This window comes from Sorex fumeus, unplaced genomic scaffold, assembly GCF_029834395.1.
Source record: "Sorex fumeus unplaced genomic scaffold, SorFum_2.1 ptg000166l, whole genome shotgun sequence".
Lineage (NCBI taxonomy): Eukaryota > Metazoa > Chordata > Mammalia > Eulipotyphla > Soricidae > Sorex > Sorex fumeus.
This window is the reverse complement of record NW_026606223.1, coordinates 1452325-1524413: the sequence shown is the minus strand read 5'-3', so window position 1 is coordinate 1524413 and position 72089 is coordinate 1452325.

Genomic DNA, 72089 nt, shown 5'->3' with positions numbered 1-72089 from the left:
TATTTCAGTGTTGTTGACTCTGTGGTTTGGATATTTCGCTCTATCATTCCTTAACACCATGAATGTACCTGAGTCCCCTTCACCCCTGACCCCCGTTGCTTCTCATCTATATTTTCTCCACTTCCCCATTCACTCTATTTCATTGTATGTGAAAAACTCAACTACGACTAATTTTGTAATTCACAGTGCTTTAATAAAATAAAATTTGGAAAAAAAATTTCTAAATGATTCTTGTTACATTTATAATTTTGACAAATAAAATATTGTGCAATAATATGTCATTTAAAAGAAACGCAATAAAAATAAGTTGAGAAAATTATTAAGTTAATTTTAAATTATTAAATTATTAAATTATTAAAACCCATCCATATTGCTTCAGAATATTTTTCTTGTTTTTCCCAATTTTATTGAAGCACCATGTTCTCTATTAGTGTTTATGGTAATGTTTCACACATACAGTTGTCTGACACCATACCCACCAACAGGATGTCAGTTTTCCTTTCCACCAATGTCCCTTGTGTTAGGAATATGGTTTAAATAAGAAAGATGCAGACTTTAAAAATCATGTTTTAGCTTAAAATAATTTCCATTATATGAACAATTTCCATTTAATGGTTACTAATTCAGAAGGCAGAATATTGGCCACCAAAAACGTCTGTGACCTGGTCTGGAGCAATAGTACAGAGAGCAGGGCAATTTGCTCTGCAGGCAGCTGACCTGGGTTCGATCCCCAGCACCCTGTATCATCCCCCAAGCACGACCAGGAGTGACCTATGAGCCAGGAGTCAGCCCTGAGTACAGCTGGCTGCAGCCCAAACAACAACAAAAATTAAAATGTCTGTGATCTAATTTTCGACACATGTTGCCATATTACCTTACATGCCAAAGGGAAATGAAGGTTACAGGTGTAATTAAGATGCTAATCAAGTGATTTGAGATGGAGAGAAAAATCTTGTAATATCTTGGCAGACCTAATGTAATCACAAGAGCTCTTAAAAGTGGACAAGGAAGGCAGAAGAGATGAGCTCAGGAAAATAGCTCAGCTAGTAGTTTATAAAGATAGAGTAAGGGACACAAACCAAGGTTCGTGAAAGCATCTAGAATAGGGCAAGGCCCGAGATTTTTCTCTAGAGGCCCTGAAGGGGATGGGGAAAATGTATTTTCTGCCAAGGGTGATTTGGATATTTATAACATCATTCATGGGCCATACACTACAGGTAGACCCAGGGCAGACAACAGGAAACACATCTGTCTCATCAGATGCCCAAGTAATAGTCAATTACCACAGGATTTTGCAAGACAAACACTCCCCACGTGGAACACTCTTGATAACATCTTGATTTAGCCTACTGAGCCCTGTGTCAGATGTCTGAACTGAAGAATCGTAGGCAATCAATTTGTGCTGTTTAAATACACTTCTATGCCAATTTGTTCCAGCAGCAATAGAAAATTATGAAGCAGCATTAAGGTTCGGGAGCATAATAACTTGCTCCAGGCCATGCAGATGGTACCCAGCCTTCCAATTTCCATTGAGAAACCTATCCACTCTGTCCACTTCCTTATTGAATAAAAACAGCACAACCTTTTATGGCTCGGTAATAATATAGTAGGTACAGCACTTGCCTTGCATACAGCTGCCCCTGGTTCAATCCCCAGCATCCCTACACTCTCCCAAGCCCTACCAAGAGTGATTCTTGAGCACAGAGCCAGGAGTATGTTCTGAGCACAACTTGATGTGACCCAAAATTTAAAAACCAAAACTGGAGCTAGAGCAATAGTACAGCAGGTAGGGCGTTTGTCTTGCGTGCAACCGGCCTGGATTCAATCACCGGAATCCCATATGGTCCCCCGAGTACCACCAGGACTAATTCCTGAGTGAAGAGCCAGGAGTAACCCTGGAACATTTGCCAGGTGTGGCCCAAAAAGCAAAGCAAAACAAAACAAAACACCTTAAAAAGCTGTGTTTTATTAAAAAGTGTCAAATCATCACTTCACTTGTTTCACTTGCCATCCCATTGCTCATCGATTTGCTCAAGCAGGCACCGGTAATGTCTCCATTCATCCCTGTAGCCCAAGGGCGTCTGCTCACTCCAGGAACACAAAGGGCATCAAACCATTCATTCAGGGTCTTGATGAAGAAGTTCGACCATCTCGTAGGTGGGCCGCCAGGTGTTCTTTTGACGTCCCATTGAATCCAGTTGATAATGGCTCTAGTCCAGCAGTCGTTCTCCAAATTGGATTATGTGTCCGGCCCATCTGATTTTTGACGCCTTGGCAAATGAGACAGGTCCCTGATCCTCAATCGTCAATGGAGGTCAGAACTCCGTATTGCTTCTCTCACTTGAGTGAAGCTTGATACTCCAAGCATAGATCTTTCGATTCCTCATTGGGAGACCCGACCCTCCCCCCTCTCCCAAGAGCAGAAAAATGTCAAATCATATGGTAATTAATTATTAAGTAGACATTATCCTATGACTTTTATAAAAAACTACCATTCCCAGAGCTGGGTAATGGTTTAGTGATCAGAGAAGCTAGCCCTGCGTGCTGTAGGAAAGAATTCAATTCCCAGCACTGAGTGACCACTATGGGGGTAGGAAGATAATAGCCCTGGTGGCCTTCAGCACCACTGGACCGAAGGAAGGGGAGCATCATCACAATGGTGCATCACACTGTCCAACCTCATCAGCAAGGATTACTGGGATTGAGTCCAGGAACTCATGAGCACTGTTTAAATCCTTCCCGTCCCCTATCCCCACCAATCTGGGAAATCTACCATTCCCTCGTTGCTTAGAATGTGGCTGTCCTGTGACAGTCATTACTGTCACTGTCACTGCCCTCCCGTTGTTCATCAATTTGCTCCAGCGGGCCCAGTAACGTCTCCATTGGAGACTTTGTTGTTACTGTGTTTGACATATCGAACACATCACGGGTAGCTTGCCAGGCTCTGCCATGCGGACGAGATACTCCCGGTAGGCTTGCCAGGCTCTCCAAGAGGGGTGGAGGAATAGAACTCGGGTGGGCCATGTTGGCTGTGTGCAAGGCAAATGCCCTACCGCTGTGCTATTGCTCCAGCCCACAGTCATTACATGCACGACAATTTTTAATCTAGAACTCAAACAACCTGTAATCTACAAATACTATGCTCTGGACAGGGATAAGTCTCAGTTTCCAAAATTGGACCAACCAATGACAGTGTTAGAGTTGAAATCCAGGTGTGCGTACCTGTGGAAAACCCATAGAATGAAATTCTTGTGCAATGTTCCATGCTCTGCATGGCTGGGCTCTCTGCACCATCACAGAAGACCAGAATCAGCACCAGACTGCCATACACAGGTCTCTCTATGCTTGGTTAACACCTGACACAGGAACCAACCCTAGCAAAATCCTGCGAGGTTTCCCTCAAAGGAGCCAGAATTTAGATGCAGGTGGGAAAAATGAAGTTAAATACAGCCTGGCATTGACTGGGAGCCATTCCTTTGTAAAACTGGAGTGCTAAGAGCCTCATTTAGGAGGAAGGCCCCAGCTCAATACAGAATAAATGACTTTCTTCCCTCCTCTTAAAGACAGGGGAAATATTGAATGAATTCATCTGTGAGCCTGCAACACTGCGTATCTGCTATTTGCCCCATGTTGTTATGACTATGAATTGTGCCCTTTAATCATCAGCGTCTCCACAGTGCCTTCCCCACTCTTAAATTCCTTTTAATCCACAGTTCTGCTTATTCCTTCAGATCCTGCACGCCTCCCTCCAAGACGGAATGTATTACTCGCTTAAAATGTGGTGTTTAAGGACCCTCTGTTTGATTGTGCTCCTCTCCTACCCTTATCTTCACCTCTTCTCTTAAAGCATTGCCTTTGCATTTCTTAAATCCAGCATAATACTAACCCAGAGAATTGAAATCTCCAGCGTTTCATTGGGAAACGGCATGTTTTTTTAAACACTAATTTTAGTTAGGGGATTCAAAACGAAGTCTCCTGAGCATAATCCTTCTTCCCCAAAGATGAAAAACAAGGATATTTGATTGATGACTATTTAATATTTCCACGCACCAGCCAGATGCATTCTGCACTAACTTCTGCTGGTATACACTGTGTCTCCCGAGTATTTCCTATTCAATGATATTACTATCATATTTTCTTCCATATCAATTTATTTATCATACTTGACTCACAGCCTGGTATTAGCTTCAAAATCTACTAAGAAGCCCTCTTTTCTCCTGTACAGAAAAACAAGCAGTACATTTTTTAGAAAGATAAGTAGAAAAATGAGTAAGACTCTGAAATAAATTATATAAGAAAATCCATTTCTGTTTTTGTAAGTTGAATCGTCTTCAACCCAGGAAATCTAAGACAAGAAAAACTGGGAGTGTTTTATTTATTTTTTTTTTGTCTTAACCAACAGGTCTTTCTTATCAGCACCATAATTTCTTCACCTGCGTCCCTTAGAGACACTAATGCTCCGTACCCTCCTCCGAAATCCACAGAGTGAAGATATTTATTTTCTGTAATGCTTTGCCAATCTATTTGCCGTATAAATGCAAATATTTATCTTCTTCTTGTTATTTTTCCTCCCTTATCTCCTCCAAACCTCTGTTGCCCTCCCGCAGTACTTAGCCATGTGTCTCAGGAACATCCAACCTGTTTGGTGTCTTAGCAACACTGCAGGTTGGCACTTTGAAGGGACCTGAAGGGACCTGTGTCACGTGGGTTTGGACAGTCGGGATTGGGGCGACGACTTTCTCTGCCTTCTCTCACATTAAACCCTTCTCATCTCTGAAAGCCATTTTTACTGACCTGAGTGGAGTCTCCTTTGACTATTGATGATTTCCAGTTCTGAAAAATGTTAGGCTGGCTCTACCCCCAAAACACAGCAGCATGAATTCAAATCGAGACATGCACACCTACCCTCATGGCCATGCTTAGTACAATAGCCAGGATATGTATCCAAATATCTCATGGCAGGTAAATGGATAAAGAACCTGTGGTATACAGCTACAATGGAATATTATGCAGCTGTAAGATAGGTTAAACTCATGTAGTTCACTGCAACATGAACGGAATTGGAGGTGTAATGTTGTATGAAATAAGTCAAGGGGAGAAAGACAAATTTTAGGTGATTTCACTCATCCGAGCAACAGAGACACAAGGGAATAGACGTCATTGCACAGGAACAGATCCTTGATCTTGGATTACAAAACTCAGATTAACAAACAGTGGGGAAGTTATGGGGGGAAAGAAGAAATGGACTAGAGGTGCCAGAGGGACTGTGATGGAGGGTCCTGGGAACATTAGTGTTGGTGAGGAGCATTAACTTTGTACGTCAGTAACAGAAACAATAACATAATTCAAATAATGCTGCCTAAACATCAAGGAAAAACTAAGTCATTAATTTTTTTAGTGTTAGGCTGAAAAGAACTCGAGAATTACCCATTAATCCGTCCCCCTTCATTTGCAAATTTTCCTTCCCTCTGCTTCTCTTTTACTTGAGAAATGTCTATTGAGTAACCTTGAGCCTGGCATAGTTCCAAGGGATGAAGACACAGCAGTGTCCAAATCTGACAGTTGCCTGTCCCCAGGGGACTCCCTTTCTGGTGGCTCACATAAAGCCATGCATTCTGGTGTCATTTCGAGCTGTGATAACTGCCACGCGGGAGGGTGAGATGGAATAAAAGCAAATGCAAAAGGGTTTGTTGGCACAAAGTTTCTCAGAAATTTACTCATCAGTATCCAGACTTTCCACAGGCTCAATCCTTTTCCTCAAATCTTGGCATGCTCTAAACCTCCCCATGGACTGGAGAGGGATTCCGGTGTGTAGACACAAGGACGAGTTGTAGAAAAGTGGAAAGTCTCTCTGGCGCCATCACATTCAGTGGGACATGCAGAGCTCAGGACAGTCTAACCCATGCTAGTTCAGAATAATGTTAAGGACGTTCACCAGTCAGTGGAAAGGTTAACAAGGTTAAGGGGAAGTCAGATATAAAACAATGTGGCTTCTATAATCCCATTTCAGACAAAAGACAATCATGAAAGAGGGAAACAGAGAAGACAGAGCAGGTCACTGAGCGCTCTTGAAGGAAGATAAGATGGCTGAGTTGACCCTTCCTGATTTTTCAGTTGTGCAGACCTTCTTACCCGAATCTGTGTTACTTATTTAATTGAACAGTTCAGTGTTAATTGTTTAAGATCATGTGGAAGGATATCAAGGTTGTAGCCATCTAGGACAAAAAAATTTAATGTTCACAGACAAATCTAGGAAATTAAGGTGAAGAAAGTTCATGTATGCTCTCCCTTTCTCAAACAGCTTCATTATATAGTCTTTCTAATCTCCATATACTAATTACATTCTGAAAAAATGTTATATATGTTTTATATGTCATACATAAGTGTTATATATGTATTTTATATATAATATATATAACTACTCATATATAATCTATATATATGTATACATTTAGATTGTTGAGAATACCTAAATGTAAATAAATATAAAATCTAAATATAAAATTTATATTTGGATTTCACATATAAAATCTAAATAAATATAATCTAATATATGTACATACATATATACATACATACATATATATATATATAGTTTGTCAAGAACACCTAAAATCCAAATAGAAAATTTGGGATTCTTATCATAATGATGATAAGTATTGGTCAGTGTAAAGATTGATATCATCCAAATATTCTGTCAGTTGGAAACTTCTTGGACCTCTAGTTTTGCATTCACTTCCTTTACCTTTAAATAAAGTCTGCATAGTCAAAATTCTGAATTCAAATCTAAATAGTGCAACCTTTCTGCCAATAGCTTCTCAGAGCTTTCAAATTTCTTCAATAGATGACCTCTTCCATTTGAAAACAAAGCCAACTCACTTCAGCTGGAGAAATGTGACCCAGGGAAGTTGAAATGAGATCCAGAACACCAGACAAAGAAATAAAAGCAAGCTATATGAGTTTTGAATAGTCTGTATTGTGTTATAAATTCAGAATTTTCTTGAATTCAGGCCTGCCTACAATCAAAATTTTAATTTCAACCCAGTGAATTTTTTTTCCAGTTGGGGAAAGGAGTTTGAATCATTTGAATTCAACCTTGGAACAAAATTTATAATTAAAGATATTTTTCTCCTTTGCATTTCTGTTTGACGAAATGAGTGATCAACCTGGGTTTTTATCTGACAATAAAGATCACTGTGTTTCTCACAGAAATTGGGCATTCATCCCACGGGGCTGTTCTTTTCCTCAGCACACACCCTTGTGCTCTCCCTAGGCAATCCTATTTCTGAATACTCACAAATTAATGTTGACTAGACAGTGAAAATTCTTTCCAAAGCCTTGAAATACCAAACACCTCACACAAGGCTCCATCTCATGCATTACCATTACAATCAAACAATTATCTCAATACACCTTAGATGCTTTCCACAAATCTTTTCAAATATGTACTAAATAGTTTTCATTATGCTGCTTTCAATTCACAAAATTATGCAACATTTTGCAATGTTACCTGTTGGCCCCATCATCCTACAAGAATAAATTGAAAGGAGATCTCAAATCATCAGATTATGCTCATAGTTAGGGGAAAGGAAAAATGTTAAGAGGAGGGTAGGGCTTCAAGGATCCATTAGAAGTATTTAAAAGGTTGTGAGTTTCTCAAGCATCCCATGTCCTATGAATCATTCATATTATCTCAAAAGTGCTTTAGTAATAAGTCTTTTCATAAGGTTTGATTGGGCATGAGACCGGGTGGGGTCTGGGGCTGGGGGGTCAAATATCAGCAAGTGACCCCCAGAGAGAGACAGACCAATGAATTTAGTTGAAAACTCCATGTGCATGAAAGGTGATAATTGTCTCAATAAAATTAAAAAATAAATAAATAGTGAAACTGTGAGCATTACTAAGATGACGACAGTGTAGGGGTCTCAGAAAAGTACCTCATCTGTGGTCCAAATGAGAACTTTATTACAAACCATAATCATCTGCCTTCTCTTTGCAGAACACCCCACCCCGTCCTGGCTAAAAATGCTTTCGCCTTGACTGTGTGTGAATATGAGTCAGTCACACGTGACTTCCTATGAGATCTAGCAGGCACATGATTTGAGGTCAATGATTTTCTGTTAGTAATTACCTTCACGTGAGACACGAAGCTCTTCTGTTTGCAGAACTCTGTCCCAAACACGCCCCAGGTATGAAGCTCAAGTAACCCTCACAGGATTGCGAGAGCTATTATTATCACTCGTTTACAAGTGCAGAAACAGATGCAGAACAAGGCAATGAGCCAAGCTTCCAAGTTCAATAGAAAACCTCGGGCAATCTGTCTCTGAAGTGTATGCCCTTTCCTGGTTCTCTGATGAATTCCCATACATTCTCTCTGTGGGGCTAACTCCAAAAATGATGGAGTCAAAATTCAAATTAAAATTTTGAATTAGTTTGGAGGAGAACCTGCCTTTGGGACTCACTGCTGTGGATCCACAAGCCACCATGGTGAACGCCAGGGCACACCTACAATGATGCGTTATGGGGGAGGCAATGTTCTGGAACCATGGCAAACATCACTAGCACATCTACAATGACTCGTTATGGGGGAGGCAACGCTCTAGAACGTGGTGAACACCTGGCACACCTACAGTGACGCATTATGGGGTAGGCAACACTCTAGAACCATGGTGAACGCCTGGCACATCCACAATGATGCATTATGGGGGAGGCAACGCTCTAGAACCATGATGAACACCACTGGTACATCTACAAAAATGCGTTATGGTGGAGGCAATGCTCCAGAAGAAATGGACAAAGCAGGGCATGGAGACATTTTCCTATATCGAGGAAGTCAAAAAAAAGGAGGCCTCTAGCAATGATGACCTGTGACCAAGTGCCCGTGGTCAATCAAGGTCACCAATGTAAACTCGGTAGGAATTTGCAGAACGTGGTCTAGCCTCCAACAAATTGCCTGGCTAGATCCTTGCCGTTATTTTAACCAGTTTCTAAATGAAGCATTGAGTCAACTCTTCTGTAGGTTAAGCCAACTCTTCTATAGGTAGTCTAGGAAACAAATGCCACCCAGGTTGGAGGCAATTTCCACTGAGACACAATTCATTTCGTTTTCTTCATTCTCACCAGAACAAAGTTCTTCATGTGTCCTCCTTGGCTTAGAGCATGCAAAAGAACCATCGGCAAGGAACACTGCAGAGGAAATAAGGATTCAGAGTAAAGCCCTCAGGTTTCAAGTAATTCCAGAAAGCACCCTTCAGCAATAATTTGGGGGTTTTGTTTGGTATTTGTAGGAGCCACTTCCTCTGGTAGCACTCAGGAGCCACCAGTACTGGAGTTCATGGGTGGGGCTGGGAGGGGGGCGGGGAGCACTGAGGTGTCATTGAAAGAACAGAAAACATATACTCCACCACTTGTACCCATCTTTCCAGCCCAATAATAATGTCTTGAATCATATAAACCATAGATACTGCAGTAAAGATAGAATGAGTTTTTTTTTTTTTTCCTGATCAATGGAAACATTCTGGATCATGGCCCATTTAGAACTACAGCAACTCTTGTAACAAAGATTAAATACTGAAACACAGAACAGCACAAATTCCAGGCACAGAAATTTGGATTTCCTCAAGGTCCAACCAGATACAGTATATTACTCTTGTTATAAATATTATAACAATAGGAAACCTTAATGAGCAACTATGTTGTGCCCTATACTCAATGATATACCTCTAGGTAATTAGTTTCCATGATTACTGCAACAGAACTATGAGGAATACTATCTTTACCAATAGAGACTGAGACCAGCGAGCTCAGTAGTTTACCCAAGGTCATGTTTACGCCAGACTAGAAATCTTAATCACTGTACTTGTTTACAAGAAAGAAGAATAGAATTAAAACATGTTTTGTGAGTTTTGTTTTAATAAAAAAAAATACTATTCAAAGAAAAGTCACTTCCAAGAATTAGACCAACTTGCCTCTAAATATAATAACTATTCTGTACTTGCTTTTGGGGGGGGTTTGGGGGGCACACCTGGCAGTGAAAAGGGTGATCCCAACTTGGTTCTGAGGATCATACCCAACAGTTCTCAGGGTGTGAAGGCTTGAACTTGGGCCTCCCATCTCTCTGGCCTCTATTCCATGCTTAACCTGACATGACAGATTGGTATTCATTCCTCACAGGATCAGTTATATTTAACTAGAGATTTTTATTTTTATTTCAGGGGGTTACAGATCCAAGAGCAAACTGCCCCCTCTCGACAGATATAGAAGGACTGCACTCATCTGTGGGATATAAAATAACATAATATGATACTGACACCAAAGGACAGTAGACACAAGGACCAAGAATATTGCCTCACAGTTGGAAGCCTGTTTCATGAGCTGGGGGAGGGGGGGAGAAGGCAGCTGGAATAGAGAAGGGATCACTAAGTCAATGATGGTTGGAGGGATTGTTTGGGGTGGGAGATGTGTGCTGAAAGTAGATAAAGAAAGAAACGTGATAACCTCTCAGTAGCTGTATCGCAAACCATCTTGCCCAAAAGTAGAGAGAGAGTATGGAGGAAATTGTCTGCCACGGAGGCAGGGGGAGGGTTGGAAATGGGGGGCTTATACAGAGGACATTGGTGGTGGAGAATGTGCACTGGTGGATTGATGGGTGTTTGATCATTGTATGATTGAAGCTCAAACATGAAAGCTTTGTAACTGTATCTCACCATGATTTAATAAAAAATAATAATTTGAAAAAAAACTGCCCTCTCTCTCCCCCCAGCTAACAGGGTTTGTTAGCTCCAGAGGAAAATAACCTGCCTATTAGCACACCTTTCATAAGAAGGCCACCTAGTCCCAATTCTGTGCCACTAAAGATTTCCAGCATCTCATTCTTACACATAAGCCAGGACCAGCCCAGGGCCAGGAAACCAGGGACCACGCTTCTAGCCCAAAGCCCACCAACATCATTCAAACTTGCCAACACTGACCTGCTTTCCTGCTCTGCCTGGCCTTTCTTATAGAAACTCAATCAAGTTTCTGGCTTTGACTTCCTCCTGCTCCTGCTTCCACCTCTGAGCAACACCTGGTGCTTCCCCAGGGGGTCCACACAGCTCAGCATGGCCCCTGATCTCAGGAAATTTCAGTACAATTCTTACTCTAACAGTGGCCTCATGTCACCATGCATCTGCTCCAGAAATTTGGAAAAATGTCTTAGAATAACAAAGGGGAAAAAATGTTTCTGAATTGCCAAATGATGAAAGAGAAACTCTTGCCTTGTTGAGAACACCTGAAGGGAATATTTTTATTTTAAAAAATCTCTCTCTTTTTTTTATATGATATGAACCCCTGTAGCACTATATAGCACTGTCCTCCTGTTGTTCATCGATTTGCTCGAGCCAGCACCAGTAAAGTCTCCATTGTGAGACTTGTTGTTACTGGTTTTGGCATATCGAATACGCCATGGGGAGCTTGCCAGGCTCTGCCATGCAGGCGGGATACTCTTGGTCTCTTACCAGTCTATCCGAGAAGAACAAAGAAATCAAACCTGAGTCTGCCATGTGGAAGGCAAATGCCCTACCCACTATGCTATCGCTCCAGCCCACTAGAATGAATTTTTTAGATTAACTTTATAGATTAATCTTCAAACTGAAATTTAGACTTTTTTAAAGTATTTTTCATGTCCTTTCCAAAGAAATTTTTTATTTTGGGTGCATTTTAGATTTATTTTGTATGTATTTTAGACTTACAGAAATGTTACAATGATAGAGCATTGAAGTTCCCTTAAACCTCACTCCAAAATCCTCCTAGAGTTAGCACTTTTAGAAACATTTGTCAGAACTAAGAAACTGACATTAATCTGCTGCTCTTAAGTGAACTCCAGGCTTTCATTGTATTTCACCAGTTCTTCAGTCATGGGGTTCTTGGATTCCAGGACCCAATCGAGGGTACCATAATGCATCTAGTATGAAAAATGTCTGATGTGGGATCCATTCCTTGTCTGTTAATAAGGAAATACAACCCTTTGTATCTTTGAGAGAAGGGAGAAGGAAGAGAGAAGGGCAAGGAGGTTTTCCTTCCAAACAGATGAGCCAAAGTGATCTTTCCACTTCCAGTGAATGTTCAGCTTTATTGCTGCAGTATAAACCTGCCTTTCAACTGCTGGTGCAGTGACAGAGGACAGACACCACAGGTGACAACTGCCTCACAAGAACAGCAACGGTTTTATTTTTAGAGAAAAAAAGCTTGAGTGAGGAAAAAAATGGCAAAACTGTCAATATTATGCCGGTACTTCATGTTTTAAGGATGGACATAAGATTGAAATTTAATCTATCAAAAGCTTCTATATTCCAGATCCTCACTTGGGTTCACCTGTTAAAAGATAATAGAACAAGGCATGGTTTGGGTGCTTGCTATTGATTTATATTTTGCCATTCTGGGGATCAAACTCAAGGTTCTCGACATGCAATGTCTGAGCTCTACTCTCATGCACGCATCCCCCCTGTTTTTAAACCGTTATAGAACAGAGAAGAAAATTGTGGCTTTGGAAAATTCAGTGGATTTTACAAAACCAACACAGGTTGGGAGTGAGTATTGAAAAAGTGCTTCCAACCTTGTGATTGATTCTAAATTCTCACCTTTCTTTCTTTCTTTCTTTCTTTCTTTCTTTCTTTCTTTCTTTTTAAATTTTTGGGCCACACCCAGCGATGCTCGGGGGATTCCCCTGGCTCTGCACTCAGGAATTACTCCTGGCGGTGCTTGGGGGACCATATGGGATGCTGGGAACAGAAACTGGGTCGGCCATGTGCAAGCCAAATGCCCTACCTGCTTGCTGTGCTATCACTCCAGCCCCTAAATTCTCTCATTTTCATCACCTTTACCATCACCACTTCTAACATGTGTTTGTGATGTTGAGGTTGATACTCAAGGCCTCATACATGCAACGCTGGTGCTCTTTCACTGACCTACAGTCTCAGGACCTATACTCAGTTGAAAATGACTTCTTGATCATGTTGAGAACTACTTGGCCATTTGACATTTAAAAATATAGCTCTAATTTCATTTGATTCTCACAACCTGTGATGTACCTGAAAATTGCTGAGGAAAGGAGATTGCCAGTGTTCTTGTCACACACAAGGTAACTCTGAGAGGTGAAAGAGGTGCTAATTAACTCCACAGTGGTAACCATTTCACAGCAGATACATAGATTAAATCATCAAGTGGTACCCCTTTAAGGCAGCAAGTCCATTTGTCAATAAATCTCAATAAAGCCATGAAGGGGGAGATTCCCCTGGGGATTCTACTCAAATTCTCCATGTGGATCTCATGTCTTCCCTGATCAGAGATCAGAAAGGAATGATGTTGAATGCCATTTTCCAGTCAGCTTGCCCCAACTGTTCCCATGCATGAGAGATCTTCCATAAAAGAGGAAAGACATGAGCTGCTATTACCTTGGCTGGTTTAGTGAGACTATTTTTTTTTACACTTATAGACTTATAAATTTTTGTGCTTGGGTTTCAGTTATACAATGATCAAGTACCCATCCCTCAACCAGTGCCCATCCTCCCCCACCACGGGTCCTAGCATCCCTCCCACCCCCCATCCCCCCCCGTCCCACCCTGCCGCCGTGGCAGGGCATTCCCCCCTGTTCTCTCTCTCTTCTTTTGGGTACTGTGTTTTGCCAGAGAGGCATTGAGTGGCAATCATGTTTGGTCTATAGACTACTTTTAGCATGTCTCTCCCACCCTGGGAGGGTCTTCACAACACCCTTTATTTGGTGCTCTCTTCTCTATCTGAGCTAGTGGTTACATTTTACTTTTTTTTATCACATACTACAATAAAAATGTTTTCATTGTGGGAAAAAAAAACAACAGAAACTTGTCAATGGGTAATGAACATATCACTCCAAAGTTTAATGGCAAGAATAAAGTTAGAGGGTGTTGAAAAGGGAGGTGATCACAGTGGAAAGAAGAAGTCCTGTGAAATGACATCAGCCCACCTATGCTTATATGGTTCCTGGGTGGCATGTCCAAGCCTCTGATCTTGCTGAACGTCTACTTTCAAATGAGAGAAGGAACCTATTCAGGAATCCTTTGGTTCTTGTAAGAAAGAGAACATGCACATTCCCTAGTATCGGACCTACTCAAACAGGCTTTGTCTTATCTCTAAGTGGCCATGCAGACACTTCCGGTGGGAAATTAAATAGATTTACTACAAGAAATCAAGAGATCATCTGAGCTCCAAATGTCAGAGTTCTGAATGGATTCCTGTTTCCGGAAATCAGAGTTGAAACTAACTTATTTGTGAACTAACCCAAAAATGTCACCACAAATGATTTAACTTCAGATCAGTTCCCCGTAGATCCTTTAAAACTTCCCAGGATCCTGGGCCTAGTATACACCAGGAGTTGGAATCAGGAATTGTATTTTAGAACAAAGACCTTCCTGATTCTATGAAAGTCTGTTACTCCTAGGTCTCTACCAACTACCTGGCTGTTACACCTGCTCCCCACAAATAAAATAGCCTCGAAATCTGACATCCTTGGAGTGGATTGCTGAACTTCTCTGAACTTCAGTGTCCTCATATCCAAAGTGGGGATGAAAAACTCACATTGGATTTACAAAGAAAACTCTAAGACACTGGCCTGTGTGGATTTTGGTATGTGTCCAGTAAATCCTAGTTCAGTATCATCTATGTATTTAATATATCTTGCATCTTTAATAACTATTAAACTTTAAGTGAATCTGTTAATTACAATTCAGACTTCCTTCCCCCCAACAAATGACTTTAATATTTTAGTCAATTGCAATTTAATTAGTGGGCTCTACGACCCAATTACATAAAATCTTTAACATTACAATCCAAAGCACACAAGGATAGAAGTCATTTAGCTTACTGGCTATTTTTTCTGAGCTTGACTTAAAATCTACAGTATTGCAGCAATCAGGAAAATTACCCATATTCTCCCATTTCTCAATGCTTTGTGATGTTCAAAGCTCATTATATCCAGCAATTGTTTGAGGTTCTTCTTTATTCTTTTTTTCCTCTATTTTGGTTGTCAGTATTTTCACTCTGGTTACATTATCTTTTCTATCTTTAAAGATCAGAAGCTTCTCTTTTCATTCATCTTCTTTCCTTCATGTGATTGATGGTTCCTTCCATGTAAAAATACTTTTTCTTCAATTCTTCAGTTATGCAATTCAAAACGACCTATGAGCATTCAGCACATATAGTCACTCATTTTTATTTTTCTTAAATTAATTTGTGGGGGTGGGGCACTTCCCCAGTGTGTTCAGGAACCTTCTTGGCAATTCTTGGTCAACCAGACCAGCTGTTCAATGCAAGAGCCCAAGGATACGATGGTGCTGGTGACCCTGTAGTGCCAGGGATTACCCAGGGACTTCGTGCTGATACTCAGAAGCCTTGAGGACTACACACAGAGGTGCTCCAGAGACCATGTAATGCTGGGGTTGACCCAGGGTCTGCTGTATGCAAGACATGAGCTTGGCTCCTATGGTACTTCGCAGGCCCTTTATCACAGTCACAATCCTCCCGTTATTCATTGATTTGCTCGAGCGGGCCCAGTAACGTCTCTGTTCTAAGACTTGTTGTTACTGTGTTTGGCATATCCAATATGTATGCATTTTAAATGACTAAGGGCTAGAGCAATAGCACACAGCAGATAGGGTGTTGCACTTGACCGACCCAAGTTCAAGTCCTCCACCACTCTTTGAGAGCCAGGCAAGCTACCAAGAGTATCTCGCCCTCATGGCAAAGCCTGGCAAGCAACCCATGACGTATTCAATATGCCAAAAACAGCAACAAGTCTCACAATTTGTTGTGAGATGTTACTGGTGCCCACTTGAACAAATCGATGAACAATGGGAGGACAGTGCTACAATGCTACAAGGAACAGGAAAAGCTGTGTCCTCAACCAATTGCCTAAAAGTAATGGTAAGATTATTATGTTTAGCATTGTCTCGAAAGTGACCAGGAACTTGGGAAACATTGGTAATAAGGGACATTCTTTTCTATCAGGACACAAGGACCCAAAGGGCCTGGGGAAGGCCTAGGACTGGCTTTCCTTTCCAGCAAAGAGCAATTCCTCACCTCAACCTGAGTCCACGGATGCCTGAGAAATTGGGTGGTGGGGATTAACTCCCGTGCCCTGCAGAACAAGTGGATGTCTGGTGTGGTTTGATGGCTACCTAGAGGGGCTGGTGAGATTCAAGGTCCATGCTGTGCAGGGGCCCATCACAGACTCTATCAGTCCTAGCCTTCCCACTCGGTCCCAGGGTAGCAGAGGTGGATACAGAGAAAGTAGCTGCCTCTGTCCTCTCCTCTTCACATAAGTCACATGAGCCCATCCCTCCTCCCCCAACCACCACATACACATACCCTGCCTCAGCATCACATGCATTGGCATGTATTTCTCGAGCAATTACTGATACACATGAGCCTTGACAAAGTAGGAAGTGTGGGAGTTCCTGCTCACCAGAAGAATAAACCTGATATTCTGGGAGTGTTCCATGTGTCATCCTAACTAAAGGAAGCATCAATTTAACACAAGTTCATGAAGTACCTACTAAAAGTCAGATAATGAGTAGTATATTACTTAAGTCCAATTGGATTGGCACCTTTGAGCCCTGTCCAGCAGGAGTCAGTCACAGAAAATGAAACAGACAAACATCTAAGGAAACAGACAGACAGACAGACAGACACACACACACGGTTTGCCCAAGTTTTAGGGTTGCCTGGACAGCCATCAATGGTCTCACAGGCTGGCATTTATTCACCTCAGTATCACTCACCCAACTCATGGGGTTTCCAACAAGTGATCTATTGTTGAGAGACTCTGAAACAGTTAGTGGCTCATCAACATTCATTAGGAACATAAAGATCAGAGGCTGGACTATTTTACATAGCTATCCTTAAAAATATAGAGTAATGTTCTGATAGTTTCCTATTCTATTTCTACTTGTGTTGTCCCTACATCTGCAAGCCCCTGAACAATCATAGTCTATACTTGCCTGGTACATGTTTGCAGCCAGCAGGTCTTTGTTATCTATTTTAGTCTTTTCAGCCATATTATTCTTTCCTGGGTTCATTTTGCAAACCCTTTGTATTCTAACACCTAAACTATTTTACCTAGAGGTGTATCTCATCTTTGGGGTTTTTCTTTGTTGTTGTTAGAAGGATGAATTCCCACAGTAAACAAAATTTCCTCATCTGCCAGTGTTTAAACTAGACTTTGTTGATCTCAATAGAAATCAAGCCAATGAAATGAAGGTTATTTATTCATTCACAGTCACACTCCTATTCGTTGGGTATCCATTCAACCCTCCAGTAACAAGGTTTCCTCATAGAAGTATTTTTATTTTGAAAATATTATTCTATAAAGGTTACACACACACACACACACACACACACACACACTGCTTTTTGTTTGTTTAGCGGTTATATCTGGCAATGCTCATGGAGTAACCACTCCTGGCTCTTTGATCAGACATCACTCCTGGCTGGTGGTGCTCAGGGAACAATATGGGAAGCCAGGGATTGAACCTATGTCAGCTGCATGCATGGTAAGTGCTGTTCCTGCTGAGCCCTCATTCTGCCCCCTCCCCACCACACACACACAAACCATTTTTCAAGGACAACAAACACTATGTGAATATGATACAGGTTTTTGATTTGCAATAGTATCCAGGAACAGTGGCAGATTGCAAAATCCAAGTGCTCCAAAAGTTTTAAAATTTTGGAGTTTACTAAGTAACTGACAACTGAATTGTTGAAAAGCAAGTTAATAGTGCTTATTTTAGAGGGGGAAAAAATGCCGAAATGGATGACTTAGGCTTTGTCTAACCCATCCGCTGTAGAGTATTCTTTGATATCAAGGGTAATTCTGCAGAAAAGCCCTAGGCTCATTGTCTAACTACATCACCCACCAGCTTTCCCCCCCTACTAACTGGTGAGACAGTCTTTTTCTAAAGAAAACTGGAATTTCAAGTTTCAAGGTCAGGGGCTATCCATAAATACCATAAACATCCAACTTTTATCACCATAAAAGCGGGAGAGTGAGTCTGCAACTGTACCTCATGATGTCTCACTATTAAAAAAAATTTTTAATTAAAAAAAAACTAAAAAAAAAAAGCAGGAGAGTGGTATAATAGACAAGTTGAAATAGAGATGTGCTCTGATACCCTCACCAGGACGAATTTTCTGTCTCAGCTTGGCTGGCAAGGGACACCAAGTAACCAGTAAAACAGTTTCTGGGTGTGACTATGAAGGTGTTTCTAGAAGAGATTAGTGTTTGATTCTGTAGACAAAGGAGTTCAGACCTCCCCCAGGTGGGTGCAAATCATTCCATGGGACATCTTTATGGAACAAAACAAGGAAGGAAATTCAAATGCTTTCTATCTTCTGGAACTGCAATGTCTACCTTCTTAAACACTGTTCTCCAGATCCCAGAATGTACACCAGCAGCCCCAGGGTGCTCAGAACTTACAACTCAAACTCCATTATGCCACAGACCATTCTGACTTCTCAGCCTCCTAACCACATGGACCAATTCCTGTAAGAAAATTCCTCTTCTACGTCTCTATTTCAATCAGTCTCTCTTTCTGTCTCTGTCTCTGTCTCTTTCTCTGTCTCTCTCTTTCTCTCTCTCTCTCAAAACAAAACCAATGAATATCATCATCCTGAAGAAATATCTCTGCCTTCTTGATGAAATCCTTCCAAAGGTTGACCATTAATTAAAATGCACTCCCTTCCCCCAAATCTCTGATTTCTTAGCTAGAACTACCTTCGAGACGTTGCCATCCCACCCTGCTCTGTTGGCATTAGCAATTAGAGCTCTTAATTCTTACATGATGGATTGGTCTAGTGTCTCTCCACATCCACGCCCAAGAATCAAAAGCCTCTGAGGACAAGGATTTTTGTCCGTCATGTTAATTTCTACATTCACCAGATGTAGAATAATAAATATCAGATGAAAAAAAGAATGACCAGATGCTTGTTGTTTTCTCATCAGTCACTTTAAAGTGAAGGGCAATTAGAAATCGGGAGACAGAAGTGAGGATGGATAGAAGAGTTTGCAGGGCTGTGAAGTGTCTCTTCTCGGATGGAGCTCCAGGTCACTCAGTGCCAAATGGAAACTTACAGCTTCTACCACTTCTAGAATTTCCAATGTCTTCTTAACCCGCAGGAGGTGGATGAAAAGTGCTGCTCCTGACACCCACGTGTCTTGAAATAGAAACGGTCAGAGTCGGAAGCACAATTTTCCTTTCAGTCTCCTGGACATACTCTTGGTTCTGGGAACTGCATTTCTTGGAAGAGTCCGTCCCAGGCTGGGAGTTTGCCTGGACAGTGTTGAGAGATGAGGCCGTTTCTGAGAGTTCATAACTCTTCCTAAGAAGTCATGGTAGGTCAGACAGGTCCCCAGAGAAAGCAGGAAAAAAAAAAACATTTTCCTTTATGGTAAATGGTCTTGAAGGTAGAATTTTAGGCTCTGATTGGAGTAACAGTCAGACTCAACCCCCCACCTCTTTAAGTATTCCTTTGGGGAAATTGTCTCAACTCAGAAAAGCTACGCTTTGAATGTTTTTGTTTTAATTAAAGTCTGTCTTAGAAATCACCTTGTGTGCATTTACCTGACACAAAACCCTTGTGCATTGATTACTTTGTCTAATGTAGGACTTTGGAAATAACTAAACTTCTCTCCCACATTGGTTTTTAAAAAAATGTCCACCCAACATTATATTGGCTTTGCTTAATTTATAGTTAGAACTAAGACAGTTTATGATTTCAATTAATAAATGATTCTATGTCAGGTTACAAATAATAAGAGCAGAGTGGTTTACACGGGACGGTGAATGTTTTATTATCCAGCCTTGACGTTCCATTATTATCTATGGTCTAAAAATGAAAGGAGTGATTTTAAAAGAGGAAAAATCTAATTTCATAGAAACATTTTATTAGAAAGAAATGTTATATTTAAAGTTTGAATTAGGTGTCCTTGTAGCATAAAGTGAAGTAGTCAAACATCACAATTTTGAACTAATTGGACTGTAGGTAAATTAAAAAATAATTAAAATAAAATGCAATTTCAGTGCTGTCAAGTTATTTAATAAATAGGTAAGAAGCTCCCTGGCAAAATTCCTTTCCATAGCATAGAAAATTTTTTAGAATAGAAGACACAGGTAAATGTTAGTCTAGCAAAGGTCAGACAATGATGAACTCTAAATTAGTATAGCAGCTATATTCAATTTTACTGAGTATCTAAAGTTCTTCATTTCTTTAAATAGGAACTTTAAGGTGATTGAGGGTGATGTTAATATTTTTCCCCTTCAAAGTATTTGTTTTTAAATCCAAAATCTTCAAATTATACCCTATTTGCCATGTGTTAATTATAATTCCGGGTTGGCTACATTGTGTGTTTATAATCATTATATTTATGTATTTTCAGCAATCTTTATATATGTACATATACATTTACTTTTTCCTTTAACTATACAAAACTAGGCATCTGAGATTTTTTAAAAATTAAAATGTTAATGCTTTCTGCATTAATAGACTAAACATATCTAATGGGCCCCCTATGCTAATTTAAGAATTAAACAGGAACAATGAATAATACTAGGATTTGTTTTCTTTGATTGGCCAATGAATAGTACATGGCAAGTATTGCTTCATTTTATACCAGAAGTATCTTCTCCAAGATTTGTGTGCAATTGTGTGCACTGTAAGGGAAGGTTAAATAACTAAACGTCTCTTCTTTGTGGATTTTATTGGAACCAGGGTGCTGTCCAACCCCTCAGGAAACAACTATAAATCTGACGAACATTCACTATGTTCGTGAAGATGAAATGATTCTTCTCAGGCAAGCTTTGGAAAATAATGTATTGATTTCTGATGGCAATTTATTGTTCTCTGCAGTCAACTGTGCTTATAATGTGCCCTTAAATTAGAGTCTTTCCTCTTGCACTCCTGGTCTTCAGAATGTGAAGTCAGAAAGTCAGGATGCTCCAAAGAAGTCATCCCTCAAAGACATGGAATTCAGATGAATATGTTTCAACCATAAAATGTCTAGTCATGCTGGTCTTTTTAGTAGAGTCCCATTAAAGATCACAGAATTAACTAAGCATTAAGTTTTCATGAAAGAACCTCTACCTCATCCAAAACAGAACATATAGCAAAGAGTTAAAGAATCTCTAAAACCAGCCTTCTTACAACACTCAATACCAGTATTATCTAAGTGTGAACGTGGAAGATTTGACATTGTAAGTACCTCATAAAGAGCTAATAGAAATTTGGTTTGTCTTTGTGAGGAAGGGAGGAGTAGGAAGGAAGGAAGGAAGGAAGGAAGGAAGGGAGGGAGGGAGGGAGGGAGGGAGGGAGGGAGGGAGGGAGGGAGGGAGGAGAAAAAAACAAGCAAGATAGAAAAACAAGCTCTGTGGGTCCTCCTTATTCTGAGCAGAATTAGCAAAGATCATTTCTCATAATTCCTAGGCAAAACCTCAGTGAGCATCCAGCAAGTAGAAAGCATTATCCTCCCTTATCTTAGATCTCGCAAGTTAAAGTAATTCCCAGTGAATGGATGTAGAGACAAAATTTAATTAATTTCCATAACAAATTCCCAACTTTTGGTTTATGAGTCATCTTTTCTCTCCAAGGCATCATGATGCAAGCCAACATTTCACTTTAACAATGATTCACTTTATGTTTAAAAGTAAACACCACCAAAGTATCTGGAACTCCATACTAATTATTCATTGTTGGCAATATGTCTCAATACTGACGTCTGATTATCAAGTATCAATACATCATGAGATGCTTAAAAACTTCATCAGATAATCCTCCCCCAAATTTCAAAACTAATTTTTGAAAGAAATCCGATCAGATCAGAACCTCTGCCAGTGTTTATTGAAGACTGGTTCATGTGCCTTACCAACAAGACTCCTTTTCATGAAACGATTAAACGGTATTAAAATTCTTTTGAGAATAACATTACCCCTATGTAATACTATCACATTCTCCTGTGGTAGTTCGTTTGCACTGACCTGGAAGTTTCTACATGAAGATGCACAATCTCCTGAGGTCAAAACCAATCATGTCTAACAATGATAGCCAGTAACTAACAGGGGGATAAGGTAAAGGTAAAAGGTAAAGGCCCTCCCGTTGATCATCGATTTGCTCGAGCGGGCCCAGTAACGTCTCCATTGGAGACTTTGTTGTTACTGTGTCTGGCATATCGAATACTCTCGGTAGCTTGCCGGGCTCTCCGAGAGGGGCGGAGGAATCGAACTCGGGTCGGCCATGTTGGCCACTTGTAAGGCAAATGCCCTACCCGCTGTGCTATACAAATATAAAAAAAAGACTTGTTGCTACTGCGTTTGGTGTATTGAAAACTCACGGGTAGCTTGCCAGGTTTTGCCGTGCAGGCGAGATAGTCTCGGTAACTTGCCGGGCTCTCCGAGAAGGAATCCAAGAGGGAATCCGAGAGGGGCAGAGGCAATGCCTGGCTTATAAACTAATTATTGAACATATGCATGAAATCTTTCCAAACTTACACTTATCTTTAAATTATCCAACTAGGTTACTCTTACTAGAGGATCTATCCACTTTCCTACTGTTTCTGTGAACTCCTCCTCTGGGCAAAAGAGCAAGATATCCTTTTGTTATTCTCTCTCTCTCTAAGTCCATATCCCAGATCTCTCTCTGAACAATGTACGAGTCCTTCTGGCTGTTGAATGATGGCTAATTCTAGTAAGAATCTTTCCCTCCTACCCCCTGTTTCTCACAATGGAAATGTCTTTCCTTCTTCCTCTCGTTTTAAAGACATGCACTCCCAGACAACAATTCAACTTCTCCAGAATCTAAAATCCCTATCCATTGTGTACCTTCCTGCCCTCGGATATCTGAAAGATCGTTTCAAGCAAGAATGTAAATCCCTACCTCTTTGGTTAGCCTTTTTAGTCCTTGAACTATTTCACGGTGACCACAAGACACTAAATCCATGGACAACAAGCTGACTTATACTTTGAGATTTAAGTCTACCACATCACTTAAAATTTTTATAAATCATATGTCTAAAGGCTGCACAGTGGTTCAATCCATGGAATTTGTGTATTTAAAAAGAAATCCTGCTATTGGACATCGTGTTTAGAAAGGATTTTTAAGCGATTCTGAAATGAATGTTCTTGAATTTAAATGCCCGTGAACATCACTATTTACTTGAGATATAATCTTAGGCATGGGAATACTAGCACTAGAAACCAAACTTTTTAAAAGAACAAATTCCATATGTGAAATGCTAGACAGAATACCACTAGATACGAGGGTGTAATACAAATGGTAGGTATGGAACTAGTCCCATAGAAGCAAGGACTTGTTGAAAGTCAGTCTGAACATTCACAGAATATCCCTTCTAGAAATGTTAGTGTTTGGAGAGCAAGAGACTCTATCACTGCTCTTCCAAGATCTGACAGGTCAAATTCAGTGACCTTTTTTTTTCATTTTTTTGCCTGAGTGTGTTTGGGATTGTGCAATGAGCAAATGAAGTTCTGTCTTCTCCATCTTCCTTTCTCTGCCATTAAGGGTTCTGGCAGATAGCAGCTGTGGAACTGGATGCATTCTGCAAAGAGCACGCTTGTAATAAGACAGGAATCCATTCTAATGAGCATCATATTTGCTGGGTTTGGGGGAGACACACAGTCATAGCTGTTTTATTTTCTGCCAGTTTCATTCCAGAAGTGAGCAAGTAGCCTGCCTTCTCCTCTCGATCGGCATATGGAAAGCTTATGAATGCAATAATGAGAACTCTGTGTGTGCCCACTTGGACTCTGGGGAGTTATATAACTTTATCACTTATTTTTGTTGTTGTTAAAAGAACCCAATGATGCCTTCCACTACCTCCTCCTTGTGGCCACCTACAGCATCCCCTGAGATGACACAGAAACTGGTGTTAATGTGCCTAGGTTTATGGCTTAGAAAATGAGGGCAATTTTATTTGACTGCTCCCTTAGGGTTTCAAAGAATACCATCTCCTTTATATGCATACTTGAAATCCTAAGCCGTTGGTTTCAAGACCATTCCCATCCAGAGCCAGTTATAGAATTTGTGAGGTCCAGTGCCAATGAAGTCAAGAATATTGCACCGTAATAAAACAAGATTGGGAGCCCTTCTAAACACAGAAGCTGTGGGGTTGCAGAAAAGGCCCATTTCAAGCAGATAGAGCTCCTGATCACCTCATCACAAGAGCTCCCAGAAAGAATGGGCCTTTGCGGCAAAGAACAAGACTTTAGAGAGATTGAGCAATTTCATGTGGATTAAATAATAGGCTACAGAGAACATGTTTAACCACATGAACTGACTGCAGTTATGGATTTATCTTTGCCTACAAATACTGCAATTTCATATGGTTCCACCGAAACCATGATATCTAAAATTAATATGATTGTGTCTAAATTTCTTTTGCCCATCATGGATGACTCCGGCTAAATTTGAATCTAGATGCAAAAGAGCTGCTTTAAAAAGTCATATATTCGCCCGCTCCTCTCTGGAAAGAAAGATGGCGGCCGCACGGGAGCCTTGTGGACAGCAGGTTTGAGCCGCGGGGGGGTGGGGGGGGGCGGCAGGGACCTCATGGGAAGGGGGGCGTAATGGGCCGTCCTTCACGCCCGACCGAGGTCGCCAGCTGCCCCCCACGAGCGGCTCTCCGGCACGGCCATGACTCCAGAGCACAGAAACCAATCTCTTAACTATCTAACTTTTAATAGAAATACTTCCAGGGTTAATAAGTAAAATAGCAGAAATCCAAAACCGCGCGGCTGCAATTGCAGCCGCGCGACATCATTTTATTCTTAAACAAAGTTGTAGAAAGCAAATCATTTCACAGCGCTGTTTCAGCATGTCTGATTGGGGGGGGGGGGGGTCGTAAACCCTAAACAATAATTGTGCATCTTCTATCGAAACAATGTATCTAGTCAAAGTAGATAGAGTATTAACTAGAACTCAACTGCCTCACAGGAATTGGGAGGGGCGGGAGGTGGGGTTCTATTGGGGTTCGCGGTTAAAAATAAGTATTGGTAAAGGGAAATGTGTTTGATATTTACATGATTGAGACCTAAAACCGAGAGCTCTGTAACTTTTCCCACAGTGATTCAATAAAGAAATAAATTATAAAAAAAAAAAGTCATATATTGTGAAGTGGTTCAAAGTGTCTTCTGGAAAGACGAGACAAGTTTGCAGTCTTAGGATCTCCCTTCATGGCCTCCTGAACTTAGAAACTTCTGGAAGCATGGACGAGCGCTCCTGTTTTTACAGAGAGAAGTAAAATGGGAACACAGACACAATGCAGAAGGAGTAATATTGCTGATCAAGCATTGAAGACACCCACCTCCCCGCCACATCTCCCCCACTTTTTCTATCTTCTACACTAGCGTGTTTGACTGGCATTTAGATGCTCAGCACAGAGTTACGATGGATGTCCTGGAGTACGTTTCCAGATACTTTCTGTATATTTAGGATCAAAACCATACCCATAGACACTCACCTTTATATAATGTGATCTTACTGCTCCTAGAGTGGTACAGTGATATATTTTGTCAAAAATATATACAATGATATATTTTTTAATTGAATCACCATGAGATACGGTTACAAAACTTTCATGTTTGAGTTTCAGTCACACAATGCTCGAACACCCATCCCTCCACCAGTGCACATTCTCCACCACCAATACTTTCAGCCCTTGCCCTGCCTTTATGGCAGACAATTTCCCCCATACTCTCTCTACTCTTCAGCATTATGGTTTGCAATATAGAGACTGAGAAGATATCATGCTTGGTCCTTTATCTACTTCACAGTGATATATTTTTATATCTTTGATGTTTCCTACCTTAGTAAAAATCAGCATCTTTCATCCTTCTGTGATAACTCAATACAAGGTGTAAATAAGTCATAGGTGATACATCCCATCTTTATTATTTGACGTCACGTCACATATTTATTTCTTCATCCACTTGTGGTTTATCTGTCACCCCCATATGAAGGTAAGCAAAAGGAGTTCAGGATCATTCGGCTTTGTCAAGCCCAAATTGCCAAAAACTGAACATTTTGCATGTTCTCAAAGAAATATTTTTTGAAAGAAGGAACGAAAGCATAGACAAGGACATTCATAGCTTTCTCTGCTGCTGTCCACATGTAAGGACATCTATTAAAAATACCACCCGGTCTCCCCAGGTTCCCTCCTACTCCCCCCCACCCCTCACCCCCTTCTGCCTCTGCTGGGAAATGTACACTGGTGGAGGGATCGGTGTTGGAATACTGTATGATTGAAATCCAATCATGAACAGCTTTGTAAGAGTCTATCTCACAGTGACTCAATAAAAAATTTTTAAAAAGAAAACATTAATTCAAACTCAGTTGTTCGTAATAATGAACATAGTATAATAGCCAAGATAGGTAAAGGTAAAGGCCCTCCCGTTGATCGTCGATTTGCTCGAGCGGGCCCAGTAACGTCTCCATTGGAGACTTTGTTGTTACTGTGTCTGGCATGTCGAATACTCTCGGTAGCTTGCCGGGCTCTCCGAGAGGGGCGGAGGAATCGAACTCGGGTCAGCCATGTTGGCCGCTTGTAAGGCGAACGCCCTACCCGCTGTGCTATCGCTCCAGCCAAGATAGGAAACAACACAAATACCTAACTACAAATGAATGGATCAAAAATTTTTGGTATACATACACAATTAAACAGTATGCAGCTCTAAGAAAGAACAAAATCACGCAATTTACTGCACGCGGATAGAACTAAAGGACAGAATGATGTCTTTCATATGTGGGGCTTAAGACAAACAGCACGATAGCAACAAAGATCCAAAGGCAATATAAGTGGGGATCTGACCCACATAACTGTGTTAGGGTGGGTGAGTGAGGATGGAGGGTTAGTGGAAGGGGAAGGAGGGGGGTGAGATGTCAGACTGATGTTCATGAGAAACCATTAATAATAGTTTTATAATCAAAAAAATTAAAAATCTTAAAACGTAAAATAAAACAAAATAAAATACCACCCAGAAGAAGAAAACCAGGCTCAAAATATGCAATATTTGCTTTTCAACAACCTTCTGCCAGCATAACCAACGTTCACTCCCACCAGTGATATTTAAGTATCTGTACCAGTATCATCTTCCCTGCGTCAGCTGTATTAAGGAGGTAGTTTTGAGTCTCAGAGCGAGAGAGAGAGACCTCAGCAGGACCTCCATGTCCAGCAGCTTAGGCTGTACGCTGCCGGATGCAGGAACGGCTTTCATCTGAAGTAGAATGTAAATGGACTCCTGAGAAGACCCGCTCTTAGGGATTCGACTGATGGTCTATGAGCATTTAGCAGATTCTTCCTCTGATGCATTTGCTATCAATTTCCAATCTACTGATCCTATGTTACTCACAGAACTTAACAAGATAAAGGTGCGATACGTGTGGTAGGTCGTCCTAGAGCTGCCAAATCAGCTGTCAACAAAAGCACTAAAGTCTCAAATTTAATGTCTAGTTCCCAAAGAAGAAGAAAGATAATACAGTGGGAACCTCGCTATTCTATGCAGTTGATTACCTGGTAGGAATTATGGTTAAAGTGAAAATAGGAAATAACTGCCCCTTTTTCTCGATTTCCAAGTAGAGTACAACCTTACGCAGGGCACTGCCAATGGTGGTTCTACATTTTCTTCCTCCCGTGAAATGTTATACCTACCACAGTTTCTTCTTTCAGTTCCTCGGAAAGTCTGCAAATCCCCAAAAGAGAATTTTTAATGTAATTCGAGCTCAGACTTTTATATTTTCACTATCTTAATATTTTCCTCACTCACACCTAATTTGACAGTATTTTTAACTAATTGCCTTTATCAATTTCCACCCAAAGCACTCCACTTAGTTTTCATAGAGATAATTCTCATTTTACACTTATAATTTATCAGCTTACATACTACTTAATTAAATTGCATCAAATGAATGGCACGTACAATTACCATGAACAGATTTAAGACAATAAAGCCAATACTTGGTAAGCAATACTGGCATGTAGGATGAGAGATTAGCCCACTGGTCAGGTATATTCAGCAAGGGGTTGACCACTATACTTTACAAAGGGACCCCTACAAACCATTGTCTTCTCAATCTGATTAAGGATCAATTCACTGCATAGTGAATGTGATGTAGCCAGATAACTGTTGTTTCTTCCTACATCCCGCCTCTCGACTGCCTCTTATAAAATAAGCATTAAGCTCTTGTGACTTCAAAAGACAGACTCATTTTCCTAATATCATTGCTTAAGAAACACAAACTGCTAGTTCTTTAGATGTAGGAGAGCAAAGATTTTTCCCATCCAAGAGAAGAAGTCGCCAATTGGCACTTGACGGCCTATGACATGTCCATGTCTGATACAATGTTTCTGGTACATGGGCCAAGCATAGAGGTTTACTCCAGATAGGATGGGAATGCGTTGAAATCATTTTTGTACTAAAAAAGATGCCTGTGCTTTGCTTTTTAATTCCTAATGTACTGAGAAAGTGCTAGACTAGTTTCTGAGTAGCATTCTGTGTTCTTGGGCACACGGTGACATTTGAAGAAATTTATCAGTCCCCTAAAGTCTCCTCTGATCAATAAATTGCCAGCCTATCTTCCCCCAACCCTATTAAAAAAATAACAGAATGCTCTTGTAATGCTGTTCTAGGAGGATTTATTACTAAATAATTGAACAACATTGATCTTAAAATTGAATTACCAGGCCCAGGATATTTCTTTATGTTAACAAAGAGTGACTGATTCCTGTCGAAAACAACCCATTGGTATAATCAGATACTTTAGGAATCCTGTTTTCTTTTGCAAATCAGGGAATACTTACTTCTATTCATTTTAAACTAAGGTATGACTGAGTCATTTTTATTTTTCATTTTGTGGTGTGTAGTTAATAACTTACATCAGACAAAGAGTTTATTGCTGACTGCCGATGTTAAAGAATATCTTTCTGCTGAATAAACCAGCATTATTTTCTCCTCCAGGATTAATGTCTTCATAAATCTCTGCAGAAGTATGCTTGTATTTACTAACATAACACGTGTTGGTGGGGCTAAAACATAAATGTATTCCAATCCTTTCCTTGGCCCGGAACATGTGTTTATACACTCATCAAACACTGATTGAGATCAAGCTTTGTGCCAAATTTGTTCTGGAAGTCAAGGCAGATGGAACCTTTGCTCTTACAAAATTGCTAGTTTAGACAAGAAAAAAAAAGGCGTAACTACAAGAAAATCAAGCATTCAACAAATGAAGTCCCCATGTGTTAGAGGGGCTTCGTGGAGGTGTCTAAATGCGACTTTGTTATCTCAGGTAACACATTTTCCATCCTTCTGATTCTTCTTCTCAACATCTATATGAAAATTGGGACTCAGGCAGGGGAAAAAAACAGCACAATGGGCTGAGGATAAACTTTGCATGCAGAATTTGGGTTTGATCTCCAGACCATATGATCCCCTAAGTACCAACAGAACAACCTCTAAGCTCCAAATCTGCAGTAGCCCCTGAGCACTTCATAAAAACACCAAAAATAACTGTGACTCTCGTACTTTGAACACTTGCCACATTTTAAATTACCTTCTAGAAGATTCTTTAAAACACTTCGCTGAAAGACATGCACAGATCATCTCGGAGGTACTATTTTTAGTACCCCTGGCCTAGGGAAAGAGTCCCTAACTATTATGGCCATCGGGCCCAATCCTCTGATGAACTCTACATAGATTAAGAGCTACCGATGGTTTCTATAGATTCTTTTAATGGCTGGAAAACAATCAATAGAAGAAGAACATTTTTCCAAATGCAAAAAGTATGTGAAAATGATCTCAAGACTGACAGATCAGATGTGCCTCTCTTAGAACATAGATTAATGTGAAGGAATGGAGGCATGATCCCAGACACCAAATGAGAGCAGGAGGGATAAGTCAAAAAAAAATATCGACCCTGGGCAATACATAGGGGTTCCTCCTGGCTCTTACTTATACTTACACTGGAGCAATAGCACAGTGGTAGGGAGTTTGCCTTGCACGCAGCCAGCTGGGCCAAGCTGGGTTCAATTCCTCTGCTCCTCTCAGAGAGCCCGGCAAGCTACCAAGAGTGTTCTTCCCACACAGCAAAGCCTGGCAAGCTACCTGTGACATATTCATTATGTCAAACACAGTAACAACAAGTCTCAAAAAATGGAGACGTTACTGGGCCCGCTTGAGCAAATCAATGAACAACGGGAGGACAGTGTTTGTTTTTTTGTTTGATGCATTTGTATGTAACTTTTTTTTTTGCCTTTTGGGTAACACCGGGCGATGCACAGGGGTTCCTCCTGGCTCTGCACTCAGGAATTACTCCTTGCGATGCTCAGGGGAACATATGGGATGCTGGGAATCAAACCCAGATCACTGGCATGCAAAGCAAACACCCTACTGCTGTGCTATTGCTCCAGCCCCCTATATGTAACTTTTTGTTATGGTGTGAGGATCAAACTCGGGGTCCAGTGGAATCCAAGAGCACACTTCACTCCTGAGCTATCCCTTCAGCCCCTATGATAAAAAACTGTTTTAGAAACAAGATTAGCACCCAAATATCCATGATCAGCAAATAGAAGAGCCGAAACAACAAGAATGGCAGAACCAGGACTGGGGTGCAAGGTGATTGTTCCAGGGGTTCCCAAAGCAAATCTCAGGGACATCCTTTGACCTCTGGCTGTCTCCTTTTGATTTGACTCACTCTGACACTATTATTGATCCAGTCTCTCTTTCAAATGTAGTCATTTCAGTCATTGTGGGAGTTCTTACATCAACTTTGACTTTTCAAAAATAATTCACTGGGGTTGGGGAGAGAGCTCGAAGGACTGGAGCACATGCCTTGCGTGAAGGATGCCTGAGTTCAACCCCAAGCACTGCAGGGAGTGACTTGTGACTTTTGAGCACTGAGTTGGGAGAGCCTCTGAGCATCATGTGCCTTAACATGTATCTGGCTTACTGAGGTTTAGAGTAGCCTAAATCTGAGGAGTTCTCTTTACCCCAGCATATACTGTAAGAGCTGCAGCAACAGGAAGCCAAAAAATAGAGTGGCTTTAAAAGGGAATGCCCTGCCACAGAGGCAGGGTGGGATGGGGGAATGGGGGTGGGAGGGATACTGGGATCCGTGGTGGTGGAAAATGGGCACTGGTGGAGGGATGGGTATCTGATCATTGTATAATCAAAACCCAAGCACAAAAATTTGTAAGTCTACAACTGTACCTCATGGTGTTTCACTAATAAAGGCCCTCCCGTTGATCGTCGATTTGCTCGAGCGGGCCCAGTAACGTCTCCATTGGAGACTTTGTTGTTACTGTGTCTGGCATATCGAATACTCTCGGTAGCTTGCCGGGCTCTCCGAGAGGGGCAGAGGAATCGAACTCGGGTCGGCCATGTTGGCCGCTTGTAAGGCGAACACCCTACCGCTGTGCTATCGCTCCAGCCTAAAAAATAGAATGGCTTTAACAGCATGTCAAACCCTTCTCCCCTCCCCCAAGTTCTGGAGGCCGAGTGACCCACAGGTTCAGACAAAGGCAGACACAGTGAATGGCAGGGCCCAATTTTTTTTTTTAATCACCATGAGATTCACAGTCACAAAGTTATTCATGATTGGCTTTCAGTCATACAATGTTCCAACACCTGTTCCTACATCAGTGTACATTTTCCACCACCAATATCCCCAATTTTTCTTTTCCCTATCCCATCTCTCTCTCTCCTCTCTTTCTCTCTCTCTCTCTCTCTCTCTCTCTCTCTCTCTCTCTCTCTCTCTCTCTTTCTCCCATTTGGCTAGCACTGAAAGGTTATGTTTGTTCCTTGATCTCCTTTCAGCACTCAGTTCTTGTCCAGAGTGATCATGTCCAGCTATCATTGCTGTAGTGGTCCTTCTCTATCCTGACTGCCTTCCCCCACCCCATCCCTTGTCAGAGCCCGACTTTTATCCTGGTTTACATCCCTGGCCTTTTCACTACATCTTCACCAGGAAGAAAAGAGGGAAGATTGGTGTCTCCCTATAAGGGTACTGATCTTTCTGGCTGGTCCACCCATCCCCACAATGCCAATTCCATGGGGTTTAGGTCTCAGTAGTGAATTTGTGTGTGTATATGGAGGGGGAGATGGGTGAAGGGCAGGAAGTGTAATCACTCAGCAGGTGCAGAGCCCTTTTTCTTTTCCTTTTTTTTTAACAAGCATTTTATTCAGTTGTTTATTTGGGGGGTTTGGGTCACAGCCAGAGATGCTCAGGGGAGTTGCTCCTGGCTCTGCACTCAGGGACCAGTCCTGGAGGTGCTGGGCGGGGGGGGGGGGGGGGGGATACCTATGGGATGCCGAGGATCTAACCTGGCTTGCCTGTGTGCAAAGCAAGCGCCCTGCCCGCGGTGCTGTGGCCTCGGCTTCTTGGAGAGCCCTTTTTCTGATCCTGCTCCTCTGGACCACATTCGAAGTTCCCCATCGTACTGATGAAGGATGCAGAGAGAGACAGAGACAGAGACAGAGACAGAGAGAGGAGAGAGCTGTAGCCTTTAGCATTGGAGAGTGTAGCCAGAACTTTATCAATGTAGGGAAAACCTAAGCGCCATACTTAGCATATTTATAAAATGGAACCCTGAAATCCTCCCCGGTTTATGTGGTGACATGGGAAGACTAGCCCTCCACCTGTGCCTTGCCCAGGGCAGGGACCAGGGGAGCCAGATGCAAGGTCAAGCTGTCCCCATGAGTAACCCCCAAGAGAAGTCAGCTGCGCTGTTTCTGAGCCACCAGTGACAATCTGGGAGAATAGTTCCCTGTATTCGTGGGAGACCAGGCAGTGGCAGACTCCATATGGTCACAGAAATTCATTACCACCCGGATCTCTGAAATGCTGAACATAAGCGTCCCACAGCCAGCCCTGGCAGTAGGTCAAGGAGAATGTAGAGAACTGTGGGGAGGGGATGCCCAGCAGTGAACAGTGGCCTTGGACCAAGGGCCAACCCATCAGATCATGTGAATGGGCCGCCCCAGACTGATCTGTGTGTGCACCTTTATCTCTGCTGGGGATTCTCTCAACCGGGGATCTATGACCTGAGTTCGATTCCTCTGCCCCTCTCGGAGAGCCCGGCAAGCTACCGAGAGTATTCGATATGCCAAACACAGTAACAACAAAGTCTCCAATGGAGACGTTACTGGGCCCGCTCGAGCAAATCGACGATCAACGGGAGGGCCTTTACCTTACCTTACCTTTAATCTACCTGCATGGAAAACAAGAATTCCTTAAGCAAGAATGTTCACAACGACAACAAAACTTTTTAAAAATTTAACTAAGGCTAATGAAGGAGATTCTGATCATTAAGTAAGAAACTTGTTTATTACCCCCGTCTAAAACTTTGCAAGAATGATTAAGGTCTTCTATTTAACTAAGTAAAATTGTGCCCTAGGCATTTGTATGCAGCTGTGTGTATATTTCAGGTTAGCATTTGCCCTCAAATCTTCCTCCAGTTTCCCTTGACAGCAAGGTAACCTGCCTGTACAGCTGAATAAGTCTACTTTAAGGTTCCTTTTAGGGAGATTATACCTTGCCAGTTCCAAGTAAATTTCCTCACCTTGTTTGCTATTACTTAGCCCTTTCTGTGAATGTAGCATTCACACATCTTACAATAATGGACCTTAGACATTTGGAGCAAAAGAAGATTGCTTTTGCCTTTTTTCCCTCATTTTTTTTCTCCCTGAATTCCACATGGAGAAAATCACTCTCATTAAGTCTGAGTGGGCATGAGAAAAAAAAAAAAGCATCGGTGATTTAGTTAATGTGTTTGCATACAGGTGCACATTTATCTCCAGCAGAGTTCATTACGAAAGCCAAGAATTTCGCGTTCTTGCAGTCAAAACCTTTGGAAGAAGCCACACAGATGACCACCATCCAGCTCTTACAAAGACTGAGCTTTGATCCCAAAGTCAGAGAAAGATCAAGTTCAGGAACTCAAGTTCCTATACAATGCAGACTCAGAAGGGCAATACCATCCAGGAGGGGTCATCTGAAATCTCCAGGGGCATCGTGATTGTCACAGTACTTAGGGGCCTCACTTGTATCCAATGGGTGGGTCAAGGACTTTAGCCATGTTCTGAGCCACTGGACACTTCTGACCCCACAGAAAGTTGCTTCATAACCAGTGAGTGACCTAGAGACACAGTATAGTTTAGAAAGATTTTAAGAATAGTGAATTTTCCAGGAAAGCAATTATTCTATAAATCAAGGGGAATGATGCTCATAATTCTGTTAAGAAGACACATATTTTATTAGAAATTTTACTGAAAGTTGGTTGTTCACCATTTAATAAAATTACATTAAAATGACACTAGGGCTGGCGAGATAGCACAGTGGGTAGGGCATTTGCCTTGCACGCAGCTAACCTGGGTTCGATTCCCAGCATCCCATATGGTCCCCTGAGCACTGCCAGGAGTAACTTCTGAGTACAGAGCCAGGAGTAACCCCTGTGTATTGCCAGGTGTGACCCAAAAAGCAAAAAAAAAAAATGACACTGATGGAATTTGGGGAGGGTCTTATAACCCCTGTAAAGTTCCTATTTGTAATGCTTATGTATGTATATATGTGCAGACATCATAGATGCATTCCATGTGGATGTTTTTATGCATGCTTGGACATGCCCTTGAATATTTCGTTCATCAGCTGTCTACAATCTATCTCCTTAGCCCTGGGCCAACCCTTCTTCTGCCTCTAATGTTTTCTGGACAAGAAACCAATTTGTCTTCACCACTTTATGGTACTTTTGTCATCTATGTGGTAACAGCAAAAAAATTATACCCTAACCAAAACACAATCTTCAAATAGTAGGAACTTGTTTGTGTCCCTTTAACGAACATCCTCATCACCACAAGGCCATCGAGTAAGACTTTCCTGAATCACCAGTGTTTGTGGGGCATGTGTGTGTGTGTGTGTGTGTGTGTGTGTGTGTGTAACTAAAAGGCAGAGCCTCGCTTATCATCCGGGCTAGATGAGGCACAGGAATAAAGCACCTGTCCCAGAAGCAGTTGTTCACAGGAGACCGCTTTCAGCCACCCATGATCTCTGATGAGGAACAAGTTGAACACTATCTAGACAAGAATTTAACTTGAACATCTGCAAAGCTTAAAAGAAGAAATTGAACTACATTAGTATATGGAATCATTTAAGTTGCTGTTCTCCAATCACAGTTGACCTAAAAACTCAATTATTTGCTTCTTCACTCTGCAGCAGTACCTGTGTGGCACTGGGTTCAGAGTAAACCCAAACTCCTCATCCTAGGTGAAATTCCTCATCAATGTCCTTTCTCTGCTTTGTGTACCCAGCACAAAATACAAAATGAGGAAAACAATAAGTACCCAATAAATATTTGACTGATTAATTAATGATGAACTTCACACACCCCAGATTCAAGAAGAAGCAAGACAAATAAGTGGCAATGATTTTTCAGAATTTGTTTAAGCTTTAGTGAAGTGTATGAGTGTATTCAGAGGGGGGTTGATGGTATGATTTCCTAATATGGAAATCATCAGTAAATGTCACAAACCAACTTCTGAAGGCATCATTTTTTCAATTAATTAGGGTTCTGTGATGTACTATACTCTTCATGATGATTTTCAATGCATATAATTCCAACACCACACCTATCATCTAAAATATCATGAAGGTCACCCGAAACTGTTCTAGAAATTATCATTAGGATGGGCATCCTGTTTTGTGAGTCTGCATTTTTTCCAGTTATTCATTTAACTATTATTTCCTGTTTTCTTGTGTGGTCAAAGATTAATTTGAGGTGATGGTAAACATATCTAGGCATGATTCTTTTTAATCCTCATGGCTTTCTCAAACATTAAAGTAAAGGCCCTCCCGTTGATCATCGATTTGCTCGAGCGGGCCCAGTAACGTCTCCATTGGAGACTTTGTTGTTACTGTGTCTGGCATATCGAATACTCTCGGTAGCTTGCCGGGCTCTCCGAGAGGGGCGGAGGAATCGAACTCGGGTCGGCCATGTTGGCTGCGTGCAAGGCAGACGCCCTACCCGCTGTGCTATCGCTCCAGCCCTCTCAAACATTATGGGATTATAAAATCATCTAGATACTAATGGTAACAGATGAGAACAGAAATAAGGAGCAAATTGTGTGGGTATAACATTCTAGGAAGGACAATGCAAAGAGTCTTTCATGCAATCGGTAGCACAAAGAGTGGGGTGCCAGGGTGTCTGGAGTAGAATATAAGTATAGAGAGGCACGGTCACAGTCACGGTCCTCCCGTTGTTCATTGATTTGCTCGAGTGGGCCCAGTAACGTCTCCATTGTGAGACTTGTTGTTACTGTATTTGGCATATCGAATACGTCACGGGGAGCTTGCCAGGCTTTGCCGTGCGGGTGAAATATTCTCAGTAGCTTGCCAGGCTCTCCGAGAGGGGCAGAGGAATTGAACTCGGGTCGACCATGTTGGCCGAGTGCAAGGCAAACGCCCTACCCACTGTGCTATCACGCCAGCCCACAGGTCAGGAAAATTCAAACAGGGAAAACCAGAGCCAGCTGAGGCCCCAGCTAGGTCTGTGGATTTTTTTCTGAGAGGAAAAACTGCTACTTCAGATTTCAACTTTAAACTAAAGAGATAGAACAAGGGTTAAGGTGCTTGCCTTGGATGCAGCCATCCCCAGTTCAATCCCCAGCCCTGCAGATGGTCTCCCAAGCACTGCTAGGACTGACTCTTGAGCACAGAGTCAGGAGTAGGCCTAAATACCATTAGGTTTGGCCCAAAACCAAAAACAAAAATTCCACCTTCATCATCATCAGGAAAGCCAGTGTCCGTCTAAGGAGAGATTGAAGGAAGAATAAAGACTAGGAAGCAGGGAGGATGGGAAAAGTGGTTTCACAACTTAACTGTGAATATCATTTTCTTCCTTTTGCTTACTCTGCCAAAAGCATTTAATCACTTCCTTTTATTTCCTTTATTGCCATCAAGTGAATTTACATCTTAATAGCATAGGATGATAAAAAATAACAGTAAAAGAAGGTGAGCCTTTTAAATGTGGGTTTGTTTTGGTTTTTTCCCTTTGGGTTAATATTGATTATAGTTTAAGGGTGTGAAATTAAACTTTTAAAGGTAAAAGGGAGTGTGTATTTGAGTAAAGCATTGGCTATAGGTGGTTATTAGTACTATTCTTTCTACATATGATAAGGTAGTGTACTGAAATCTCTCTGCCCAATCAATGCTTTATCAAGGAACATTTTCCATACAAAGACTGATTATATAGGGGCTGGAGCAATAGCGCATGTGCCTTGTACACTGCCGACCTAGGTTTGAGTCCCAACATTCCACATGGTCCCCTGAGCACCGCCAGGAGTAATTTCTGAGTGCAAAACCAGGAGTAACCCCTGTGCATTGCTGGGTGTGACCCAAAAAGAAAAAAAAGGAATAATTATATAGAATCAAATTTTGTTAAATGGAATGAGATGCAATGGTCTTACCAATGATGCTAGCAAGTTGCTTGCCTGGCCTTTGGGGAGTGTCAGCAAGAATTTCTCCAGAAGGACTTTGTGTGAGGTCATTTCTCAGATCAAGAGAAGATGCAATGGTTTTCTGAGTTGAAGACAAAAACGAGAAAGCAAACGCAATCAACTCTTCCTTTCGGACTAGAAGCAAGAGTGAGTAAAGTCATCCCATTTCTCAACAAGTGTTGTCACTGAAAACATGGTTTAGGAGATGCTCTGCCTGGTGTAACAGCACCTGGCACCCTAAATCACTGACATGTCTCCAAAATTATGTTCCGATAAAAGTGGCATTACTGGGGTCCAAAGAGAAAACATGAGGATATGGCCAGTTACCTAGCACCAGTCCTGTCACTGAGTTTAACACTTCCACCCCTGACCCCTGCTTCCATGCTGTTTCCTTATCTTTGGGTGTTTTGGGGGGTCCAGGATATGACTCAGAAGTAAAATACATGCCTTGTATGTGTGAGGCGCTATGTTCAGTCACTGATACCTCAAAAAATGTGTATTTGTTTTGACTAATGACCTTCAAGATCACTCTCATTATCAGTCTATACAGCTTATGCCTCGATACTCCCTCCACATCTACCCGAGTCTTCCTGGTGTTGGGGCTCTGCTACTACAGTGCCTCTCCTAGGGACAGTCATATTCCCAATGCTCTTGATTCTGTCTGCACAGGACTCCACCCTCTCAACCCAGTGTCAAGGGTGCTCAGCGTTCTTGGCGGTGGTACAGGATTCATTGCAGAATTCTTCCTCCTCAGAGACTCCTCTTAGATTCCAGTTGACTCTCTTCCAACGGTTAATGCTCTCACTCAGTTGAGAAGAAAGAGAAAGGAAGAGGGTTGTTGATTTCCTGTGAACAGAAACGAAACGTCCATGAGGCAAAGAATCCATGCAAGGTGTGGGCCTGTGTGGCCTCATGGGGATTGTGTATCCAGTGAGAAAAGATGATCTCATCCCTGTTCAGACTGCAGAGTTTTAAGCTGGCTTGTAGAAAATGGCTTGTGATGCAAATGGTGCTTGTCCATATGCATACAAGTTCTGTCCAGAGAAGAGAAAAAATTCTCCCCACAGTCAAAAATACATCCAGTTTTTTACCTGTTTTCCATTTATTTCAGCACTCCTAGCCTATAAAAATAGATTACGGTGAAGTCTCTTTTGAAGCAGTTGTAAAACCTTATTGATTCCTTCATTAATGAGTTGTGTAAAATCTTGGGCAGATGTTCATTTTATATCTGTATGGAAGTCATGATTTTACCTTTTTTGGAAAATGATCCTTTAACACCTGGTTACCTGCTTGAAACAAATTAGCAGGAAGAGGAAAATAAAAGAACAGAGATGCGAGAAGAGCTCAATAAAAATACCTTGTGTCACCGGCGTGTTCTTTCCCTTCCAGCCACACACTCCACTGGGGACGGTGCAATGTCTGTGTGATGGGACTTTGAACTAGAGACTGGAATTCTGTCTGTTTACTTCTGGATTTTCCTTTCTGTTCTTAAGGCGAATTCTTCTTCTTGAAACTCTGAACACAGCCCTCACAGAGCCACTAGACTCCTCCTGGGTGGTCTCATTAGCATTTCTACCCTCACTGCCCCCCAGAGTCTTTGAGAAGCCCATTTGCGTGCTTTTTTTTTACTTAAAAAAGATGTGATTGAATAAAATTTGCATAAGCATTCATCTGCCAAGCTTGAACTAAAATATTACCCTTCAAAACTCCATTCAGCCGGCTGAGTGGTTGTCCAAAACCTGCTTCTGAGCTTGTCAAGGCCTCTCAACTGACATCCAGGCTTCCCCCCATGACCCCCAAAGAGGACATTCCAAACCGCCAATCTTGTCCCATTCAATGTCCTTGACCTTTGTGAACTGACTCCCCTCCTCCCCAAAATACACACACACACACACACACACACACACACACAAACACACACCCTGATGGCCCCCCTGTCACCTCCTCCCTGTCTCCCATTCACTTTGTCCCTCCCTTTTTCTACCTATGAACAGACTCATTCACTGTAGGGATATAGGGGACCCCTCTAAGGGTCTTCTCAGGATGCTAACCTAACACAGTTGCATCAGATGAGTTGTAGAAAGAAGAACAAATTCAATTATACACCTAAGGAGAATTTACAAGGATACGAATTCCTTTGCAAATGACATAAGCAAAGGGGCTATATCTTGAATTGATGACACAGGACCATTAAGCATCAGAGCAGGTAGGGGTTCACCTGACAAAGGAGGATGATTTTACAGAATACACTGTCTTCCAAGATGCTTGGGCACCTGTTTAAGAGAGATCACTTTCTTTAACTTATTAACCCAGATTAATGGCGCCGTATAATCCCATCAACGGCCAAGACTCAGAGACTATAAAATCCAGCTCCCGGACGAGACCAGTGCAGTCTTCTGCCCCCGCGCCTGGCTGTTCCTGGCCGGAGCCCCTTGGAGGGGAGCGGGTTGAGCTTTCCTCCCCGCCCCGACCAGGGCTCCGGCAGCCGAAGACCTCCAGGACCAGCCACCACCATGCTGAGACCACTCTCCGCACACATGAAGGTACTGGCAGAGGGACAAAGTCACACGGGTTCCGGGGCCGAGATCACCAAGCCTACTCGGATTTGGGCCGAGCATCCTCCACCCAGATCCTCCAAATTCCAGTAGGCGGGGGTCACACCCACCAACTGGCCCCCTGGCGCCGTGTAATCCCATCAGCGGCCAAGACTCAGAGACTATAAAAACCAGCTTCTGGAACATCTTATTATGACATCTTATTATCTCATTCCTACTTTGGACAAACTGGCAGGTTACCGAATGTAGGCTGCCCACAGGGCAGAGTCTGGCAAACTCCCCATGACGTACTAAATATGCCAAATACCAGTAACAATGATGGGTCTCTTTCTCCTAAAGAGCCTTGAATATAATCTCAGGGCTAGGATGAAAGAGACGTTAATGGGGCCTGCTCGAGGCAATCGACGAATAACAGGATGATGAAATGAAATGAAATGAAATGGGTTAGACCTAAAAAGGACCCTAAATGTGAACAATTTACATGATTTAAGGTGATAATAATTAGGGCTGGAGCGATAGCACAGTGGGTAGGGCGTTTGCCTTGCACATTGCTGACCGAGGTTCAATTCCCAGCATCCCATATGGTCCCCTCAGCAACACCAGGAGTAATTTCTGAGTTCAGAGCCAGGAGTAACCCCTGTGCATCAATCGCCAGGTGTGACCCAAAGAGCAAAATAAATAAATAAATGAATAAAGTGATAATAATTGTTCCCCATGACCACAGAGCCTCTCTGGAAATTAACACTACTGCTGAAGTGACATTTTCTGGGGGAAAAAATAATCTGTTTTGAGCATTGATTATAGGATGTGTCTAACATAGATATTCCTCAATAGGAAAAACTACCTTCATCCCACATGTGCCCTTGGAAGCAAACTTTAAAAAGGAATGAGCTAAGGGGGACAGAAGGGGACAGAGGACTCCTAATGTCCTCATCAGTGCCACTAAACTTCAGGCAAGTTTCTTCCTGATGTCCAACCCCACCCCAGCCCCTCTAAATCAGAGTTTTTGCCTTAGAAAACTCACCACTGCAAATTCTTTCTCTGCCCCTTTGAGCTGGAAATCTCTCAGCCTCTTGCCAGGAACGCCTTTCTCAAAGACCAGATGCTTGAACATTGTCATCCAGCAAAGAAAATAAAGTTGCAGGTTGGAGTCCAGGCCCTCACTCTCAACAAGGCTCACACTGAGTCCATTCCCTTTAGATGAGGTTTTGGGGAGGGTGAGAACCAAGCGTGGGAGCAGAAGGTGGTTGTCGGGGCTGGGGTGGGCATTTGGCTATTTCTTGGGAGTTTGCAGCTGAGTGAGAGGAAAGTGGTCCCAGGCAGGTGGCCCAACACCGTGTCTACAGTTATTCTGCTGAGTTGTGCTTTACACCAGCGTTGGAGGGTAGAGCTCCAATGCAGTGCTCTTACCAGATTTTCTAAAAGAAAGAACAAGTGGCACACCTGTAGCCCAATCCCCATGGTGGGGATGAGGGTAGAAAAGTACCACTTGGCAAACCAGCTTGTCTATCCCAGACCGTCTTCCACCCTCCCTCCAAGAACTCACCCCAACGTGGAAAATCTCCCTTGCCTTTGGTCTCTGCAGAGCTGCCTTCCATCTTGCTTCCCTCTCACAACTGTTTTGAAGTAAAATCTTCTGAGCCCATCTAACCACACAGGACGACTTCCTTCTGACAAGAGAGGAAGGGGAAACAGTAAGAAAAAAATTTCTTAGCCACAAAGTTCCAATTCCATCTATGAACAAAATGGTGCTTCTTGTAGCTTAAAGAACCAGCACACAAGGCATCACCTTTGCCCTCAACTTGCCATTCACCTACACCTATTCCTACTCTCTCTCTCTCTCTCTCTCTCTCTCTCTCTCTCTCTCTCTCTCTCTCTCTCTCTTTCTCCTCTGGTTCTGCATGCTACAAAGCAGAGTCTGGGCAGAAATGGCAACTTGGAAGAGCAGTTCTTCATTTTTGAGTGGGTTTCATAATAACATTCCCCTGGCCAGGTTGCTTGAGGCCTCACTAATAGGAATGCCAGGAGCCAGAGGCCAGATTTCTGGAACACAGGTACTGTAGGTCCAGAGACAGGCGAGATGCAGAGTCTGGGGCCATCACTGGCTGTCACCAATCAGTTTTGCAGGCAGGGAGTCCTTCTCAGGAATTTGTATTCTAGTCACGCGTGGACCCCAACTGCACATCAGAATCGTGCCAGTGCTTTGCAAGCGCACCGTAAAATATTTATTCAATATTAGCTTGCAGTGAGTCTTCCCATTAAGTCATGGGATGGGCAGTTCTTCGGATCCAAAGAAAGAGAAAAATAAGTATGATCAGGAAAACATTAGGAATCAGTTAAACTTCCTGGATTTTAAAATCACAAAAGATGGGTGCTAAACACTCCAAATTTAAAACAGCACTACTTCGGAAATCACTAAAGAAAGAAAACCTGTCTTGGTGGGTGTTGGGAGGGAGACAGGAGGGGAAGGACCTCAATTCACTTTTGTCTTTGCAAGAAAGTAAGATGAAAGACATTTTACAGGTAGGCATTTGTCTAAGTATTCCAGAAAATTAAAATTTAAATGGAGACAAATAATGTTTGTCCTAAGAAAGTGACCTTTGGGAGAAAATAACATATTTTTAATTAGTAGAAGATGGTCTAGGCATATCTTTCATCAATATGTATTGAGGGCCGGATGCGGTTAGGTGCTAGGTACAATTTTATTTTTAAAAAGGCAAAAATGATGTGGATTTATATATAGTGTAGTTAGTACAACAGACAGCTATTAATGAAAATTATCACCTGAATAAATATTTAAATGCAAGCTGATCCAAAGCTCAGTAAGAAAACAATTTGTCTCTTTGATAGCAAGCACCAAAAGGAAAGTCTCAGCTGTTGTCTTAAGCTTCCCACAGAAGTAAGTTTTAGATAAAGACTGTTAAGAATAGCTGCCCATCACAAGGCAGTGGAATGAGAGAGAGGAGTCTGTTAGGATTGGGGGTGCGTGTGGGAAAGCTAAGCTGGAGAATTGCAAGAGTCGGACCAAGCAAACACCGATATTTCAGACTGAGAACACTGGGGAACCGGGAAGGAGCTTCCAGAGGGGCCTCTGAAAAGCTCATTCTGGCTACAGAGTGGAGGATGGTTCCAGAACAAGTAGAAGCCCCAGGGTGCAGAAAGCAAGTCTGCTCAAGGGAGTGACTGGTCAAGAGAGATGTGGTCATTTAGACAGAGTGGGAGCATTGGGGGTGGGGGGTTGGGGGGGGTAAAGGACTGTTTCGGAGTGAATGTGTCAGTGAGAAACTAGTATTTATTGGACTGATGTCAGTGGGCACCACGGGTGACTTATGTGAAGCAGGGAGGAGAAAGACAGTCACTTTCTCCCCAACCGCTTCTGCCACTTGGGACCCAGGGTTACTGGGTTCTTGTCTCGGCTTCCAGAAAGGAATTTCAGGAATAGACAAGCAGTGAAATAAATAGCTTTTATTTGGAGGGTTTTTAAGGTGTGGAAGGGGAGAGAGTGAGAGAGAAGAAAGCACTCAAGAGGGAACATGGGTTTCTCCAAGGGTGGAGAGAGCCCCTAAACACACCCTAGCATTAGACACGAAAGCATGAAAGTACACATCTCAGAGGGGAAATGCGGGCACACATGCACTCGGGCACCACATGTGCTTGGCCACGTGGGCGCAAGCAGCACATGGGCTCGGGCAGTTTATACACACCCTTCCTTTTTTCAAGGTGGCCTCTATAGGATTTCTCCAACCTGCCCCCATGAGAGGCTTCTTCACAGGTAATAGTCCATTGCTAAGGAGATTACCAGGGAGGCTGGGAGTGATGATGGTCTTCTTTGGGCTGATTCACTAAAGTTAATCAGATTGAGGGAGAGGTCCGAGGAAATTCAAGGAATTTCCTTCATGGGGAGGGGTCCAATCTCCTTAGGGTCTACTGCTCAAGTTTTTATCCATATCCACAAAGTGGATCAGCTGGAATTTTCTTCCCAGAACTTTTGCTGGCCTGTTTCATGGTCCGGGGTCTTTATCTATCTACCTGCCTATATCAGGATGAGAAAAACCAAGCCATGCACAAGCCACTCTCACAGACCCTGTGGGTGATCTAATACCAGATTTTTATCTCCCCGAGTCTCCTGATGAGAGCCATATTCTCCACCATGAGGACATGACAACTAAACAGCCAATTCCCAATACATTTCTCCCGGATCGCACAGTCTAATGAAGACCAGAAAAAGCCTTATGTGTTTATTGTCCACTGTCATTCATTTCAGAATTGTCCCGAAACTTTGTAGAGCCAAGGTCTCAGCCTTGAGTGATTCCGAAAGACTGCACAGGATTCTGCAGTTTTCCATCACAATGGAACTGAAGAGGACAGAACATTTGTACCCACAGCAGCAAAATTTTCCATTATCTCCTACAAGTCAGGCTCAGGCTCTGTGTAACGTTGACATTGATAGAAGCTGCTCTAGAGAGTGGAATCTTGTACAACTTAATCCATGCATCATACATTTTTTATAAAGTTGATCAAGGGGTGGGATATTTCTTAGAAAAAAAAGAAGAGAAAAGAAAAGAAGAAGCTGCTTGATTAATTAAACACCACCCAGGGAAGTTGAGAGTTTGCGGTCGTAGTGGCAGCGGAGAGCCTCCTCTGGTTCCAAGTCCCAGTTGAGCTAGTGATCCTAAACGTTGTGATGTGTTCAACATTAACACAGATGTCATTTCCAAGAGATTCTGAGTCCAGATCTGAGGTGAGGACCGGGATCCTTTCCAAAACCCTCAGCTGAATTTAAGAAAACAGCAGATGGTTCGGCTGGAGCAATAGTGCGGTGGGTAGGGTGTTTGCCTTGCATGCAGCTGACCCGGGTTCAATTCCTCTGTCCCTCTCAAAGAGCCCGGCAAGCTACTTAGAGTATCTCGCCTGCATGGCAGAGCCTGGCAAGCTCCCAGTGGCGTGGCGTATTCAATGTGCCAAAAACAGTAACAATGGGTCTCACAATGGAGACGTTACTGGTGCCCGCTCGAGCAAATCAATGAACAACAGGAGAACAGTGGGACAGTGCTACAGTAGATGGTTCAAATAGATCCAATAGCTCTATGAAATGTCATTTTTTTTTCAGGTCATACAGAGCATCTCTTAAAACTGGATGAGCCATAGACAGCATGCAAGTCTGTGTTTCGCAAAGTTGCTCTACCTCCTTTTTTTTCTACTTGTGAAATGTTTTGTAGTTAACACTTGACTTCCTTCAAAATTCTGCACACTTGCCACTACACAAATGTATTCTCCATAAACTTTGACCAGTTGTTGATGCATTTTTTATGTTGAATAAAGCAAACTTGCTGCAAGGACTAGAACTGTTTTTAATTAAGAGAATATCAAAGTGGCACTTAAATTCATGCCTAGCGACCCACATTGCTTTTCCTTGAAGGGAGTAGGGGGCTGGGCCACTCCTGGCTGGAGAATTCAATGCTCAGTCCTGGAAATGTGCTCTGCTGGCATCAGAGGTGTTGGAGGCCACCAGCGACCATACCCAGTGGTGCTCAGGATTCATGAAGTGCTCAGATGAACCTTGGAGTTCCTGAAGGAACTTAGAGTATACACCAGGTATGTATACCAGCCCTTTGAGTATATACCCTTCCTTGGAGTATACACCAGGTATGTATACCAGCCCTTTGATGTACCTCCCAGTCCCAATCAACATTTCTTACAAACTGGCAGGAAGCTCTGTGTTAAATTCTCAAAACAATGGGTTTATAACATTTTTCCCAGAACAAAGAGGTTGAATCTTACCTAATTGAGAGGAACCACTTATAAAAATCAAGCTATGGGGGCCAGAGTGATAGCACAGCAGGGAGAGCGTTTGCCTTGCATGTATGTAGCCAACCCGGGTTCAATTTCCAGGATCCTATATGTCTCCTGAGCACCCAGGAGTAAATCCTGAGTGCAGCGGAGCCAGGAGTAACCCCTGAGCATTGCTGGGTGAGACCCCCCCCCAAAAAATATATATATATATATATGTATATACCTCAGGCTATGAGGGCCAGGAATGTGACTAGGGAGCAGAGCACAGGCTTGCACAAAGGACTCTGGATTTGATCTCTGGCATGAAAAAATAAAAAACAAGAACAGTCAAACACTAACTCCCACTTCTCCCTCCCTCCCACCCGCTAGCCCCTGGTAGTCTGAGAAATAAACTTTTAATTTTTCAGAAAGCTGAGGCTAGACTGATAGTACAGCAGAGAGGGTGCCTGCCTTATCACTCAGCTCACCCAGGATACCGGCAGCCCTGATAGTCCCCCTGAGCCAGCCAGAAGTGATTCCTGAGCACAAAGCCTGAGCACTGCCAGGTGTGGCCCCAAAATCTAGCACTGTAGCACTGTCCTCCCTTTGTTCATCGATTTGCTGGAGCAGGCACCAGTAATGTCTCACAACACATTGTGTGTAGGATAACACTGTTTTCTCCTTCCTGCATATCCTCAGGTAGTTTAGGTTTATTGGGTTGCTCCCATCACAGTGTTCCTATTCCTCTGTGTTTACTTGTAACTTCTTTCTTTGTGCTCTGTTGACTTGTAAATATTGTTTTTCTCTTCTCCCTAAATTCTTTGCATAGTTTATTCAGAGCAATGTCCTTTTTGTATGGACACAAGAAGACATGCTTTTGTAATGTGCCTCTCGGTGATATTTTCCTCCTGGGCATCTGTTCTCTCACCTAAGCCTCAGCTGCCTTTACTTCCTAAAACAGGGTCCTGATGAGGGACTGGATGGAATTAGGGCAAGTGGTAAGCTATGTGCTGCCCTGGCATCGAGATGGGCCTGGCCAAAGCACCATAATGCTTAACTATAAGTTAAGAGCTCGGGCATGGACAAATGCTGTCATGATCCAAAAAGTAATAACTAGATTTGGACCCTGCTAGGGTTAGGAATGTTAATCTGGCCTGAGTGCTGTAGTTTGAGTCTGTGGCAAGATGTTCCCAGGAGAGCTGCCCTACAAGCCTCAATATTATCTTTTACTGTGTCTATACAAAAATATACTGTGTCTATACAATACTGTGTCTATACAATAACTGTGTCTATACTGTGTCTATACAATAGCACAGCGGTAGGGTGTTTGCCTTGCACACAGCCAACATGGCTGACCCGAGTTCGATTCCTCAGCCCCTCTCAGAGAGCCGGGTAAGCTACCGAGAGTATCTCGCCCGCACGGCAGAGCCTGGCAAGCTCCCTGTGACATATTCGATATGCCAGACACAGTAACAACAAAGTCTCCAATGGAGACGTTACTGGCCCCGCTCGAGCAAATTGATGATCAACGGGAGGGCCTTTACCTTTACCTTACCTTTATACAAAAATAACTAGTATTGAGATGTTGATAGAGTTATTGGACTGAGGAAAAAAGTAAAACACCTTAATGGGTATTTTGCCCTTGGGCAGTCAGGAAGGGCTTTGGAATATCCTAGGTGGTGTTCCCTTTGAACTTGGTGTGCCCTCAGGAAGGGCTTTCTTATCTAGATTTGGCTACCTGACTGGGTGCAGTGTCAGCCTAGAGAGATAAGGGAGTTGGAGAGGTTAGAGAGCTGGAGGCAGAGGAGAGACAGGAGTGAATAGAGAGGATTGGAATAAATTGCAACTAAGATCAACCAGCCTGGCTCTAGTTTCTTCCTTCGGCTGCCCTTGGCCAACAGCCATCCCAATCCAGGCCACACACAGCAGCTCTAGAGCACCAAACGTGGGCAGTGAGATAGAGCCGTCCAGAGAGCCCGTGAACACACAACCTTCAGCATGCTTAGATCTTACAATTGTGGGACTTGTTGTTGTGAGGGGCAGGCCCAAAATGGACCACCAGAATTAATTTAGCTGATCTTAACAGGAAACTGCATTGCAAAATAACTTGTTTTTCTGCCCCTGAGTAAGGAACTCGATACAGGTGCAAGTCACAAGAAGGGTGAGGGTCAGACCAGATAACCAGATGTCTCTCACAAGACCCAGGACTGCTCTAAAAACCAGGACATTCCTGAGCACTGACACAAATGCTGATCTTTAAACTAGAGGCTAAGGAGTGATGTATATTTAAATGGATTCATTAGGAAAGTATGTGTTGTTCAAAATCTATTGGCTATGAAATGCGAGGGCTCTGCCGTAAGGGCCAGTGAAGGCCTGTATAAGCTCTCCTTTGGAGAAGCTCAGGGTCTTGCCCAACCTGCTGGCCCTGCGTGTCTGCATAGGCAGCTCGACCCTGGTTAGCCAGTCTTAACAATAAACCCTACCTGCTGTTTGCAGTCTCTGGAGTCGCTTCGTCATTAAAGGGAGATCACAATCCTCGTCCTAACAGTTACTACTGTTTTTGGCATATCGAATACGTCACGGGGAGCTTGCCAGGCTTTGCCGTGTGGGCAAGATACTTTCGGTAGTTTGACGGGCTCTTCAAGAGGGCAGAGGAATCTAACCCGGGTTGGCCACGTGCAAGGCAAATAAATGCCCTACCCACTATGCTATCTCTCCAACCCTAAAATAAATAAATAAAACAAAATAAATCATGGATGGATACTTATCCAGTGGTATTTCTTAAAAATGCTCTTTATATTCTCAAGGAAAGATTATATAAAATTGTGGGATATGCTTTCCCCCCGGTTGTATATGAGCATGCAAGCATCTGCCAACTTAGTCTATTGTATTTGTGGCATATAAAAGCATGAATCATTTATTGCTATTCAGATTAAATTGCTCTGAATTTTAAATGATATATTGAGTATAATATATTTATACACTATTTAATGTCATTGTTTAGTAATTTTATTGCTTCATATTCTTTGAGCTTCCAGTAAAAAAAAAAAAAAGAAAAGAAAAGAAAAATCATGAGCTGTCCTATATATTCATTTGAACCAATAAAAATTTATTATTTTGGGGCTGGAGAGATAGCGGGTAGGGCGTTTGCCTTACACGCGGCCAACCCGGGTTCAATTCCCAGCATCCCATATGGTCCCCTGAGCACCGCCAGGAGTAATTCCTGAGTGCAGAGTCAGGAGTAACCCCTGTGCATCTCCAGGTGTGACCCAAAAAGAAAAAAAAAAGTGATACATGTGCTGTCAGACTGAGCTGAGATTTGCAACCATTTTTTTTTAAATGATTATTATTGGGGCTGGAGCAATAGCACAGCGGGTAGGGCGTTTGCCTTGCACGCGGCCGACCTGGGTTCAATTCCCAGCATCCCATATGGTCCCCTGAGCACCGCCAGGAGTAACTTCTGAGTGCAGAGCCAGGAGTAACCCCTGTGCATCGCCAGGTGTGACCCAAAAAGCAAAAAAAAGAAGAATTATTTTTTTTATCTGGGAGCAGGATAACACTTAGCTGAGTTTAGGACTTGCTCCTCTTTTGTGCTCTAGGATCACTTCTGGCAGTGCTCCAAGGATAATATAAAGCACCAGGGATAGAACTGGGGTTGGCCACATGCGAGGCAAGCACTTTACCTTCTGCAACCCCCAATTAAAATTTAATATAGAAGAGATTTTATTTTCATATCAACTATCTAAGTATCAGCTTCATTTAAAAAGTATCCAAAGTTATAAAAATTAAATCACCAAGTTTCCTTCACTGAAGAGATCTGGATATTAAAAACATCAATATTGCAAATATAGCCATTCTTCAGGATTAATAATTATCTCACCAATATAAGTTCTATAATAGTCTCATAAAGTCCCTTTGATCTGTTTTCTGTAACTTCACAGCAAGAGTCTAAAGTTTATCTGAAAAAAAACAAATATAGGAGCAACACCACAATTTTATTTTTTGCTTTTTGGGTCACACCTGACGATGCACAGGGGTCACTCCTGGCTCTGCACTCAGGAATTATCCCTGGCGGTGCTCAGGGGACCATATGGGATGCTGGGAATTGAACCTGGGTCGGCCGCATGCAAGGCAAATGCCCTACCCGCTGTGCTATCACTCCAGCCCCCACTTTTTTTTTTATGAAGACAAAGGGTTTTTGTACTAGGCTCAGTTTATACTAGCAAAACTTCCAGCATTTTAAGTGTGACAGCTGATGCAGAAAATATATATAAATATATATCCAGCTAGTCTGTTAAATGAGAGTTTCTCATTTCTATCTCAAACTGTTGGATTACAGTTCCAAGCATTGTAGGCTTACCATTGGGTTGTCATTTCTCCTTCCATAGGGAGCTTAGGTTAATTGAATTACACCCATTACAGTGCTCCTGAGGCACAACCAATTCCACTGGGGCACTCCCAATCCTCCATGTTTATCTTTAACCTCTCCTTTGTGTTCTTCGTCCTCTATCTGTTTGTCAAAAATACCTCCAAATCAGACACAGTAACTTGTAAAATCAAACTTTCTGATGGCTCTGGAATTTGTACATGTAAATGAATTACTGCTTTTATCTTTCCTTTGTGTTTTTTACATATTTTTATTCTAGAGATATATCCTTTTAGTATAGACATAGAAAAACCATTAATGCTATGCTTCTGTAATATGAGAGTTAATTGACTCCAAATAATATTTACTCTGGGCATCTGCTTATTTACTTCACTTAAGCCTCAATTGCCCTTCGATTGACCTTAGTTCCTTATATCCAAACAGGTGGGTCCTGCTAAGGGACAAGTCTTAAACTACTTTAGCTTCAATATGGGACAGCCTAAGGGCCATAAGAAGTATAATAAATTAAAGCATGCTCATGGTATAAACGCTGGCATGACCCAAAAATAAGTAACCAAGGGCCAGAGCAATAGTACAGCAGGTGGGGCATTTTCCTTGCACACAGCCAACCCGAGTTTGATTCCTAGCATCCCATATGTCCTCCCCTGAATGCAAATCCAGAAATAATTCCTGAGTTTAGAACCAGGAGTAACCCCTGAGCATTGCAGACCCCAAAAGCCAAAAAAATAAATTAAAATAAAAAGAAGTAACTGAATACAGACCCTGTTGGAGTTAAGAAAAATTAATCTGACCTGAGAACTGTTGTCTGGGAAATATAAAGATGTCACCAAGAAAAGCCACGCTTTACCATGAGTTCAAATAGACCATTTGAGCTCAGTTTAGAGTATAGATAAAAGTTTATATGTCGCTTACTGTTTATACAGAATGACTAGAAATATTAAGTAAAGGTAATATGATCATTTAAATCGATTGTCAGTAAAGGAAAGGAGAAAGCAATATGCCCTTAGATGGAATTCTGCCCTTGGTCGGATCTCTTAGAAGGAATCTGGAGTGCTGGACCCCCTAGATGAAATTCCATCCTCAGATACATCTCCTAGGAGAATTTCCCCTGAAGGAATGACTTTACATCTGTTCATTGTTAATGTTCAACCACACCTATGTGTAATTGTTGGCCCCCAACCCTTCATAATTTCTCTATAATAATCCTAATGGATTTTAATAAAGTGTCATGATTGCCAACCTGTTCCTTCGTCCATCAGTCAGGGTGTTAAGGGTGCAGGGACAAGGGGAGCTGTCATCTCCCCAAATACACCAGAGAACCCCAGTCACCACAGATCAGTGACTCAGACAGCAAACGGAAAAAAAAAGACTTAGTGTTGACAATGTTTATGAGAAACAGCCTCGTTCCTGATGCCCCATTCGCTCTCAACGGAACGACCATCTCCGAATGCAACAGCTATGTGTACCTAGGTCGAGAGGTCAACATGACAAATGATTTGGCACCCGAGCTGCACAGGAGGAAGAGAGCAGCTTGGAACGCCTTCAAGAACGTCGAAGAAATAGCTAAGAGGACGAAGAACCTCTGGCTCCGGGCACATCTCTTTGATTCCACTGTTCTTCCTGCATTAACATATGCCTCAGAGACCTGGGCCCTACGCAAACAAGATGAGAACGCTATTCAGGTCTCCCAAAGAAGAATAGAAAGAGCTATGCTTGGAATATCACGTTTCACTCAATTGAGAGAAAGAATCCGGAGTTCTGACATCCATCGACGATCAAGAATCAGGGACGCTGTCTCAGTTGCCAAGGTGTCGAAAATCAGATGGGCTGGTCACGTAATGAGATTTAACGACGACCGCTGGACCACTGGACTAGAGCTGTTACCGACTGGATTCCACGGGATGTCAAAAGACCGCGTGGCCGCCCACCTACCAGATGGTCAGACTTCTTCGTCAAGATCATGAACGATCGGTTTGAGGCCCTTCATGTTCCCGGAGCGAACAGACGCCATTGGGCTACACTAGCACGCGACAGGGACAAATGGAGACGTTACTGGCGCCCGCTCGAGCAAATCGACAACTAACGGGAAGTTAAGTGATTTTAAGTGAATGTTGACAAATATTTGGTTTCCAAATTTTGGTGTTATGAAACTAAAGTGCTCCTATAGAAGTATGCCTTGAGATACATGAAAAATATATATATATAAAGATTGAGTATGACTTTTTTTTAAATTTAATTTTTAATTGAATCACCATGAAACAGTTACAACGCTTTCATGATTGAGTTTCAGTCATACAATGATAGAACACCCATCTCTCCATCAGTGCTTATTTTCCACCATCAATGTCTCCAGCTTTTCTCCAGCAACCTCCCTCCTTCCCACCCCTGCCTCTGTGGAAGGCACCTTTCTATTTCCCCTCTCTCTCTACTTTTGTGCATCATGGTTTGCAATACAGATACTGAGAGGCCGTCATGTTTGGTCCCTAGTCTACTTTCAGCACACATCTCCCATCCTGAGTGATCCCTCCAACCATAATTGACTTCGTGATCTTTCTCCATCCCAACTGCCTTCTCCCACAGCACATAAGGCTTTCAAACCACGGAGTAATTGGAGTATGACATTATTTGTAATGGTTAAAAAAGAATACTGGACACAATCTGAATTAGTAAAATCAATTATTCCTTCTTCTCTAACAGAGAAAGGTCCCACTAGATTTCACCTTGTTGCATGTGGAAGGACAGAGAGAAAGAGTGAGAGCAGAAATGGAGAGAGAGAGACAGAGACAAGAACTCAAAGGCCCTAGGGAAGGAATAAAAGCTGGCCAACTCCTATTGAAAAACTGGAATCACCAGCTAAAGAAACAGTATGGTGAGTGGGTAAGATACTTGCGTTACATGTGACCAATCTGGGTTTGATCTGTGGTACCCCATAAGGACGCCCAGCATTGCCAGGAGTGATCCCTAAGGAGAGAGTCAGGAGTAAGCTCTGCGCACAGCTGGGTGTGGCCCAAAAATCCAAAAAAGAAAAGAAAATAGAATCTGTTGTTTTAGGACTCAGCAAATCTGCTCCTAGGTAAAGCCCCATAAGAATGAAAACATATATTTACACAAAGGCCGGAAGAAGAATGTTCTTAGAGGCCATTTATGTTCACCAACAAAACAACTGCATGTTCTTGCAATGGACTATTAATCAGCAATGAAACAGTACAGTTTTTTGATGTATGCTCTGTAAACAAACTTCAAATATCTCAAAAAGTAGAAGACTTAAATAAAGAGATAAACACCTGATTATACGTATAAATGAAATTCTAGATAGGGCAAGGGTCAACAATTTTTTAAAAATTAAGAGTATTTACTGTCTTCTGACGCCCATGACCTCTTCCTCTGTCTTAACTCTTGCATCTGACAAGTTCAAATCTCTTCTGCAAGGATCCCTCCTGACCCCCAAATCTGACTCCCTGGAGAGATCATTGCCTCATTTCTCAAATCTCCCTTTGCCTGTATAAAGGCTTTTGTGATGGCATTGAGGGTCTGCCCAGGTAATCCAGGATAATCTCTTTTCTGACTACTTCCTCACATCTGCAGTCTCTGCCCTGTAAAATAGCTTTCACCAGTTCCAGGATCACATCTGCAATCTCTGCCACATCAAATAGCATTCACAGCTTCCAGGATTAGACCTGTACCGCTGGGGACCACCGTTTAGTTAACTACCATATGTGTGTGCATTTGTAAAACCCCAGAAAAAGTATAGACTTAAGAATTTTGCTGTTCATTGTATGCAAACTTTTCAACAAGAAATAAACTGATACTCAGTGATTGCTCAGCAGGACAAAGTACTTGGGGGTTCACAGGAAGGTTGCTTAAAGGGAGAAACAGCTAAAATGAAAATTTAGAGGTATATGCCACGTAGTGGTTCCATAAGGGATTCCCTAGAAATAATTTGTATTTTGCTTTATTTGAAATTCTCTCCAAAAGAGTTTTTTTGCAGGAAGTCTTAGAATTTTGAATAAAAAGTCAACTATGTCGATTCTATAAAATCCTACACAGCAGTTAAAATGACTTGAGTCACATAATGACATGGCTTTATGTATTTCTGAAAATATTTGGTTGTAGAAAGCAAAGCTAGTATGATAGATATTTGAATAAATAAAGTATAATATATTGCTGATTTTTATGCAAAAAGCCTCATAAACTATCTACATGAAACTACTAAATACTTACTCTTTTATATTACCAGGACTAAGTTATATAAACACCCTTCTTGATAAATACGATTTAAATTCTCATTTATCTTTCACATTTAGAAAGCTGTACAAATCAACAACAACCAGTGATCTAAGTTATCTTCTTTTATCAATTTTTATTTTTACTGTCTGTCCTATCCATAGAAGTAAATATACACGTACCCAAATTTCTTTAACAAAAGAAGGTACCATTTTACCAATAATAATGCAGATGAAAAACTTCAATCAATGAAAAATTTAAATGAAAATTAGGAGTTTACGTGAAACTTATATTTATAATTATAGAATGGCAAGGCAATATGGCATATATTTATAAGTCTCTTTTGAAAGGCATTGTTGGTGCCAGTTTCGAATCAGTTTCATTTGATAAAGATCTGATACAATTATAAGACTTCAGATAGATAAATATAATCCAGTGTGGCCCCCAAATGCTGTCATGGTGATTCCTAGTTGACAATATCATTGAAAACCAAACATGATTGCCACTCAATGCCTCTTTTGCAAACCACAATACCCAAAAGGAGAGAGAGGACAGAGGGGAATGCCCTGCCACAGAGGCAGGGTGGGATAGGGGGGATGGGGAGTGGGAGGGATACTGGGATCCTTGGTGGTGGGAAATGGGCACTGGTGGAGGGATGGGTATTTGATCATTGTATAATTGAAACCCAAGCACAAAATTTGTAAGTCTATAACTGTACCTCATGGTGTCTCACTAATAAAAAATAAGATAAAATAAAATAATGAACATTTTTTAAAAAATTGGAGAAAACATTAGAAAACAACAATAGAATTCTGAAACCCAAAAGATAATCTTTGGCAAATCAAACCAAATAGGAAGGCTCAGTTCTGGATAGTGAGGGAAACCTGTCTTGTAGTGTTAGTGTTAGTGTTTGTTTTTCTTCTATTTGTTTCTTTCAGCCAGACACCTTTCATCTCATTGGAACCCCTACCACAAAGAACATGAGGAAATGCCCAACATTGACGCTCTAATAATGAAAACAGTATTACAGTTGACCTTTTACCCCAAGTCCCATCTTTTTAGAAGAAAGTCAAAAGAACATTTTAAGTAGAATAAGGGAAAAATAAGTAAATGTAGGGAACAATCTTGGGGGGATTCCCCCTTAAACTGTCACTCACCCTTTTCTAACTGAATTATTCCAATTGTGAACCAATTTTGGTTTGACTACCCATTCTTCCTTCTCTGGGGGAGACAAAAGTGATGGTATATTTGTTTCCTGTTTAATTACAGTTTGCTCCCAAACATGCCTATCATCATAAAAATAAGAAAATGTTTTCCCTCTGATTTTTTGAGCTGATTTGAAATAACTTTTCAGTTCATTTCTATAATTTTACTACCTGCAACCTATCCCCTTCCCAAAGTAAAAGTGATTTCATTATATTATGCAGATTTGTTTTCTCCCAGGTTTTAATATCACGTTAGTGTTTCAGGGTTTTTCTCTACAACAATGATTAAACATGCTGACTATGTATAAATTATGCTCTTTTAATAGTTCATATAATTTAATCCAAAGCTATTACTAGCCTAATTGGGTTTACTGTGTCTTGGCTTAAGGTCTAGAATATAACAAACGTAAAGGTCTGAACACAGTGAGGTTAATTATGCTTAAAACCTGCAAAGCGGTTGGTTTCAGGTCCATTACACATATACCCCCTTCACACACACACACACACACACACACACACACACACACACACAAAGAGAGAGAGAGAGAGAACCAGATATTCTTCCAATAAGAACAGAGTCACATTCTCCTTTGCGTGCTGTGAAAACACAGATTTTCTCAAGGGCCTTCCTTCCTTCCTTCCTTCCTTCCTTCCTTCCTTCCTTCCTTCCTTCCTTCCTTCCTCTCCTCCTCAAATACAGAACTGCTGTCGAATTATTTCTTCTCGAGCCTTTTGCAGTTCACAACTCTGTGCTCCAAATGGTTCCCCAGTGCCTATGAAATGAAGCAGAAACATCTCACCCTGGCTTTCAAGAATTCTCTCATTCAAACCCAATTTCTCTGCCCTGTATTGGAGCCCAACATTCGGCCTCCTGATCTTTAATTTCCTGAAGGTAGCTGAATTGTCATGCACCAAACCTCCCAGCCCCTGCCAATGCCTGATTCTTTGGGGTCCTTTCACACTGTCACCAGAACCTTTGGTATCATCTGTAGTCCTGCGTCTCTCCATCTTAAGAGATGCTGGCAGGTAGACATGGGAGAGTCAAGCACACGATATCCTGGGTCCTAGAAAATCAGACCACCAGCCTGGCACCACTGGAATGGAACACAATTCCAATGGATTGCCTTGTGTTTTCATTTGTTGGCCTTGTATGTCCATTTTCCACAAGAGAAGCCTTGATAGATTGGATTGTTCACTATAGAACTAGATTATTGGACACAATTTAGTATCAAGAAAACTTGGAGGCAATTCATTTTCTTGGGTCTAGACAAGAGGCTCCCAAACTAATTTGACCTATAGCCTCCTTTCAGAAAATAATATTACTCACTAACCCCTGCCTTGAAAATCTACCTTGAGCCAAGAAACAGAAAACACCCTCCAATTTTACCCAGGATACTTCCATTGGATTGTTCCAGTGCCCCCTGGGTGCACTTTGGAAACACCAATCTAGATGATCACAGATTTTTTTATCTCATCCATCCATCCATCACCCAATTATTTGCTAAGGCCAAATGCCCGAGCTCAGCCAGCCGGGCCCAACAGGGAAAGACAGAAGTGACCAGATGGAATCAGTAACAGATGGACATAGTGGGCAGGTTTTAAAAAGCCATAAACTCCTTTATGTTGAGTCCCCTTTTAGCACTCAGTTCCACGGCCAGATACAAGCTCTTCCTTAGAGAAGAATGAGAACTCAGAAATAAAAACGGGTAAACTTCTGAGACACAAAACAGCATGGATAAATCTTAAACACATGCCAAGCAAAAAAACCCATATGCAACAGATACCATACCATCAATGTACCTTTATAAGAAACGTCTGAACACGTGTATTGTGAGAGGAACCCCACAGTAGCTGTCTCATGGGGCAGTGGCTAGTTGTTGGCCGGTGGCTGGTCAGGAAAAATCCTGCCAGAAGGGAAAACTCTCTGGGGATGAGGACAGAGAATTGGATAAGTGTATGAATTTATCAAAGCTCATTAAATTGCACGCTTAAAATCCACGAATTCCAAAGTCAGACTGTGATCCTTGACTAAATAGAGAGAGATTTAGAAAATCAATACAAATTTGATTGAGGTTCACTACAAACCTATGTGAATTCTTTTCTTTCTACTGGACTTTAAAGACAAGGGTGTTGATATGGTGAGATGTCTCTGCAGTCAGGATTTCTAGATCCAATGACAGATTTTCCCCCCCTACGTTCTGGAATATTGAACAGGTTGACCAAGCATTCAACGTTTGGACAGTTTTATTTTAAAAAAGAAAAAATTCCTCAATATCTTGCAGAATTATTAAGGAGATAAAATGAACGAACTGATGTATATGAAAGCCAGATGTGGAGAAACAGGCATTTGGTCATGATGAGCTCTGGGCTTCTAAACCAAATGAAAGCTCTTGATGGTGTGTGAGGACGAAACTGATGCCAGGACAAGATGCAGTTAACATTAAATCTCAACTAGGCCTCAGTTTCTGTTTCCCTGGAGCAGGACTTGCAGTTTCTGGTAAACTCCCAGTTGAGTAATTTGCCAAGATAAGGAACTGGGTAGTTGGGTCTGTTCAGTCATGAGGGGTCACTGTACCCTCCTTAAAAACTGTTACTAACCATTGTCAAATTGCTGACCACTGTTGTAATAGGGCTGATGCTAAAAATAGACCAGTATATAAATTGCTGCTTAACTCTGAATCCTTTATAAACTGCTTGTGATTTGGAGTCGGGGTCCTTGTCAAGAGTCCACTGTGTTGGATGAGACTTGGACCCTAGCTTGAGCTAGCCATAGCTTGGGCTAGTAATAAAGTCCCTTTCCCTTTGCATTATCGTGTATGAACTTGGTTTCTCCATGACTGGGGATCCAAAAACTCAAGCACAACAGAAGACAAGGGTTTCTTTGTTGTTCCACATTCCTGGTTCAGTCTGAAGCCCCAGTACTTCTCCCCGGGAAGTATTTGTGGCAGACTAGGAACTCTGAGCATGGCAATTTCCTGAGCTATCTTGCAATAGGCAAAACTGTCCTGAAATTCCAGCATTAGCTTATATTTTGGGAGAGAAGTTAACATATTAGTTGTATAACTACAGTTTTTTTCTGCAGAGAATAACTCTCCACCAGCCCCACTCTGCATACCAGGAGTCTAGCATTACTGTCTCCTGGGTTCGTGTTTGGTTGCTTGCCACTGATTTCAGGGGACAATAGGCACCAGTGGGAACTTTTGAGAAATCACATGATATAAACATTTACTGAAATCCTACCAATAAATTACAACCCATCCAGGATTACATTTAACAACAATAGCTGCCAGTTTCTCTGAATGTGTTGTTTTGTCTGTGTTGGTCTATTTAACCATTCATTTCTAATTTTCAAGTGAGGCAAGTAATAGTCACTGACTTACCTCTGAATAAAAATAGATACTAGAGTGTACCTCAATTTTGCAGTGCTGGGAACTGAGTCCAGGGCCTCACAAGCACTCTATCACTGAGCTAAGTCCCCTTCCCCTATAGTACACTTGGTTTGTATTTATTTTCTTTGGGTTGGAGGGGCATAACCAGTGGTGTTTGGAGTCACCCCCAGCCCAGTGTTTAGGGAGACAGTCCTGGTAGTGCCTTGGGAACCATGCAATGCCAGTGAACTGCGGGCTCCAGCATCAAAGCATGCCCTCCAGTCCTTTAAGCCATCTTCCAAGCTCTGAACGCATTATTCTTGACTAACATACAAAGCATCAACAAGAAATGCAGTTCAGCCATCACTGCCTTGTTTCTTTCACAGAGCCACTCACCCTTGAGCAACACTTGCCCATTAACAGATGTGAGTCCTGTCAGTATCGGGTCAGAGACCAGGCTCTACTCAGGAGGAGTTTCAAGAGAACCCACTGAGGACCACCCAGCTCCTGAAACTCCCGGAATTCACCTTGAGCCAGAAACCATGCCTACTAGACACACAAATTCCCCTCAGTCATTTGCAAAAGAACTTCTGAAAATACTCCAAAATCTCAAAGTACAAGAGGCTGCATCCTTTGGGGCTGCATCCCTCTTAGAGGTGAGCTGATGATATAGGCCCTTTAGGGATTTCTTTAGTTTAGGTGAATGGGAGCTAGCCAGAGATGAAGATGAGAAATAAACAATGTTTAGGCTTGGTGTGTGTGCTTCCTGAATCGCAGGACAAGAGCTTGGAACAGGCACCAGCCTCGGTGTGCTGCAGTGCTGTGTGTATATACTCCCCTCACACAGGAAACTCCCTTGTGTCTGGGTTGATCATTTCCCGGGACCATCTGCTTCACAGTTGTTGGGTTTCCGAGTCACAAATAGATCCTTTCTGTAGAGTACACTTGTTGATTTTCACGCTCAGTCGCTCCTGATTTGGAAGATTTGGAATCTTTCATTCTTTCTGCAAGTCTTCACTGACCTATTAGAGTCAGTGTCGTGATTGCCACACTTGCAGGGCAAAGAAAGGGCACAGCCTCTAGTAGGTGACGTTCAGAAAAGATGCTAGCCATCCTACAAGGCACAGGCCAGGACGCCAAGCAAAGACTTCTTCAGTCTACGACGTTAGTAATGCCAAGAAGAAACCCTGGTCTAGAAAGAGAGACCTCGGACTCTGTAGGTTAACAAGGTTGATGTAGGCCTGATTTTGTATTACCTTTTTACCAAAGGCACATACGCGTAGTAAAATCACATACACGCAGTGAAACAGCTTGTGTTTAACACACTGTTGTAGGAAAGTAAAGGCAATCACTTGTAGCTTTTCTCCATTTCTAACACTGAAGGTAACCAACGCATCTATTTTATTATATTTATTTATTATTTTCTTCATTTTTTGCTTTTTGGGACACACCTGTCGATGCACAGGGATCACTCCTGGCTCTGGACTCAGGAATTACTCTTGGCGGTGCTCAGGGGGCCACATGGGATGCTGGGAATCGAACTCGGGTTGGCCACGTGCAAGGCAAACACCCTACCTGCTGTGCTGTTGCTCCAGCCCCCAACATACCTATTTTAAGTATTGATCAAATTGCATTAGGACAATCATCCTTCTAGAACATTCCACACAATTTCACATTGTCATCATTTCAAACAGCTAAACTCAGAAAGTTTGGGGGAGGGGGGAGTCAGGAGTTGAAGTGACACTCTGTGATGTAGCTACTAAAGCTGGAAATCTCCCCAGGATTCAATAGTAAATGCTTTAAAATCATCTATATATATTATTTTATAGAGCCCTAAATTACGCATAGAAATAATTCCAAGTACTGTATTTAACTTTAATCTGATTATTTTAAATGTAGCACGCCAATTGCTTAAATTAAGCAGATATTTTATCAACTGGGGTTCCTACTAATTATGCTGTTGCTCTCATTAAAAATTACTCACTATAGCATCTGCTCCAATTTCTGCAAAACAATGAAAAGGATTGTTCACATGTTTTTATTTTTAGAATGAACCTCGAGCCGAAGAGAACACATGAAAGTGCCGTATTAAAGGAAGCATTCTATCTTAAAAAGGAAAATTTATGGATTCTGTAAATCTAGAGTGGAGCCCATCATGTCTTTTAAACTCAACAACTGACTTACAATCTGTGTAAAAATCACCCTTCCAGACTGGAGAGATCATTTATGAACAAGCATGCTCTTTCTAGCACCTGAATTGGGGACTTGCTTCTTTCCTTCTTTGTTTTGTAGAATAGTGTTGATGTCAAACAAGCATTGAATTTTACAACAAAAAGGTAAACTCAGAGAGGGTTAGTGCTGGGTGGGTCAGGGGAGGAATTTGGTCATTCTGTTTTACCACAAGGAAACTGGGGCCCAGGGATGAGACATGCCTTGGACCTAGAAAGTCAGTCATACTTGTGTCCAACCCTCTCCCATGTAAATATGACAATCACTTTTTTTTTAGTCACACCTGGCGATGCTCAGGGTTTCCTCCAGGTTCTGCACTCAGGAATTAGTCCTGGAGGTGCTCAGGGGACCATATGGGATGCTGGGAATAGAATCTGGGTTAGCCGCGTTCAAGGCAAACGCCCTACATGCTGTGCTATTGCTCCAACCCCAACACTTACTCTTGATCAGGGTATTAATACAGCAAAGATGAGAGGGTTTTTTTAGGTATAACTAAAAATCCTGATCAGTTGACTTTTAATAATCAAAAAGATTATCCTGGTTGGATTTTCCTTACCCATCAAGTTATTTCAAAGAGGGCCCCATGGCCAAGGAATTTAAAATAATTGAGACACTTTCATGCTGACCTTGAGAAAGAAAGGTGTTCTGAACGAGAAGGTACCAGAGAAACAGTGGGTAGATTCCAGGTCTAGAGTCCCAAGAAAACAATCTCAATCTCTTCTGATAGCCTTGGATGAAAAACCAGCCTCAGCCAGCTAGGCCTTGATTTCAGAGATACAACTAAGGTGCATCCCAACCCCAGACTCTGAAAAATGAGATAGAAAATGGATGTTGTTGTAAGTCACTCCATTTGTGATAACCGATCATGGGGGGTGGGGGGATTGATCACTTTGTCCTAAAACATTTTCACTTAACACAACCACCACCTGCATGTCTCTCAGCCTGGCTGTATTTTTGTTCTCGAATTAGGATGAAGCATATTTAGAGCCAGACCCTTTATTCTTCCTGACCAGTGCCTTGCGTGTCACACCCAGAGGGTCAGTGCTCTGCTTGCTTCCAAGCAAGTTTACCCCTCTGTTGTAAGGAAGTCCTTAGACTAAGGACTCAGCCCGGAAACTTCTAAAATCCTAAGACCCAGCACAACCTTATTCTTTGGGTCTATAGAACACTGATAAGTACAATGAACAAATAAATTTAAATTCATGAATTCATACCGATTCTAAAAGAAAACTAAAACACAGAGCAAATTTGTCTTTGTGAGGACATAAGGGAACAATTCATTATTTTAAGACTGTTCTGTAAAGGGAAAGAAAGAAAGAAAGAAAGAAAGAAAGAAAGAAAGAAAGAAAGAAAGAAAGAAAGAAAGAAAGAAACTCTATGTGGACTGGACCTTGGGGAAGCCTAAGAGCTGATACAGAAATTTCTCTTTGTGTAAGACACAGCCTACAGACGGAACAAAAAAATGATAGGATTGACACATTCCTATTTTGAAGACTCTGGTGGATTAATGAACTAGACGGTGATTATCAAGGACTGCTAAAGTCCATAAAAAGGGGGTAAATGACACTTTTGGGTCTTCTGAAGGTCAGAACATCACCGATGAAGCAAGCTGGCCAAAAATCAAATCTGTGCAGAAACAAGCCTCGAGTTCTGACTACCAATTTGCAGGAAATACCAGAGGCAGAGGAATGTGTTAAAGCCATAATGGAGATGCGCTAATCAAAACTCAGACAGTGGTGAGCACTGCAGCAGAAACAACACGAGTTCCTCAGAATTAATTTGCAAGGAGTCAAGACAGAGATGACAGAAGAAAACAGGGAGTGAAAGAGTCCAGGAGACACAGCAATAATAGTTAGGTGTAAATCTGATTTGTAAATTGATTTGAAGGAACTTTGCACAAATACGGCATACATGTGAGACATACATGGCACATGTAATTGGGAATATTCGAACATTCAGTAAGATAAAGAAATGCTCTCTTTTCTGGTGTTTTAAATATTGAGGGTTAAATTTGGAAGCATCATCCTTCACTTTCAGAAATATGCTCAATGACGTCTTGGTCAGTCTCTGCGGTCACTTCACACTAATGTGATGAGAGGCAGGGGAATATGGGTTGGCTTAATGGTGACACGTATTTGGCCATAAATTGAAAATTGTCCACTATTCCACACAGGGCTTCATAATTCCTTCTATTATTTATGTTTGATATTTTCCAGAGTGGAAATTTTTGTTTTTAAGAGAGCAAAATAAATCCTGTTGTCCTCTTAAAATACTCCATTATGGGGGCTGGAGAAAGAGTACAGGGGTAAAGCTTTGTACTGGGTTGGCCCTAATTTAATCCAGGCACCTCATATGTTCCTGGAACACAGAGCCAGAAGTAAGACCTGAGTACAGCCAGGTGTGACCCAACCACCACCAACTCCTGCAAAATTACTCAGCGGTTTTTTTTTTTTTGGTTGCTCTTAGAATAAAAGACTCAAATTCTAGCATGACCATAATGTGAGGCTTTTTGGTTTGGGCTTTGGTTTGGACACCCCTCCTGCTATGCTCAGGGCTTACCCCTGGTGGGCTTGGGGGACAGTGTGAGGTGCTGGAGATGAATCCTGGGTCAGACACGAGCAAGGCAAGCCTCTTACTGGCTCTACAATCTCTGCAACCCCCCTCTATGTGAATTTTTGAGCAAGCGCATCTCTCCTTACCCTCCCTACCTTAGTTCCCTGTGAGATTCACTTGCAAAGGCCTCTTATTCCCCCAGAATCCCAAGATGTTTTTCCCTTCACCAGAAGGACTCCCTTTGGCTTCCTTGTCCCCTCCGTGTATACCTCTGTTGAGGCATTTAGAATGACAGTGATTGCATTTACCTTTCGTTTGATGTGAAATCTGGTTTTGTTTCAGTGTTGCACTGACAGAGATGCTCAAAACACCAAAATTCCAAAGAAAGAGAATAAATAAAAGTACTCCTGGATTCCCAACCAATCACTTGTAAGTAAGTTGTGTATCCAGTGACATTGATGAGTATACACAAATCAGGAAGAGAGCAGTGGAGAGAGGAAGTGAAAGGGTTGCCAACGCACCTTTCTTGTGTGTCTTCGAGAGAGTTCGCACAAAGTCGTTGTGATACTGGACAACCAACAGGCTGGGCTCCTTGTTTGCTCCAGGACAAGACAGAAATGAAGTCAAAGGTTCTTCTCAGAGTCCCATGATATAACAGAGCATCTGTGACAGTAAGATTCCCAAGAACCTGTGTCTAACTGTGATGGCTCCATTGGAATCAGAAAGGAGCAGAAACATACATGGCACTGAAGATTCTATACCTCGTATAGAATTCTGTCTTCTGTGAAGAAAGATGAGTTTCTCTCAGGACAGCAGGTGTGACCTTCTATGAGCCAGGTTGTAGCTGAAGACCTAAGAACTCTGGATCCCTTTCAGTGAGTCCAACATTGATAATCAGTTTTGAATATAAGCCTATTTTTATTAATGTGTTGAAAATTACTCTGAAATATTGACATTTCATTTTTACTAGATACCATGAAAACATTATGAAATCCTTCTGGTCTTTTTTTAAAGCATTGTAAGCCACATAGATCTAGAATAATCTTCACTTGTTACATTCTATAAATAGAGCTAATTAAAGGTGGATAAGAGCTGGGGAGAGGTGACCACATAATGATGAGCCTTTTATTTTCCCCTGAAAAAGTTATAAAGAAGGATTGGTACTTTTTAAAATTCCACATTTTATTATGAAATAAGTATCTAAAGTTTCCCTAATGTCTCCACCTACTGTCTTGTACTGTAAAATCTATAGCTTTCAACCTTCTGAAAACTGAACATGTTTTATGATCTGCACTATTTTAGAGCACTTTATTTTAAAGTACTGGAAGCTTATAAATTAATCCTTCAAACTGACCATTTATTGTACAAAATAGTATTTACCAATGAGAGCAGTATAAAAGAATAAGAATAAGAACAGCTAATGCTAAAGAAATTTCTGGAAAATGACAGAATTTTCTGAAAAATGTATTGATATGTATCAAATGCCTTGAGACAGTCTCAACCTTTAGCCACTTATTCTAATGTAGGAATCTATTCTTATTAAACTAAGAGAGAGGAAAACAAAGGGATACAGATGTTCACAATATTCAAGCCAAATGCCCAGAACCAAAGGGACTGCTTAACTAAATGTCAGTTTACCTTTGTGATGTTATACTCTATAGCCATGAAGAGAAAAATGTCTTCAAAGAATAGTTTGTGACATGAGGAAGTCATTCTACGTAATGTGAAATAAAATAAAAGCAGAGCTAAGAATGCTGTGAAATCTAAATACCATGCTATAAATGGATAGCAATAACTTACATTTTCTTATACACCTATAGAAAGTTTACCAGAAATTAACAACAGTATTATCTATCTGGGTAGGGTATGTGTTTTTCTTTTATATCAGTCTTTTCTTTTTTCCCCAATATGTCCAACAATGGGTTTTTTTTGTCTTTGTTTTTCTTTAGCTTTTTGGTCGCACCCGGCTATGCACATGGATTACTCCTGGCTTTGCACTCAGGAATTATTCCTGGCAGTGCTCGGGGGACCATGTGGGATGCTGGGAATTGAACCTGGATCAGCTACGTGCAAGGCAACACCCTATCTGCTGTACTATAATTCCAGTCCCCAACAATGAGTTTTTATTGTTTTTCATAATCAGAACTAAAAATTATCAATGGAAAGAAAAATAGTTACTGGAATATGTATAACTCGACTAATGAGAAAACTAACAATAATAATAACGTAATAATGAGAAAAATAACTTAAGATAGAATCTCATTCTTAAACCTTATAGATAATTGGAATTCTTTTAATATACCTAGGTTTATCTTGCACCTCTTTACAAAGCAATTTCAAACATTTAATTGGGAAATCACTAGAACTGGGCTTATTTCTAGGCATCTTACCTACATTAAGGTGAGCTAAACTCTTAAAGAGAAAATTTCTTGGAAGGAAGGAAGGAGGAAGGAAGGAAGGAAGGAAGGAAGGGAGGGAGGGAGGGAGGGAGGGAGGGAGGGAGGGAGGGAGGGAGGGAAGGAGGAAGGAAGGAAGGAAGGAAGGAAGGAAGGAAGGAAGGAAGGAAGGAAGGAAGGAAGGAAGGAAGGTTATACTCAGTCACCGGTACAGGCTGACAGGTAGTGACTGAGCCAGTCTTCTGTGGGCCAGACTCTGTCCTGACAGCCAGAAGAGATAAGCTCCCTAACCTTACTTATGCAGACACAGTATATACTCTTCATCTGGACATTCACTAGAAATAGGTAACTTAGGAGAAACTCCTAGGTACCTTCCAAGAACGGAAGCCCCACTGTTGGTTAGCAAGTAACTTTCTGGCATGAAGCTTCAGGGCTGGCCTCCCCTCTGGTTCCCTGGGACAGGATCTGATGTAGGCAGGATAGGGAAGGGCCCTGCCAAGTCAATGGCAAAAGCCAACCTTGAAGAAAACAGGAAAAGACAGGATCGAAGGCCTATAAGACCCTCACCCATCTAAAGCAATGGACCCAGAGAAGGTTCTGCAAAAGCAAAAGGCCAGAAAAAAATTTCAAAGAAGACCATCACCACTCCCAACCCCCTTGGTAACCTCCTTAGCAACAGACTTTGACCTAGGTAGAAGCCCCAGGTGGGGGCAAGTTGGAGAAACCCTATAAAGACCACCTTAAAAAAAAGAAACTACGCATATGCTGCCCAAGCCAATCTTTGCTTGTGCCCATGTGGCTGAACACATGTGGTGCCTGAGCACATGTGTCACCCGCATCTCCCCTCTTGAGATGTGGACTTTCATGCTTTCTTGTCTAATGCTGGGATGTGTATAGGGGCTCCCTCTGCCCTTGGAGAAGCCCGGGTTCTCTCTTGAACACGTTATTCTCCACTCTCTCCCATTTTCTCTTTCTCCTTCCCTTCAAAACCTCTGAATAGAAACTGTGATTTCACTGCTTGTCTACTCCTGAAATTCCTTTCTGTGAGGCAAGACAAGAACCCATTAACCCTGGGTCCTGGGTGGCAGAGATAGAAAGAAAATGGCTGTCTTTCTCCTCCCTGCTTCACATGAGCCGCCTGTGGGGCTCACTGACATCAGATCTAAGTTATAGCTTAGGGAACAAGGACCGAAGCACTGAGCATGATGGGAATTGTCCCTGCAGAGAAACTGTGTCCCCCACAGGCAATGTTGGTTGACCTGGGTACTGATGGGGCTGAACATGAGGCAGGAACTAAGAGAAGAAGGTTGGTTTCCATTTCTTGGCTGCAAGCTCTGTGAAAAATAAGTCTTTGGAATTTTGGTGGTGGTAGAGGCAGTATCTTTGTACAATAAAAGCATCAACATCAACACTGTTGCAACCATGTTATCCTATCAATAACAAACAAATAATCTAAAAAACAAAATTAGCTATTAGCTGTCCAGTTCTGCAGCCCTTATTTGGGGTTTTAGCTATGACTGAACATTATCCAAAGGCAGAAATCAACGTTCATCAAAATAGTCCTCCCATTGTTCATCGATTTGCTCGAGTGGGCCTAGTAACATCTCCATTTTGAGACTTGTTATTACTGTGTTTGGCATATTGAATGCGTCACAGGTAGCTTGCCAGGCTTTGCCCTGCGGGCGAGATACTCTCGGTAGCTTGCCGTGTTCTCATAGAGGGGTGGAGGAATCGAACCCAGCTCGGCGGGGCTGGCTGCGCGCAAGGCAAATGCCCTACCACTGTGCTATCACTCCAGCCCTAAAATAGTATGTTAGTTTAATTGAAGACTAGAGGTCTCCCTGTCTATCCCCTCCTCACCCTCACCCAGAGAAACCCTTGCACCTGGGATTGAAAAAATATCAAACAATGGCAGTTCTGCTAATAGTTACTCAGTCTGTGGGCTGGTTACACTTATATGGTCTTTACAGGTTTAAACTACATCATTTCTCATGAAAATCCCAAGATGAAAGTACTATCCTTTCCAATTCACATATTAATGAATTAGGCATGGGAATTTTAAGTACCTGAGTTGTGCTTTTATTTATCTTTTATTTGTTTTGTGGTAGATGAGTTACCAATTTTGAAACATGCATTTTAAGGAACAAAATCACAATGATAGAAAAACAATGGTGGTTTAATTAGAGTAGTTAAACCCGAAATCATATTCAAGGATCAAATTAGCTCATAGATTGTGTAGAAGAATAAAATGAGGACCTTGAATTCTTGGGTGAATCAAAGCATAAATTTAAATAAATACATACATAGGCAAATGGAGTGAGGAAGGAAGGAAGGAAGGAAGGAAGGAAGGAAGGAAGGAAGGAAGGAAGGAAGAGAGGGGAAGAAAGGAGGAAGGAAGGAAGGAAGGAAGGAAGGAAGGAAGGAAGGAAGGAAGGAAGGGGAAGAAAGGAGGAAGGAAGGAAGGAAGGAAGGAAGGAAGGAAGGAAGGAAGGAAGGAAGGAAGGAAGGAAGGGGAAGAAAGGAGGAAGGAAGGAAGGAAGGAAGGAAGGAAGGAAGGAAGGAAGGAAGGAAGGAAGGAAGGAAGGAAGGTATCCCTGAACACAGGGCTTGAAGTAAAACCTGAACACTGCAGAATGTAACCCCAAAGCATAATAATAATAAACAAAACTAACACTGTCCTCCTGTTGTTCATCGATTTGCTCAAGAGGGCCCAGTAACGTCTCCATTTTAAGACTTGCTGTTTCTGTGTTTCGCATATTGAATACGTCACAGGTAGTTTGCCAGGCTTTGCTGTGCAGGCAAGATACTCTCTGTAGCTTGCTGGGCTCTCCGAGAGGGACAGAGAAATCGAACCCGACTCGGCCGGGCTGGCTGCACGCAAGGCAAACACCCTACTGCTGTGCTATCGCTCCAGCCCAATAACAACAACAACAACAACAAAACAACAACAATAATAATATTAATAATTGTAAGGTTTTCTCAGACCAGATGATGATCACTCAAACCAATTGGTGACATTCCCAGAATCAAAAATCACCCTGCCCCCAGCGCAAAAGACAGAAGTTATGGTCCATCTGGCACCAGAAAACTACCAGGGAACATTTTATGCTTCCTCACATCCACCCCCTACAGACAACAGAAGGCCAGACCAAACAAGTACATGGTTCCACCTGTCTCTGTTCCTTTTTCTCACCCAAGACAACTTAAAATCTGGCTTAGCCTCTCCCAGGGGGCGGCTCTACTCCAGTCCTGCCAAGGGCCAGTAGGATACACATGGGACCACACCCCAATACCGTCTCCCATTTCTATGCTTTGCGTATCTCTGTCCCTCTGTCTGTGCCAATGAGGTCAGCGGCCTATCAATAATAATAGTTAAAGGAAGGAATTCAGATGAAACACATTTCAATGATTGCCTGTGGGTTGAGAAGGCGAATGAGACACAACTCTAAGGAGGAAAAGTGAATGAATGAATGAGTGAGTGAGTGAGTGAGTGAGTGATTAAACGAGAAGATTCTGGTAAGCACCAGTGATGATAATAGGCCATCAGCTGAGGAACACCACTAAGTCAAAGTGATGTAGGCAGCCAGGCAGATAGAGAAGGCCCCCTCCGAAGGCAATGGCAGAAGCCAACCTTGCAGAAAACAGGGAAAAAAAAAAAACAAGAACTAAGGCCTGATAAGACCCTCACCCATCTACAGCAACAGACCCAGAGAAGCTTCTGTGGAAGCAAAAGGCCAGGAAAGGAATTTCAAAGAAGACCATCACCACTCCCAACCTCCCTGGTAACTGCCTCAGCTATAGACTTTGACCTAGGTAGAAGCTCCACAGGGGGGCAGGTTGGAGAAACCCTAAAAAGGCCACCTTGAACACATGCTGCCCGAGCCCATGTGCTGCTTGGGCCCATGTGACCAAGCACATGTGGTGCCTGAGCACATGTTTCACCCTCATCTTCTCTCTTGAAATGTGGACTTTCATGCTTCCGTGTCCAGTGCTGGGATGTGTGTAGGGGTCCCTCCACCCTTGGAGAAGCCCAGGTTCTCTCTTGAGCACGTTACTCTGCACTCTGGCCCGCTTTCTCTCTCTCCTTCCCTTCAAAACCTCCTAATAAAAACTGTGTCATTTCACTGCTAGTCTACTCCTGAAATTCCTTTCTGCGAGACGAGACAAGAACCCAGTAACCCTGGGTCCCGGGTGGCAGAGATAGAAAGAAAATGACTGTCTTTCTCCTCTGCGCTTCACATGAGCCACCTGTAGGGCCCACAAACATCAAAGCTTGTAAGCATAAGAGTGGATCAAGGAGCAGGATAGAGAAGACCAACCAAAACACCCAGCTTCCAGGACACGCCAGTTCTGCTGCTCAGGGAGGGTGCCTTGAATGGGAGCGTCGCTTTTGTGCAGGGATTTGAAGCCAGGGGTCCATTGTTTTCACCCAAAGCTAAGCTGCTACTTTTACCTGTTGCCTTGATGAAAGGTTTGCCTCATGTCATCTTCTCTAGAGATGTCTTATTTATTTAGTCATTCATGTTGCTGAGGGTCTACATAGCATCTCGTGTTCAGGAGATCCGTTGCTAATGAATTCCTCCTGACTTTTCCTCTCCCCTGTCTGTCTGTGCTTGTTTATGCAGCTGTTAAAGAACCCAGTGCCGTTTCTACGGGGTTACATAAATAAGTAATGCTGGCCCTCACAGTCTATCAGGGATTCTCTCTTGGCATCTCCTCCATAAACTCGGTATCATAAGACCAAGGGCGCTCCAACAGCCCAGCCTTATTTCCTGTGATTTGGGTGTTCATTAGATTCTTCTCTGACAACTAGAATCACGGCTGGGGACTCGAGAGGTAATGCTCGAGCTAAGAATATCTCTAGCAAAGAAGATTTAGAACCATGAAACAACAAAAGCAGAATGATGGAGGACAAACCAGGCCACTGGCCATTTTCTGCCCTGCAAGGACACACAGGCTGAAGCTACCCAGCGATTCATTAAAATGCAAAGCAAACTGGCTCTGGCCGCTGGGGTAGAAATTGATAACCCTCACACAAATAATCCCTTACTTCTATATGGTCTTTACTGTAAGAAAAAAACTACTTCCCTGTTTCATTTGAACCTCACCACAGGCAAGACAGGGCTCATCCGCCTGTTCTGTATGCTCTGAACGTATTTTAATGGAATCATTATTGGATTTTATCCTTTGCATATTCTAGAAGAGTCCGCCGTATTATTTTTTCTTGCCACCCGAAGCCCAGGCTTCCTACAGGAGGTTGCTTTTAAAAACAAAACAGAAGAGATTTCTTTTGGCTACTTTTTCATGTACTCCTGTCACTCCATGTCTCTCTTGGTCTCTGTCTTCATTCAAACTTGTTCTATTTTGGAATCCCAAACAGTTGATTTCGTTTTTTTTCCCCTCTAAGATGCATACAACTACCAGTGTTTGAAAGCCCAGAAAAACTGCCCAAATCAATGAGCTAAATGGTACTCCCCCATAGAAGTTCTTGTTAAAGGTGGAGCTTTGTCAGTTTTTCAGAAATCAGTGGGCTAGAGCGATAGTACAGTGAGTAGGGCATTTGCCTTGCACGCAGCGGACCTGGTCGACCAGAGTTCGATTCCTCCACCCCTCTCGCAGAGCCCGGCAAGACACTCTCATATCTCGGTACATGGCAAAGCCTGGCAAGCTACCCGTGATATATTCGATATGCCAAACACAGTTACAACAAGTCTCACAATGTTATTGGGCCCGCTTGAGCAAACGGATGAACAACAGGAGGACAGTGACAGTGACAATAACCATATCACAAAGACTCTTAATTTGATAGGCCAAGAAAAAAAAAAACACTCCAAATTCCCACATAAACTG